At 43.3% G+C, this 57,286-nt stretch overlaps 1 protein-coding gene across 1 annotated transcript; it reads left to right on the top strand.

Moving 5' to 3' along the window:
• The first annotated feature begins 10,772 nt into the window (after positions 1–10,772).
• Positions 10,773–53,541, top strand: faah2a (fatty acid amide hydrolase 2a). The gene is made up of 11 exons (XM_067996867.1): positions 10,773–11,076; positions 13,122–13,204; positions 14,863–14,999; positions 15,997–16,206; positions 21,243–21,362; positions 29,595–29,730; positions 34,330–34,447; positions 41,288–41,407; positions 48,981–49,092; positions 50,342–50,536; positions 52,475–53,541. The coding sequence occupies exons 1-11, from the start codon at positions 10,891–10,893 to the stop codon at positions 52,648–52,650; spliced, it is 1,593 nt and encodes a 530-aa protein (XP_067852968.1). The 5' UTR covers positions 10,773–10,890; the 3' UTR covers positions 52,651–53,541.
• Positions 53,542–57,286: the final 3,745 nt, after the last annotated feature.

Raw genomic sequence — 57,286 nt, 5'->3', positions numbered from 1 at the left:
TGACCAAGCTTTTGGCCACCCCTCCTAATATCACCTACTTTGGCTCAGCATCCAATTTTGTCAGATTACACCTCTGTGAAGCACGTTGGGATGTTTTTATAGTTAAAGGCACTATGTAAATACAAGTTGTTGAAATTGTTGTTTAGTGTGGTACTGAGCCACACCAGGAAGGTCCCAGGTTTGACCCCTGAGTTTGTTGTGTTGCTACAATAGGCCTCAACAACCAGAGATAGGATAAGGAATTATCAGCCAGAATGTTTTCTTTTGATTACTGTTCATAGAATCGGAGTAGGTACAACACAAGAAGAGGCCATTCGGCCCACCGTGCCTGTCCCGGCTCTTTGAAAGACCTATCCAATTAGTCCCATTCCCCTCCTCGTTCCCCCTGGTCCTGTAAATTTTTTCCCTTCAAGTATTTATCCAATTCCCTTTCGAAAGTTACTATTGAATCTGCTTCCACCACCCATTCAGGCATTACATTCCAGATCATTACAACTCGCTGCGTAGAAAAATATTTCCTCATGTCACCTCTGACTCTTTTGCCGATCACCTTAAATCTGTGTCCTTTGGTTACCGACCCTTCTGCCACTGGAAACGGTTTCTCTTTATTTACTCTTAAAACCGTTCATGATTTTGAACACTTCTATCAAATCTCCCCTTAACCTTCCCTGTTCTGAGGAGAATAACCACAGCTTTTCCAATCTCTCCACCTAACTGAAGTCCCTCACCCCTGGCACCGTTCCAGTAAATCTATTCTGCAATCTCTCTTGACATCCTTCCAAAAGTGTGGTGCCCAGAATTGAACATAATACTCCAGCTGAGGCCTAACCAGTGTTTTATAAAGGTTTAACATAACTTTATTGCTTTTGTATTCTATACCTTTATTAATAAAGTCCAGGATCCCATATGCTTTTTTTAAAAAAAAAACAGCCTTCTCAACTTGTCCTGTCACCTTCAAAGATTTGTGTATGTGCACCCCCAGGTCTCTCTGTTCCTGCACCCCCTTTAAAATTGTACCATTTAGTTTATATTGCCTCTCCTTATTCTTCCTACCAAAATGTATCACTTCACACTTCTCTGCGTTAAATTTCATCTGCCATGTGTCTGCCCGTTTTACCAGTCTGCCTTTGTCCTCCTGAAGTCTGTTGCTATCCTCCACATTGTTTACTACATTTCCGAGTTTCGTGTCATCTGCAAACTTTGAAATTATACCCTCTATACCCAAGTCCAGGTCATTAATATGTATCAAAAAGAGCAGTGGTCCTAATACTGACTCCTGGGGAACACCGTTGTATACTTCGCTCCAGTCTGATAAACAACTGTTCACCACTACTCTCTGCTTTCTGTCCCCCAGCCAATTTTGTATCCACGATACCACTGTCCCTTTAATCCAACGGGCTTTAATTTTGCTAACAAGTCTATCATGTGGTATTTTGTCAAGTGCCTTTTGAAAGTCGATATACACATCAACCACACTACCCTCATCAACCCTCTCCATGCCTTCATCAAAGAACTCAATCAAGTTAGTCAAACACGATTTTCCTTTAACAGATCCGTGCTGACTTTTATTTATTAGCCCGTACTTTTTCAAGTGCCAATTTATTTTGTCCAGGTCTAATATCTCTAAACATTTCCCCACCAAAGACGACAGGCTGAATTTTTTTTTTATTCGTTCATGGGATGTGGGCGTCGCTGACGAGGCCGGCATTTATTGCCCATCCATAATTGCCCTTGAGAAGGTGGTGGTGAGCCGCCTTCTTGAACCGCTGCAGTCCGTGTGGTGATGGTTCACCCACAGTGCTGCTTGGAAGGGAGTTCCAGGATTTTGACCCAGCGACGATGAAGGAATGGTGATATATTTCCAAGTCGGGATGGTGTGTGACTTGGAGGGGAACGTGCAGGTGGTGTTGTTCCCATGTGCCTGCTGCTCTTGTCCTTCTAGGTAGTAGAGGTCGCGGGTTTGGGAGGTGCTGTCGAAGAAGCCTTGGCGAGTTGCTGCAGTGCATCCTGTGGATGGTACACACTGCAGCCACTGTGCGCCAGTGGTGAAGTGAGTGAATGTTTAGGGTGGTGGGTGGGGTGCCAATCAAGCAGGCTGCTTTGTCCTGGATGGTGTCAAGCTTCTTGAGTATTGTTGGAGCTGCACTCATCCAGGCAAGTGGAGAGTATTCCATCACACTCCTGACTTGTGCCTTGTAGATGGTGGAAAGGCTTTGGGGAGTCAGAAGGTGAGTCACTCGCCACAGAATACCCAGCCTCTGACCTGCTCTTGTAGCCACGGTATTTATATAGCTGGTCCAGTTAAGTTTCTGGTCAATGGTGACCCCCAGGATGTTGATGGTGGGGGATGCGGCGATGGTAATGCCGTTGAATGTCAAGGGGACGTGGTTAGACTCTCTCTTGTTGGAGATGGTCATTGCCTGGCACTTGTCTGGCGCGAATGTTACTTGCCACTTATGAGCCCAAGCCTGGATGTTGTCCAGGTCTTGCTGCATGCGGGTTTGGACTGCTTCATTATCTGAATGGAACTGTAAACAATTTTACAACACCAAGTTATAGTCCAGCAATTTTATTTTAAATTCACAAGCTTTTGGAGGCTTCCTCCTTCCTCAGGTAAATGTTCAGGAGCTCCCCGAAGCCTACGCATTTATACATATAGAAGAATACATGGTGTTTACAGAATGCCCCTGCAACTGCCCGTTGCCAAGGCAATCACCGTGTTCAGACAGAGAGGTGTCACCTGCAGAACCCCCGAATACACATTCAACAAAAAAACAAACAGGAAAAAAAACAGAGAGAGGCAGAAACATCCGGAAGGCAGAGAAAGCCAGCAAATGACCCATTATATTAAAAACAGATAACATTTGTTCGCTGGTGGGGTAACGTGTAGCGTGACATGAACCCAAGATCCCGGTTGAGGCCGTCCTCATGGGTGCGGAACTTGGCTATCAATTTCTGCTCGACGATTTTGCGTTGTCGTGTGTCTCGAAGGCCGCCTTGGAGTACGCTTACCCGAAGGTCGGTGGATGAATGTCCATGACTGCTGAAGTGTTCCCCGACAGGGAGGGAACCCTCCTGTTTGGCGATTGTTGCGCGGTGTCCGTTCATCCGTTGTCGCAGCGTCTGCATGGTCTCGCCAATGTACCATGCTCTGGGGCATCCTTTCCTGCAACGTATGAGGTAGACAACGTTGGCCGAGTCACAGGAGTATGAACCATGCACCTGGTGGGTGGTGTCCTCTCGTGTGATGGTGGTATCTGTGTCGATGATCTGGCATGTCTTGTGGAGGTTACCGTGGCAGGGTTGTGTGGTGTCGTGGACGCTGTTCTCTTGTAAGCTAGGTAATTTGCTGCGAACGATGGTCTGTTTGAGGTTGGGTGGCTGTTTAAAGGCGAGTAGTGGAGGTGTGGGGATGGCCATAGCGAGGTGTTTGTCCTCATTGATGACATGTTGAAGGCTGCGGAGAACATGGCGTAGTTTCTCCGCTCCGGGGAAGTACTGGACGACAAAGGGTACTCTGTTGGTTGCGTCCCGTGTTAGTCTCCTGAGGAGGTCTATGCGATTTTTTGCTGTGGCCCGTCGGAACTGTCGATCGATGAGTCGAGCGTCATATCCCGTTCTTACTAGGGCGTCTTTCAGCGTCTGTAGGTGTCCATCGCGTTCCTCCTCGTCTGAGCAGACCCTGTGTATTCGCAGGGCCTGTCCATAGGGGATGGCCTCTTTGACGTGGTTAGGGTGGAAGCTGGAAAAGTGGAGCATCGTGAGGTTGTCCGTGGGCTTGCGGTAGAGTGAGGTGCTGAGGTGCCCGTCTTTGATGGAGATTCGTGTGTCCAAGAAAGAAACTGATTCTGAGGAGTAGTCCATGGTGAGCTTGATGGTGGGATGGAACTTGTTGATGTTATCGTGTAGTCTCTTTAGTGATTCCTTGCCGTGGGTCCATAGAAAGAAAATGTCGTCGATGTATCTGGTGTATAGTGTTGGTTGGAGGTCTTGTGCAGTGAAGAAGTCCTGCTCGAACTTGTGCATGAAAATGTTGGCGTATTGGGGTGCCAATTTGGTCCCCATGGCTGTTCCGTGTGTTTGGGTAAAGAACTGGTTATCGAAGGTGAAGACATTGTGATCCAGGATGAAGCGGATGAGTTGTAGGATGGCGTCCGGAGATTGGCTGTTGTTGGTGTTGAGTATTGATGCTGTCGCAGCGATGCCGTCATCGTGGGGGATACTGGTGTAGAGTGCCGAGACGTCCATCGTGGTGAGAAGTGTTCCTGGTTCAACTGGTCCGTGGGTACTGAGTTTTTGTAGGAAGTCTGTAGTGTCGCGACAGAAGCTGGGGGTTCCCTGTACGATGGGTTTCAGGATGCCCTCGATGTATCCAGAGAGGTTCTCACACAGGGTTCCGTTGCCTGATACGATGGGACGTCCGGGTGTGTTGGCTTTGTGTATCTTTGGGAGGCAGTAGAAGTCTCCCACGCGGGGATTACGTGGGATGAAAGTGCGTAGGATGCTTTGAAGGTCTGGATCGAAGGTCTTGATCAGTTTGTTGAGCTGGTGGGTGTGTTCTTTGGTCGGATCTGCGGGTATCCGTCTGTAGTGTTCCTGGTTGTCCAGTTGTCGGTATGCTTCTTTGCAATAGTCTGTTCTGTTCTGTATGACTATGGCTCCTCCTTTGTCCGCTGGTTTGATGACGATGTTGCGGTTGGTCTTGAGAGCGTTGATGGCGTTGCGTTGTGCTCGGGTGACATTCTGGACTGTCTTCTGAGTGCGGCTGATGAATCTGGCATTGACGCATTTCCTGACAGCTTGAGCATACATGTCCAGCTGAGGGCAGCGACCCTCCGGAGGAGTCCAGTTTGACTCTTTCCTCTTCGGTTGATGTACCGCGGATCCCTCTGTCTGCTGTTCCGGATCATCGATTGTCTCATTGGGTTCGCTGCTGAAATCTTGGGGTTTGTGGTAGAATTCCCGGAGCCTCATTCTCCTGATGAATTCCTCTGTGTCCGCCGCGAGACTAGTGGGGTCCATTTTGGTAGTGGGGCAGAAATTGAGCCCTCGGCTGAGAACTTCGATTTCGTCTGGTTGAAGGGTGTGGTCGGATAAATTGACAATAGACTTCCCTGTGGTTGCAACCGTGGTACCAGGGGAAGCTTGGTCGTTGCTGGTGGTGATGCCGAGTTTCTCAAGCTTCCTGCTCTTGGTTTTCATGTGGGCAGCGTAGTTCCGTTGCCTCGTCTGTTTGGCGGTATAACGTAGCTGGTCTGCTGTGTCTTGAGTACAGGTTGAGAGTATGGACTCTATCTTGGTTTCGAGGTTGTGGCGTCTGCTGTAGAGTTGGTGTATGAGATGGTTGCGGAGTGTGCGAGAGGTACGGCGGCAGAGTCTCTCAGCGTAATCCGAGTTGTATGTGGACTTGAGTGGGTTCGTGATCTGGAGTCCTTTCGGGATCTTGTCTGCTTTCTTGCAGCTCTGTAAAAACTTGATGTCTGTGTCTAAATGCGCGATCTTCTTGGATATCCTTTCCACTGTGAGCCGGCAGTTTGTGGTGTCGATGGTAGTCATGATGTGGAGATGCCGGTGATGGACTGGGGTTGACAATTGTAAACAATTTTACAACACCAAGTTATAGTCCAGCAATTTTATTTTAAATTCACAAGCTTTCGGAGGCTTCCTCCTTCCTCAGGTAAATGTTCAGGAGCTCCTCGAAGCCTACGCATTTATACATATAGAACAATACATGGTGTTTACAGAATGCCCCTGCAACTGCCCGTTGCCAAGGCAATCACCGTGTTCAGACAGAGAGGTGTCACCTGCAGAACCCCCGAATACACATTCAACAAAAAAACAAACAGGAAAAAAAACAGAGAGAGGCAGAAACATCCGGAAGGCAGAGAAAGCCAGCAAACGACCCATTATATTAAAAACAGATAACATTTGTTCGCTGGTGGGGTAACGTGTAGCGTGACATGAACCCAAGATCCCGGTTGAGGCCGTCCTCATGGGTGCGGAACTTGGCTATGAATGGAACTGAGCACTGTGCAATCATCAGCGAACATCCCCATTTCTGACCTTATGATGGAGGGAAGGTCATTCATGAAGCAGCTGAAGATGGTTGGGCCTAGGACACTGCCCTGAGGAACTCCTGCAGCAATGCCCTGGGGCTGAGATGATTGGCCTCCAACAACCACTACCATCTTCCTTTGTGCTAGGTATGACTCCAGCCACTGGAGAGTTTTCCCCCTGATTCCCATTGACTTCAATTTTACTAGGGCTCCTTGGTGCCACACTCGGTCAAATGCTGCCTTGATGTCAAGGGCAGTCACTCTCACCTCACCTCTGGAATTCAGCTCTTTTGTCCATGTTTGGACCAAGGCTGTAATGAGGTCTGGAGCCGAGTGGTCTTGGCGGAACCCAAACTGAGCATCGGTGAGCAGGTTATTGGTGAGTAAGTGCCGCTTGATAGCACTGTCGACGACACCTTCCATCACTTTGCTGATGACTGAGAGCAAACTGATGGGGCGGTAATTGGCCGGATTTGATTTGTCCTGCTTTTTGTGGACAGGACATACCTGGGCAATTTTCCACATTGTCGGGTAGATGCCAGTGTTGTAGCTGTACTGGAACAGCTTGGCTAGAGGCGCAGCTAGTTCTGGAGCACAAGTCTTCAGCAATACAGCTGGGATGTTGTCAGGGCCCATAGCCTTTGCTGTATCCAGTGCACTCAGCCGTTTCTTGATATCACGTGGAGTGAATCGAATTGGCTGAAGACTGGCTTCTGTGATGGTGGGGACATCAGGAGGAGGCCGAGATGGATCAACCATTCGGCACTTCTGGCTGAAGATGGTTGCAAACGCTTCAGCCTTGTCTTTTGCACTCACGTGCTGGACTCCGCCATCATTAAGTATGGGGATGTTTGCAGAGCCTCCTCCTCCCGTTAGTTGTTTAATTGTCCACCACCATTCACGACTGGATGTGGCAGGACTGCAGAGCTTTGATCTGATCCGTTGGTTGTGGAATTGCTTAGCTCTGTCTATAGCATGTTGCTTCCACTGTTTAGCATGCATGTAGTCCTGAGTTGTCGCTTCACCAGGTTGGCACCTTATTTTTAGGTACGCCTGGTGCTGCTCCTGGCATGCTCTTCTGCACTCCTCATTGAACCAGGGTTTATCCCCTGGCTTATTGGTAATGGTAGAGTGAGGAATATGCCGGGCCATAAGGTTACAGATTGTGCTGGAATACAATTCTGTTGCTGCTGATGGCCCATAGCACCTCATGGATGCCCAGTTTTGAGCTGCCAGATCTGTTAGCACGGTGGTCGTGCCACACAACACGTTGGACGGTGCCCTCAGTGCGAAGACGGGACTTCGTCTCCACGAAGACTGTGCAGTGGTCACTCCTACCAATACTGTCATGGACAGATGCATTTGCGACAGGTAGATTGGTGAGGACGAGGTCAAGTAAGTTTTTCCCTCGTGTTGGTTCGCTCACCACCTGCCGCAGGCCCAGTCTGGCAGCTATGTCCTTCAGGACGCGGCCAGCTCGGTCAGTAGTGGTGCTACCAAGCCACTCTTGGTGATGGACATTGAAGTCCCCCACCCAGAGTACATTTTGTGCCCCTGCTACCCTCAGTGCTTCCTCCAAGTGGTGCTCAACATGGAGGAGGACTGATTCATCAGCTGAGGGAGGACGGTAGGTGGCAATCAGCAGGAGGTTTCCTTGCCCATGTTTGACCTGATGCCATGAGATTTCATGGGGTCCGGAGTGCCTCCTCTTTATCTATTTTTATCCTATCCAATATCACTACTGTCTTCTCCTTTACTGCTACAATGGCAGCATCCTCTTTTCTAGTGAAGACAGATGTAAAGTATTCAGTTAGTGCCTCAGCCATTCCCTGTGTCTCCACAAGAAGATCTTCTTTTTTGTCCCTATTTGGTCCCATTTTTCCTTTGTCTACCCTTTTACTATTTATGGATTCCCTTTTATTTTAGCTGCTAACCTATTCTCATACTCTCTCTTTGCCCCTCTTATTCCATTTTTTAGATCTCCTCTGTTCTTTCTATATTCAGCCTGGTTCTCTACTGATTTTTATGAACCTTACATTCATCATAAGCCTCCTATTTCTGTTTCATTTTAACCTCTATATTTATAGTCATCCTGGGAGCTCTAGTTTTGGATGCCCTTCCTTTCCCCCTCATAGGGATGTGTCTGCTCTGTACCTGAACCAACTCCTCTTTGAAGGCCTCCCATTGTTCAATTACTGTTTTGTCTTCCAATTTTTGATTCCAATCCACCCTGGCAAGATCCCTTAACTCACTGAGATTTGCCCTCCTCCAATTAAGCATTTTTACATTTGATTGTTCCTTGTCCTTTTCCATAACTATTCTAAACCTAATGATATTATGATCCCTCAAATGCTCCCCCACTGAAACATGCTCCACTTGCCCCACTTCATTCCCCAGAACTAGATCCAGCACTGTTCAATGACCTTTGCTGGAAGCTGCATGTGTGAATGTTGAATAAGGACACCATTGGGCTGGACTGTGAAACCACTATAGTCACATTGCCTGCCACTGCTCTTACAAAAATGGGGTGGGGAGGTATACTGCTGAATCCTTGTCCCAATTCTCTTTTGCTTCTGAGGGAGAAAAGAATGTCTGTTTGAAATTGGCATTGAGGCCTGTTTACGGCAAGCCACAAGCACTGGCAGTTTTTAAGGCTCCAAAAGACATATGTTGCTGTGCTCTTTGCTCAGAATTTCAGGAGCTGCAGGTAAGTTTTTTTTAAGGGCCATCTTGCAGACTCCTAGACCACAGAAAACAATAGGGTTTCCTTGATGTCTCCCCATGTTTCTCTGCTATCAGGATAAAGAAAAGTGGCAGTATGAGCTGCTGCATGGTATCCCTAAGGCAGATACAACAGTGAAGAGGCCATTTTGTGTGCTGCCACTGAAGGTTGTTGTTTCTTTGCCGCATAGCAATCTTTTTGGTACTTTGGGAGGATTGAATCAGGATTTTTGTTCAAAGTACAATTTTACACTCTGGACACGGATTTCTCAGTGGGACTACATTTATTTTGATATTATGAAGAGGAGGATAAAGGCATGGAAGAGGCTCGGTTGAAAGCTCGTAGCATCAGGCATCATCGATGGTATCTGTTCCCTACACATAGACACTCACACGCCACGGTCTCCAGGCCACGTGTGTTTTACTTAGTCATTTCTACAGCACGAGAAGGGTGCACAAGGAGAAGAAGTGGAACAGGAAAGTCGGCAGTCAGATGACAGAGCAAGGACAGCCCAACTGATAGCCCAGAGCCTTCGATAAAGGTTGACTCACCAAATAAAGTCGCTTAGCTCGTGCCTGTTCTCCCCACATATACATCAGTTCAACAATATGCATGGACACCATCACACTGCCTGCACATGAGATCTCTGTTCCTGAATCATCATTCTGTTGAAGTATTTCGTGGAGGAACAGCACTTTCTCTCTTCCACTCCCAGGTCCTCATTCTTAATAGTGCTCAGTGACTTAACAAGTGACAAGAGTTGGTGAGAACATGGCAGAAGTTACGGATCTAGATGTGCCCAGGCAGTCACTTTTATGGCTGGCTACTTCCTTCAATGCACCCGTGATGGCAAAGACAGAAGAGCTTGTTTAGCTATTCATACAGTGACGTTTGCCCTTCAAAAAAATAGCAAGTGACTGTAAGGGTATTGCAATACTTTTGAGAAATCACATGAAGCTGAAACTACATATGATGATCATTGTCCAGTCTTGCCCTCCGCTACAGGCTCTCCTGTACATCTGCATATTAAGTCTAACACCATCTCTTCCTGTGGACTCAGGATTTTCAGATGGTGGTGCTCCCCCGATTGCCCTCTGTAGCACTGGTTGGCTGCTGCTTTTCCTTTGGAAGGAGAGAAGACAATGTTACAGGCCCGTGAGTGTCATGGAAACCTCCCCTTTGCAGTTCTGCATGCCATGACAATGAGAATTGATGATGCCTTGCCCCCTTTAAATGAAGTGTCCTTGAAATCTAGCAGAAGCCCTTGTGGCAGTGAAAGTGAATTAAGAGTGGTTTTGGGTAAAGAAGGTGCTCTTGTGTTTGAACAGGTTGTCCTTTGTAGAAGTGTTAGCTGTAGCTCAGTGGTAGCGCTCTCACCTGAGTCAAAAAGTCATAGTTCAAGTCCCATTCCGGAGACTTGAGCACATAATCCAGGCCAACATTTCAGTGCAGTGCAGTACTGAGGGAGTGCTGCACTGTCGGAGGTGCTGATGTTAAACTGAAGCCCCGTCTGCCATCTTTGATGGATGTAAAAGATCCCATAGCCTGTTGAACAGCAGGGGAGTTCTCCCCGGTATCCTGGCCAATATTTATCCATCAACCAATATCACTAAAAACGTTATCTCATTGCCGTTTGTTGATCTTGCTGTGCGCAAATTTCCTACATTACAACAGTGACTACACTTCAAAAGTACTTAATTAGCTGTAAAGCGATTTGGGACCTCCTGAGAGTGTGAAAGGTGCTATATAAACGCAAGTTCGTTCATTCTCAGTGAGTTTTCCTGTCACCCAGAGTCTGGTAGGTAAGGTGAGTGATGTGTATTGGCACCAGTGCCTTGACCCATCCTCTTCATTTCTGCTCACTCCCCTCGAATAATTTGTGAGGAGACAACACAACCGAATTGGCTTTACAGATTGCAGGATCTCCGATCCGGAGAAGGTGTTGGACTCTCAGGGATCCTCCAATGCGATGAGCGCAGACCGACTCCTCCCTCAGTGCATGCTGGTCTCGCTCGCCGCTGCTGGTGTTGTTGTTGTGACGGCTCGAGCTCGAGCTCGGGCTCCGGTTCCCCAACGTCCGTGGGTTTGAATCCCCGCCTTCGGCCGCGAGCCATGTCCAGCTCGGTGCTCGAGCGCAGCCTCGCGATTCTGCTGGGCGCCGTCTCCCGCTTCCTGCTCGCCCTTCTCTCGCTCTTCCAGTCTTTCCGCCCCAGGAATTTCCGGCCGGTGCCGCCGGCGGTTCGGCCGCTCCTTCTGCTCTCCGGGGTGGAGTTAGCCCGCAGGATTCGGCGAAGACAGGTACAAAAGGAGCGTTGATCCCCAAGGGGGAGGGTGGGGGTGGTGGGATACCGTCGCTGGTTCCGCCATGTTACCCCCGTGTGCTGCGGTTGCCTGACATAACGCTCAAGTTGTCCCAACGCGGAAATCGATATCAACGACCAACAAAACCCCAAGGACCTTTTGAAAATGGCAGAAGTGCGCATCTAAATATCGTTAGTACACGGTCTGCGTTTACCCGGAAGACATTTCACCGTGGCTCGTTTCCCTGTTTACTATATTAGTGTTTCAATTATTTTAACCAACCTAGTGTCAACCTTGGCTCAGTTGGTAGCACTCTCGCCTCTGAGTCAATGGGTTCAGGTCCCACTCCAGAGACTGGAGCACAAAATCTAGGCTGACATTCCAGCATAGTACTGAGATTAGGGTTACCAACCCTCCAGGATTGCCCTGGAGTCAACAGGAATTAAAGACTCATCTCCAAGACACTGCTACCAGCAACACAGGAGAAAAATCAGAGGGGCGATAAAAAATTCTTTGTTTTAAAAAATTTTCTTTGAACACTTTTGTTTACTAGTTAAAAAAGTACTGGATATAAGGAGAAAAAAAAGCTGTTTGACTGACAGTCAAGAATCATCCAATTGGGTAATGAGTCTATTTGCTTTCCATTTGGTGGGGGAAGGTGATGCACTGCGAGGATGGTCATGTTGGGTGACCAACGGCAGCAGTGTTGGGGCAGGGTAGTTGGAGACATGAGGTCATATGATGACGCTCCAGGAATATGTCCAACCAGAGTTGGCAACCCTAACTGAGGAAGTGTTGCTCTGTTGGAGGTGCCATCTTTCAGATGAGACATTGAACCGAGACCCCACCTGCCTTCTCAGGTGGATATAAAAGATCCCATGGTACTATTTCGAAGAGGAGCAGGGGAGTTCTCCCTGGTGTCCTGGCCAATATTTATCCCTCGACCAACATCACCAAAACAGATTATCCGATTATTTATCTCATTACTGTTTGTGGGACCTTGCTGTGTGCAAATTGGCTGCTGCATTTCCTACATTACAACAGTGACTACACTTCAAAAGAACTTCTTTGGTTGTAAAGTGTTTTGGGACATCTTGTGGATGTGAAAGGTGCTATATAAATGCAAGTTCTTATTTATGGGTGTATGGCCATCATTTGATGTAAATATTAATTTTGAAACTGGTCAAAACATTATTTTCTTTGAAGTATTATAGTTTTGTTTTCTATGTTAAAGTCATGGAAACTATGTGAGATTTAGGATCCAGAAGAGCAGGACAGATCACAGGCAGCCTGTTTAAAGTTGTGATTTTTTTTTTTAAATAAGAGTTACACATCTTTAAACCTAAATTGGGGGTGCAGTTATCTTACTTTTGTGTAAGCTAGCATGTGTTAAGTTCTCAAACAAAAACAGAAGATGCTGGAAACACCCAGGTCAGTCAGCATCTATGGAGTGATCAAATGAATTTAACGCTTCAGATGTGGACTCTTGGTCAGAGTTAACTCGTCTGTTCTCTCCATAGATGCTGACTGCTCATTTGAGTGTTTCCAACATTTTCTGGTTTTGTTTCAAATGTCTAGCATCTGCAGTTATTTTTCGCTTAGAGCTCTGTCCATTCGTACTGATTTTGTTTCAGGGTGGTTGAGGGGCTGTTCCCATGTCACCTGGCTCCAGCTTGGGGTAGTGTCTTTGATTAACAGCTCAGTCTGTGACCTTTAGGCAAGAGGTAGGATCATTGATTGGATGGAGTCATTGTTGATGGAAAGTTTGGTGGCCAGGGGTTCTTTCTATAGAATTACAATGGAGAGGCATTTAGACTTGGTGGCTTGTGGAGAAAAACCCCAGCACAGACATAATAGGCCAAATGGCCTGTTTCTTTGCTGTATTCAGTCTATGTCCTCCTCCTCCATCACAAGCAGGAAAAATAGCTGATCAGCATGTGTCTCTGTATAGATCAGTTGTAATTTCATAATTGTGATATTGGTGTGAGCTAATGTCATGAACTATGTTCAGTTTAACAAATCATCTCTTGTGTTTGTTTTAGGTAAAGTGTGTAGACGTCATACAAGCATATATCAGCAGAATCAAAGATGTTAATCCCATAGTCAATGCTCTTGTTGCAGAGAGGTAAGGTTCATTTTATGTACAGTTTGCTAAAGATAACACAATATTGTTATGCCTATGATCATAATCTGAGTGTCTTTTTTTAAAAAAGACAGCAGATCAATGTTAGAGGTGCTGCAATTGACCTCAGCCTACCCCTCATCTCCATCAAGTGCCCTTTGCTAGAACTGTATGGGTGTAGATATTGGATGATAATATTAGAGTTTGCTGTGATGCCCCTTGCAAAGAAATAGCTTGCTGATGCTCACTGTTGAGGCTCACACAAGAGGTCACTTGGATTTTTTTTTGATTCGTTCATGGGATGTGGGCGTCAGGTACTGGAGAGTGCCTGTGGCTCATGGAACTATATCTCGGCAAGGGATCAATGTCCTTAGAAAGGGAGGGGAGAAAAATGGAGGAGAAAAGGGAAGAAAAAACTGTTCTCTCTGGATTAAGATTGGCGTTCCACAAAAATAAATTCTAGAATATTAATCAAAATATGGAGAATATTTTTTAAAGTTTCTAAGATATAACTGGAATTTGTTATCAATAAAATATAACTAGAATAATTTATCTATTGAAACCAATAACATATTTAGTTTGCAGATTGGCTAATTCTGTTTCATTGAGTGATGCCCTCTGCCACATCGCTATTGTCTTATTTCTCTATCTCACATGCAATGCTTTATCAGAATTGGGATCCTTACAGGTCCTTCATGTTAGCAGCACCTTGTTATGCTGGTCATTATTGTGGTTCCAAATCCCATAAACTAGTTAATCTCCTCTTACATTATTCATGGGCTTTTTCTTTTTTTGGAAAAGTTAATTTTTGATTTTTATTTAAAAATAGCAGAGCTTGAATCTTAATTTAAATCAAAGAACAATTATATATTTTGAAGTATTAACAGTGAGAACGTCTTTCGATATAATCCATTGAATCTGTTCCTAATGTGAATTGTAAGTTTGTGAAATCATTCCCTGTGTTTTAACAGATTTTAATTTTGGTATATTTTTGATAATTAAAAAGAAAGGAAGTGGGAAAGAACACTTTAAAATGTAGTTTAATACATTTCAGCTGCACATTGCTGAATGCCACATTTCAATTTAAAAAGAGATGAAACCTTTCTTGAACATTCTTAATTATATTAGATAAATATTTCTTCAACCAGCCAACATTACACAGCCACTGCTTCCAGCTTGACCCAATCTGCTGTTCAGCTGCTGCTTCCCCGCTCACCCAACTCTAGTGCGATTTAAAATTTGTTGGCAAATTGATATAACAATAGAAAATAAAAATTAAAAATCTTCTGTTGTATTATATCTCAGCACACATGAAAAGTCATTTATGTACATTTAGATGTTGTGATCTATAGTCAAGGAGGCAGATGCCACACCTGTTGGTATGAACAACAGCTCTTGTGGTAAAATATCTATTTACCCTTGACTGTTCTACAGGCTGATTTGTGGAACAGCAGTGATGGGGTGATATCACCCCTTGCTTATAATAGTATGCTGTTTAATTTAAGAAGTGTGGAACTTTTATAAATTTGCTTCAAATATTATTTTTCCATGAATGTTCTGTAAGCCTATAATTTTGACTTCCATGTCACAAAGCTTTAGCATTGTATTTTTATATCCTTCATTTTCCAAAAACCACATTGTGATATTCATTGCCTCTCTAGGTTTTCAGCTGCCTTGAAAGAGGCCCAGCAGGTGGACAACAGGCTTGCTGAAGGGAGTGAAGATGAGAAATCGCTGGAGGAGAGTGTTCCTTACCTCGGTGTTCCTTTCACAGTCAAAGAGGCATTTGCATTAGAAGGTATGTCAGCACACTTAAATGGTCACCTGGGTTTCCTGTCAGTTCTGATATGTTTTCTTTTAGGTCAAGAAATCATGATCCCTTCATTTTATCCTTCCTCATAAGCTGAGCTGGCATGTCACTGTGGTTCCAAATACTCCGAGTGCTGCCCTTTTAAATGGATTGAATAAATCCATCAAATTCAACAGTACAGGCCACATTTCATTGGCAAACAAGTCTAAAAAATGAGTCGTCAGCGGAATGCATTCCCCATTGTCATCTCTATGGCAGGAAGCCTACTAGCTCTGCAAAAGGTCACTCGCCCATTCCGTGGCTGTCTGCTTAAAACAAGTGTACATAAACATGCTATTTTGATAAATCTGCATACTTTGACCAGAGTTGGGTAATGCTGGTTTTGGCTGGAATCCCAAACACTCCCTTCCCACTCCTCTACCAGAACTCCCTCCTTCTTATCCTGAATACTGCGAGGACACACTCCAGTTGTGTGTGGAGGATGCCAAATGAGAAAGAAAGAAAAATTACCTACCTTATAAGATTCTCTTTATTCTTCAAGTAGGCACCCATTATATACACTGCTTCCACCAGGCTTTCTGGCATTGCAGGGAGGGTATTTGATAGTGTTCTATTTTTTTTAGTGTTTTAAAAACATGCTAATGCTCCAATGTGGCACAAGAGCCTGCTACCATATAACATGATGTCCAGAATTTCTTAAGACATCAATTGCTTAGACATTAGTTGCTTTTATCAAAAACAACTTGAAGGGAAGTCATCTCATTATGTGGTTTACAATTGGCTCAGTGTATGAATTCAATAATCCTCCAAAGAAGTGAACTTTTCTTCTCAAACTTTGGGAAAATAGATACCCTGTTATCTGCACTGCAGTATTATGCTCATCAAAGCGGCGATTCATCTAAACTTATGAAGTTTATAGGTGGCTTATTGTTTTTATGTGATACTGTCCTTGTGCTATTAACTTATTTTACACATTTTTCCCCAGGTTTGCCCAATTCTTCTGGTCTTGTAAGCCGTAAGAATGTGATAGCCCTAACAGATGCTGCTGTTGTGACTAATCTCAGAAAAGCTGGTGCCATCCCATTAGGTGTTACAAACTGCAGTGAACTGTGTATGTGGTACGAATCTAGTAACAATTTGTACGGGATAACCAGAAACCCATACAATGTGGATCGAATTGTGGGTGGAAGCTCAGGTGAGCATTAAGCTACAGGAAAATAAGATTGTATTTTCTTCATTCTTCGTAACTAGTTTGCTGACAACACTAAGTTAGGTGACATAGTAATAGTGTAGATGTGAGCAGAAAGTTACAAAGGACGTTGTTAGATTAAGTGAGTGGGCAAAACTGTGGCAGATCGAGTTCAGTGTGGGAAGGTATGAGGCCATCCACTTTTGACCTAAGAAAAATTGATCAGAGTATTTTCTAAATGGTGAGAAGCTAGGAAGTGTGGTTGAGCAAAGAGATTCAGGTGTCAGCAAACACTAAAAGCAAGTGGACAGGTACAAAAAATAATTAAAAAGGTTAATGGAATGTTGGCCTTTACCTCAAAGGGGCTAGAATACAAAGGGGATGAAGTTATGCTACAGCTGTACAGAGTTCTGGTTAGACCCCATCTGGAGTACTGCATTCAGTTCTAGGCACTGCACCTCAGGAAGGATATATTGGCCTTGGGGGGGTGCAGCCCAGATTCACCAGAATGATACTGGGGCTGAAAGGTTAAATTATTGCATAGGCTAGGCTTGTATTCCCTTGACTATAGAAGATTAAGGAGTGATCTAATTGAGGTGTTTAAGATGATTAAAGAATTTGATTGGGTTGATAGAGAAAAATATTTTCCTCTGTTGGGAGAGTCCAGAACAAGGGGCCATAACCTTAAAATTAGAGCTAGGCCATTCAGGGGTGATGTCAGAAAGCACTTCTTCACACAAACGGTAGTGGAAATCTGGAACTCTTCTCCTCCTCCCCCCCCCCCCCCCCCCAAAAACAAAAAAGCTGTTATGGCTAGGTCAATTGAAAATTTAAAAACTGAGATTGATAGATTTTTGTTAGACAAGGGTATTAAGGGTTACGGAACCAAGGCGGATAAATGGAGTTAAGATACTGATCAGCCATGATCTAATTGAATGGTGGAACAAGCTCGAGGGGCTGAATGCCCTACTCCTGTTCCTATGTTCTGTAACAGTACAGGAACTTGGTGCAGTGATTTAGACTAGAGGTTTTCAAACTTTTCTCGGTGGGGGACGTGTCCTAACTTCTGAGACAATGTTAGCTGCTCAAAGGAAAACAGTGCTACTGTTGCAGAAAACATTTTCGTTAGTATAAAGCAGCAGAAAAAGCTGATAGCAAGTCCACAAATACAGAAATTTCAGACAGTCAAAAATCTGATGTCCTCAGTTTGAAAACCTAAAGGATAGATACTGGCACTTCACCTCTGGGACCTGAGTTCAAATCCAGTCCAGACTGATGAACATGAAAATCTCTTCTGTCTGCTTGCTATAGAATCATAGGTTACAGCACGGAAGGAGACCAGGCGGTGACCAGTGGGGTACCGCAGGGATCAGTGCTTGGGCCCCAGCTATTCACAATATATATCAATGATTTGGATGAGGGAACCAAATGTGATATTTCCAAGTTTGCTGACGACACAAAACTAGGTGGGATCGTGAGTTGTGAGGAGGATGCAAAGAGGCTTCAAGGTGATTTAGACAAGTTGATTGAGTGGGCAAATACATGGCCGATACAGTATAACGTGGATAAATGTGAAGTTATCCATTTCAGAAGGAAAAACAGAAAGGCAGGATACTATTTAAATGGTGACCGATTGGGAAATGTTGATGTACAAAGGCACCTGGGTCACTGAAAGCAAACATGCAGGTGCAGCAAGCCAAATGGTATGTTGACCTTCATTGTAAGAGGATTTGAGTACAGGAGCAATTATGTCTTACTGCAGTTATACAGAGCCTTGGTGAGACCACACTTGGAGTATTGTGTGCAGTTTTGGTCTCCTTTCCTAAGAAAGGATATACTTGTCATAGAGGGAGTGCAGCGAAGGTTCACCAGACTGATTCCTGGGATGTCAGGACTGTTGTATGGAGAAATTGGGTCGACTCGGCATGTATTCACTCGAGTTTAGAAGAATGAGAGGGGATCTCATTGAAACATATAAAATTCTAACAGGGCTAGACAGACTGGATTCAGGGAGAATGTTTCCCCTGGCTGGGGGGTCTAGAACGAGGGGTAGGACATTTAGGACTGAGATGAAGAGAAATTCCTTCGCTCAAAGGATGGTGCACCTGTGGAATTCTCTACCACAGAAGGCTGTGGAGGCCAAGTCACTGAATATATTTAAGAAGGAGCTAGATAGATTTCTAGACACAAAAGGCATCAAGGGGTATGGGGAGAGAGTGGGAATATGGTATTGAGATAGAGGATCAGCCATGACCATATTGAATGGCGGAGCAGGCTCGAAGGGCCGAATGGCCTACTCCTGCTCCTATTTTCTATTTGGCCCAGCGAGTCCACACCGGCTCTATGCAAGAGCAATCCAGCTAGTCTCACTCTCCCGCCCTTTCCCCGTAGCCCTGCAAATTTTTTCCTTTCACGTACTTATCCAGTTCCCTTTTGAAGGCCATGATTGAATCTGCCTCCACCACCCCCTCAGGCATTCCAGATCCTAACCACTCACTGTGTAAAAAGGTTTTTCCTCATGTCATCTTTGGTTCTTTTTCCAATCAATTTAAATCTATGCCCTCTGGTCCTTGACCCGTCCGCCATTGGGAACAGTTTCTCTCTATCTATTCTGTCTAGACCCTTCATGATTTTGAATACCTCTATCAAATTGCAACCGTCTCTGTTCCAAGGAGAACAACCCCAGCTTCTCCAGTCTAGCCAAGTAACTAAAGTCCCTCATCTCTGGAATCATTCTAGTAAATCTCTTCTTCACCCTTTCTAAGCCTTCACATCTTTCCTGAAGTGCGGTGCCCAGAACTGGATACAATACTCCAGCTGTGGTTGAACCATTGTTTTGTATGACTTCCATACTTTTGTACTCTATGCCTCTGTTTATAATGCCCAGGATCCCGTATGCTTTTTTAACCACTTTCTCAACCGGCCCTGCCACCTTCAACGTCTACCCCAGATCTCTCTATTCCTTTACATGAAGCTGAGTTCGGATCGGTCAATGCCCTGTGGGTGGCGGAGAGGGCCCAGGGGCTATGTGGCCGGGTCCTGCTCCGACTTCTTGTGTTCTTTAGATTTGTGGTTGGGATCAGATCAGCCATGATCTTATTGAATGGCGGAGCAGGCTCGAGGGGCCGATTGGCCTACTCCTGCTCCAATTTCTTATGTTCTTATGTTCTTATGTTATGTTTACCTCTATTAGAGTTGTGCCTTCTAGTTTATATTGCCTCTCCTCGTTCTTCCTACCGAAATGTATCACTTTGCATTTTCTGCATTAAATTTCATCTGCTATGTGTCTGCCCATGCCACCAGACTGTCTATATCCTCTTGAAGTCTATCACTACCCTCCTCACTGTTTACTACCCTTCCAAGTTGTGTGTCATCTGCACACTTTGAAATTGTGCCCTGTACGTCCAAGTCCAAGTCATTAATATATATCAAGAAAAGCAGTGGTCCCAGACTTGACCCCTGGGGAACACCACTGTGCACCTCCCTCCAGTCCGAGAAACAACCATTCCCACTATGCTCTGTTTCCTGTCCCTTATCCAAATCTGTATTCATGTTGCTACTGCCCCCTTTATTCCATGGGCCGCAATCTTGATGATAAGCCTACCGTGCGGCACTTTATCAAACACCTTTGAAAATCCATATACACCACATCAACTGCATTGTCTTCATCTACCCTCTCTGTTACCTCATTAAAAAACTCTATCAGGTTAGTTAAACATGATTTGCCTTTAACGAATCCGTGCTGGCTTTCCCTAATCAATCCACCCTCGTCCAAGTGACTGTTAATTCTGTCCCAGATTATCATTTCTAAAAGTTCCCCCACCACTGAGGTTAAACTGACTGGCCTATAGTTGCTGGGTTTATCTTTACACCCTTTTTTGAACAAGGGTGTAACTTGTCTGGCGCAAATGTTACTTGCCTGTTATCAGCCGAAGCCCTTGCTGCATGTGGGCACAGACTGCTTCATTATCTGAGGGGTTGTGAATGGAACTGAACACTGTGCACTCATCAGCGAACATCCCCATTTCTGACCTTATGATGAAGGGAAGGTCATTGGTGAAGCAGCTGAAGATGGTTGGGCTAGGACACTGCCCTGAGGAACTCCTGCAGCAATGTCCTGGGGCTGAGATGATTGGCCTCCAACAACCACTACCATCTTCCTTTGTGCTAGGTGTGACTCCAGCCACTGGAGAGTTTTCCCCCTGATTCCCATTGACTTCAATTTTACTAGGGCTCCTTGGTGCCACACTAGGTCAAATGCTGCCTTGATGTCAAGGGCAGTCACTCTCACCTCACCTCTGGAATTCAGCTCTTCTGTCCATGTTTGGACCAAGGCTGTAATGAGGTCTGGAGCCGAGTGGTCCTGGTGGACCCCAAACTGAGCATCGGTGAGCAGGTTATTGGTGAGTAAGTGCCGCTTGATGGAAGGTGTCGTCGACAGTGCTATCACTTTGCTGATGATTGAGAGTAGACTGATGGGGCATTATTTGGACGGATTGGATTTGTCCTGCAACAGAATCAAAATATTCAGATTTCAGGTTATGATTCCTTCTCTCAGACCCCCAAGTGTCCATGATTTCCAGTTTGAAAACGGCTGAAATAGAGAGACCAAGCATCGAGCAACGTTATGCCTGATATGGGAGTCCTTGATGTGGACACTAAATGCCTGAAATGGAAAGCTTTTCCAACACTAACGTTCCTCACCTTGAGTCCACATTCACAAAAATAAAGTAACGGTATGCTACTAAACATAACTTATCGAGAAGACTGAATGGGCATTCTTGGATTGGATGGGACAAGTGTGTTAAAAAAGCTATCTGAGATAAAAATCCCACCCCCTAAGATGACAGTATTTCTTGTTTTTTTTTCTGCCAATTTTGTCTGTCCTCTCTTGAAGAACATAATTTATGATGTTGCCTTTCTTTGTTCTATGTTACATAAAAGCAATTTCACCATTTAGGGTGGTAAGATGCTCTTAAACTCTGGAATATTTAAACAAAGTAGAAAAAAATGCTAAGAATTTTTTATTTTTTATTCTGCAGGTGGTGAGGGATGCATTATTGCTGCAGCCGGGTCAGTAATGGGCGTGGGTTCTGACATCGGTGGAAGCATTCGAATGCCTGCCTTCTACAATGGAATTTTTGGACACAAGCCTACAACAGGTAAGAATTATCTCGAACTCTGAACTGGTTTTGTGGTGTACATCAGATTCTGCATTCTGAATATGATATTGGTATTTGTTGTGACGTCTAAATTATTTTAGCGAAAGTTCAGAATTGAGGCATAACTGTTTATTTAAGGCTGCTCTATGTTCTAGTGTTCCACTTTAATGCTTTCCTTTTTTTCAATCAGATAATTTCAAACTTCCCATTAAATTGCCTGTTGGCTCTCAGTTATAGAATAAATATTACTTGTAAGTACTTGTTGCATTAACTATATTACATTTCCTGTTTAGCCGAGTTCAGGTTATTTTGTTTAAAGTACAAGAGACGTTTAAACCTAGTTTCTCCACACGGATACAGTATGCAATATTAGCCTATTTTTCTTGCCACATTTCTAGCATAGGATCTCCAATTTTACAGCTATGCTTTTTTTTTCTAACATTGGCTGTCATAGGGGATGGATGGATGACTTCAAACTGGACTGAGTGACTCTAGAAATACCCAACTTTGCAAATCTATGCAGTGGACTCAGAATGTAGATTTCCTAGTCTATTGGGTAGTTTCACAGGATCAAGAGCAGTTCTCGGTTTGAAGTCACAGCCACTTCCTCACCCACTGTTTGTGAAGGAATTATTTTGCGATGTATAGAAATGCTCTTCATGATTCACGCTACTGGAATGACCATACAGGGAAGGAGGCTGCTTTTGAGGGTCCTACATAGCTTTATAAGCATAACATCAAAACGACAGGCTCAATCGTTTTTCTTATTTCAAATTTATGTTATTCCATAAAACTTAAGGATACACACTTTTCAAAATAAAGGACAGAAAATGCAGCAAAGCAGTTCAAAGCAATACAGTGCAGATCGTTTACACTGATCTCATTATTACAACTTTAGAACACCGTATATTTTCTAATTCATTCTGTACAATATGAGGTGGGGTGGCTTTATATGGTGGCCTTTCCCCATAGGACTTTTGGTAGGTCGCATCTCGCGTCAGTGCGTCCCGTAGCACGTACTCCTGGACCTTGGAGTATGCCAGTCGACAACACTGTCGTGGACAGCTCCTTCAGCTGCAAGACCAGCAGGTTTCAGGCAGACCAAAGGGCCTCTTTCACCGAGTTGATAGTCTTCCAGCAGCAGGTGATATCTGTCTGAGTCCCGGGGAACAGCCCGTACGTAGAGCACAGCGTCCTGTGTTACCGAAATGTTTGGGATGAACCGGGACAAATACCAACACATCTCTCTCCATACTCTCTGCGCAAAAGGGCAGCCCACCAGGAGGTGGATAACAGTCTCCTCCCTGCCACAGCCTCGAGGGCATTTCATGGTGGCGCTGCGATTCTGTGCGTGTTGGAAGGATTGCACTTGGAGGGCCTTTCTCACCACCATCCAGGCTACATGCTGGTGCCTGTTGGTCAGTTCTGGCGACAAAACATTCTGCCAAATGGCATCGACCGTCTGGCCGGGAAAGAAACCAATCAAGTCCACCCTCTCTGTCCCTTGCAGGACTCTCAGAACGTTTCGTGTCGGCCACTGTCTGACAGCCTTGTCTCCTCCAGCACCCCCCCCCAGCCTTTGACTGAGGTCTTGTACACGGTGGTCTTGCGGACGCGTTTTACCTTGGACCTCTAGACAAAGTGGAAGATAGCTCGAGTGACTTTGATGGCAGAGTTGTGGGGAATGGGCCAGACCCTGGCCACATAGAGTAACACCGCAAGTACCTCACACCGTATCACCAGGTTCCTGCCAGTTATGGAGTGGGATCGCCCCACCCACATAACAAGCTTCTGTTTGGCCTTGCCGATCCGCTCCTCCCAGTTCTTTTTGCGGGCCAGGGGCCCCCCAAACCAGATCCCCAGCACCTCTAGGTATTCAGAATTGACAGCGAAGAGGACAAAGGATTGGGTCTCCCACCTGCCAAAGAACACGGCCTCGCTTTTATTTCGGTTCACTCTGGCCCCCTGGGCCAGCGTGAAACGGTCACAGATACCCATCAGTGCGTGGACCGACTGCTGGCGTGGACCGACTGCTGGTCGGAGTAGAAAACTGTGACGTCGTCCATGTACAGGGAGGCCTTAACCTGAGACTCTCCGCTGCCTGGGATCGTCTCACCCCTGATATCCACGTCCTTCCTGATGGAGGCGGCAAACGGCTCAATACAACATTCTAACAGGACCGTGGAGAGAGGATGGCCCTGCCAGATTCCAGGTCTAATCGGAAAGCTCTCCGACTCCCACCCATTGATTAGGACTGCGCTATGGGTGTCCGCGTAGAGCAGTCTGATCCAATCGTGGATTTCCTCTCCAAAATCCATTTTGGAGAGCACGTCCAGCGTGTACATGTGGGATATTCTGTCAAAGCCCTTCTCCTGGTCCAGGCTGATGAGGCAGCTGTTCACTCTCCTGTCCTGCACGTAGGCGATCGTAATCCTGAGCAGCACAAGGCTATCAGAGATCTTCCTGTCGGGTACAGTACAGGTCTGGTCCGGGTGGATCACCCTCTCCAGAGCAGACTTGTGTGTTGGCGATGGCCTTAGACAGAATCTTGTAGCTGACATTTAGCAAAGAAATGGGCTGCCAATTTCTGTCTCTGCGTCTCTCTCTGTCTCTGCGTCTCTCTCTGTCTCTGCGTCTCTCTCTGTCTCTGCGTCTCTCTCTGTCTCTGCGTCTCTCTCTGTCTCTGCGTCTCTCTCTGTCTCTGCGTCTCTCTCTGTCTCTGCGTCTCTCTCTGTCTCTGCGTCTCTCTCTGTCTCTGCGTCTCTCTCTGTCTCTGCGTCTCTCTCTGTCTCTGCGTCTCTCTCTGTCTCTGCGTCTCTCTCTGTCTCTGCGTCTCTCTCTGTCTCTGCGTCTCTCTCTGTCTCTGCGTCTCTGTCTCTCTCACCTTTTGAGGATGGAGAACCTCTTGAAGTTGGCCTTGATCGCTTCCCACCAGTGCTCCGTGGCGTCGAGGAGGGGTTTCACGGTTCTCCAACCTGTGTGATCCCTCTTTTAGTTTCTCTATGTTCTCCGGGGTCAACAGTCTCTCGTTCAGCTTCCATATCTCCCTGCCCATCCTCTGGTCCTCCTGCGATTGACATTCGGCCAGTAGGAGGCAGTGGTCGGAGAAAAACACCGGCTGGATGTTGGTGGATCTGACCTTGAGCATTGGGGACACAAAAAGGAAGTCTATCCTGGAACGGACGGACCTGGTGTATCTCTGCGGCGCTCTGTCTACAGGATTGCTGAAGACGTCGTGAAGCTTTGTTTTTCACCGCCGCTATAGGGAGTTCCGACATGGTGTCCAGTATACTGCCACCCCAGCTGGGTCATCCAGCCACATCGATGATGTAGCTGAAGTCTCTGGCACGAACGATCGGTTTGGAGGTTGCCAGCAGTATTGGGAGGTGCTGGAAGACCTCCATCCACTCACTCCTGAGGTGCGGGACTTAAACATTGATCAGTTGGAGTGGGGCATTCTTGTACAGAACGTCTGCTACAAGCAGGCGGCTTCCCACCACCTCCTTAACCTTGATGGTGAATTGACCTCCTCGCAGCAGAATCCCCAGGCCCGAGGAACGATTGTCTGTGCCTCCTGACCAGATCGACTTCCTGTGGGTCCACGTGCATGACCACTGCTGGTAGTTGCTGAGGTACTCCTGCAAGAACAGCAGGTCGGTTGCGGCACATCGCATAGTCCATTTGATGCTACGCGTTTATGGATCCAGTTTTTAAATCCATTTTAAAATATAACAGAAAACAAACATTCAGGTCTTACTATTGCATCTGTCCAGGATCTACGGTACCTTCCATTTGGGACCTGGATCCAGTTTCTGCATTTGAGTGGTGTGCAGGAACTTCTGGACAGTCCTTGGGCTGAGGAAGGAGGCCTGACCTCCATTGGGGGAGGGTCCTCACTCAGGGGTTGACACAGTGTCTTGTAGGGCGGTGTGTCTGTGAGATCCACAATCAGGCCCTGCTCCTCGTTCAGCACCGGGGGTTTGTTCTCCGCGTCCATAGTGTTGCTCCTGGTTTCACAGAGTTTGAGGCTCTCTCCGCGTTGCTACTCCCGGTTGCCTGGAGTTGGGGGACCTTGCTATTCCCGGCGTCCTGGAGTTGGGGTTGGCTGGGCGCGTCGCTGCTCCCGGTGCCTTGGAGCTGGATGTTGCTGCTCCCAGGTTCCTGGAGTCGGGGTGCATTGTCGGTGTCACTGGTCACTGTTGCGTTTTGCCTCTTTCTTTGATGAAGGTGGGAATTCCCCCCCTTTCCTTAGTCGTCGTACAAGGAATGATCGCTGTTGTCTGTTGGGGATTCGAGCTCCTCTTGCCGCTGGCCGCACCTTTGGCGTTCGTGCCTCTGGTCCTGCAGGGCTTCCTCTTTTTCTTTGCTCTTATGATTAGTCCTTCATCCGTCCCTGGTTCACCATACGTTGGCTTTGCGTTCTCGGGTAGCTTTGGGGCTGGGTGTCAGGTTTGGGTGGTTTCCTTGACATTCCCTTCCTGCTCTTTGTCCTCCTCCTGGTCATTGGACCGGTCACATGGGACCACAGTGGTGGGGAGGGGTCTGGCCTCCTTTTGGACTGCTGCTCTCTTCTCATGTGCCACCTCACCTCTTGCCGCCCGTGCATAGCTTAGTTTGCGGTTTGGGCAGGCCTTGTACAGGTGACCAGCCTCTCCGCATAGGTTGCAGCACTTGGCCTCCTGACAGTCCAGTATCTGGCGGCCCTCCTTCCTGCAGATCACCGCCTTGCAGGAGGCCGCTTCGTGCCCGAGTTTGCCGCACAATCGGCACACTCGGCTGCCCCGGATACACCACGTACCCTCGATTCGTGCCAATCGCGAAGCTTGATGGTAGGTGGATGATGTTTCCATCAGCATCCGCCCTCAGCTTCGCCTGGATGTTCCTCTTGCTGGTCTAGATCCCGTGCATGTCCGCGATGTCAACGCTCTGTCCACGTATCGCTTGAGGAACATCAGAACATCCATGACGGGTACATGCGGGTTGAACATGTGGACCGTTAGCATCCGTTCCTTCTCCTGCAGGAGTGCGAAGAGCGGTTCAGCATTGAGGATTGACAATGGTGCTTCCTTCCCCATGTCCTTGAAGGCCTGGAACATCTTCAGGCATCCTTCGACGGTCTTGAAGGTCACGTTGAAATAACCTGTCCTCGGGAAGGCCTGCAGGCAGAATCATAGAATCATGGAAAGGTTACAGCACGGATGGAGGCCATTCGGCCCATTGAGTCCACGCCGGCTCTATGCAAGAGCAATCCAGCTAGTCCCACCCCCCTGCCCTTTCCCTGTAGCCCTGCAAATTTTTTCCTTTCAAGCACTTATCCAGTTCCCATTTGAAGGCCATAATTGAATCTGCCTCCACCACCCCCTCGGGCAGTGCATTCCAGATCCTAACCACCCACTGTGTAAAAATGTTTTTCCCTCATGTCACCTTTGGTTCTCTTGCCAGTCACCTTAAATCTATGTCCTCTGGTTCTTGACCTTTCTGCCAATGGGAACAGTTTCTCTCTATCTACTCTGTTTAGACCCTTCATGATTTTGAATACCTCTATCAAATCTCCTCACAACCATCTCTGTTCCAAGAGGAACAACCCCAGCTTCTCCAGTTTATCCACGTAACTGAAGTCCCTCATCCCTGGAATCATTCTAGTAAATCTCTTCTGCACCATCTCTAAGGCCTTCACATCTTTCCTCCAGTGTGGTGACCAGAATTGGACACTGGCTGAACTAGTGTTTTATAAAGGATCATCATGACTTCCATACTTTTGTACTCTGCCTCTATTTATAAAGCCCAGAATCCTGTGTGTACATTTGAACCGCTTTCTCAACCTGTCCTGCCACCTTCAACGATTTGTGCATATTTGTACCCCCAGACTTCTCTGTTCCTGTACCCCTTTTAGAGTTGTGCCCCCTCGTTTATATTGCCTCTCCTCGTTCTTCCTACCGAAATGTAATACCTTACATTTTTCAGTGTTAAATTTCATCTGCCACGTGTCTGCCCATGCCACCAGCCTGTCTATGTCCTCTCGAAGTCTATCACTATCCTTCTCACTGTTTACTACCCTTCCAAGTTGTGTGTCATCTGCACATTTTGAAATTGTGCCCTGTACACCCATGTCCAAGTCTTTAATATATAATCAAGAAAAGCAGTGGTCCCAGCACTGACCCCTGGGGAACACCACTGTGCACCTCCCTCCAGTCCGAAAAGCAACCGTTCACCTCTACTCTCTGTTTCCTGTCCCTTAGCCAATTCTCTATCCATGTTGCTATTGTCTCCTTTATTCCATTGGCTGCAATCTTGAAGATAAGCCTACCATGCGACACTATATCAAACGCCTTTTGAAAGTCCACATACACAACATCAACTGCATTGCCCTTATCTACCCTCTCTGCTACCTCATCAAAAAACTTAATCAAGTTAGTTAAACACGATTTGTCTTTAACAAATCCGTGTTGACTTTCCCTTATCAATCCACTCTCATCCAAGTGACTGTTAATTCTGACCCAGATTATTGGTTCTAAAAGTTTTCCCACCACTGAGGTTAAACTGACTGGCCTATAGTTGCTGGGTTTACTTTTACACCCTTTTTTGAACAAGGGTGTAACATTTGCAATTCTCCAGTCCTCTAGCACCACCCCCATATCTACGGATGTTTGGAAGATTATGGCCAGTACCTCCGCAATTTCCACCCTTACTTCCCTCAGCAACCTAGGATGCATCCCATCCAGACTGGGTGACTTATCTACTTTAATTACAGCTAGCCGTTCTAGAACCTCTTCTTTATCAATTTTTATCCCATCCAGTATCTCAACAATATCTTCCTTTACTGAGACTCTGGCAGCATCTTCTTCCTTGGTAAAGACCTGATGCAAAGTACTCACTTAGTACCTTAGCCATCCCCTCTGCTTCCATGAGTAGATCTCCGTTATGGTCCCTAATTGGCCCCACACCTCCTCTTACTACCTGTTTACACACCAGTAGAAGACTTTTGGATTCCCTTTTGTGCTGGCTGCCAGTCTATTCTCATACTCTCTGTTTGCCTCTCTTTCCTTTTTCACTTCCCCTCTGAACTTTCTATGTTCTGCCTGGTTCTCATTTGTGTTATCAACCTGACATCTGTCATGCGCCCCTTTTTTCCATTTCATCTTACTTTCTATCTCTTTTGTCATCCAGGGAGCTCTGGCTTTAGTTGCCCTACCTTTCTGCCTCGTAGGAATGTGTGTAGACTGTACCCGAACCATCTCCTCCTTAAAGGCTGCCCACTGTTCAATTACAGTTCTGCCTGCCAATCTTTGATTCCAATTTACCTGGGCCAGATCTGTTCTCATCCCATTGAAATTGGCCCGATTGAGTATTTTTACTTTAGAGTGGTCCGTGTCCTTTTCCATAGCTATTCTAAATGCTATGATACTATGATCGCTGCTCCCCCACTGCCACTTGCTCCACTTGGCCCACCTCATTCCCTAGAACCAAGTCCAGCAATGCCTCCTTCCTCGTTGGGCCGGAAAAGTACTGGTTAAGAAAATTATCCTGAACACATTTCAAAAATTCCTCCCCCTCTGTGCCCCCTATATTATTGTTATCCCAGTCTATGTTAGGATAGTTGAAGTCCCCAGTTATCACTACTCTATAGCTTTTGCACCTCTCTGTAATTTCCCTGTAAATTTGCACCTCTATATCCTTCCCACTAGTTGGTGGCCTGTAGAATACACCCAGTAATATAATGGCACCTCTTATTTCTTAACTCTAACCAAATAGAGTCTGTCCTTGACCCCTCCAGTACTGCAATATTCTCCTTAATCAATACTGCTATCCCCCCTTTCTTTTCTTCCCTATCTTTCCAGAACACCTTGTATCCAGGAATATTCAGTACCCAATCCTGCCCTTTTTTGAGCCAGGTCTCTGTTATCGCACGACATCGTATTCCCATGTGGGTATTTGCACCTGCAGCTCACCAACCTTGTTTACCCGCTTGGTAAATATATGTACGTGAACTATTCAATAAGTGTTCAGCATTGAAAACCTGAGTACAGCAGGAACAATTGTCCTGAATTAGAATTTTGCATTGTGGATCATTTGTGTATTAAATACTCTAAGATGGTTAGACAGTGATGTGCGTGGACCAGAATGCGATTGAATCAGTATGTACCGAGGCAGAAGTTGACTGCACTACTTATTCTATATCCTTTGTATGTACCCTGTAATTCTATAAATATCTTGTTAATGTTGTGCTTTCAGGTTTGATACCGAATGATGGTCAATTTCCAAATGCAACGGGTCTAAGAGCGGAATTTCTCTGTACTGGTCCTATGTGTCGTTATGCTGAGGATCTCATTCCAATGTTCAAAATCATGGCTGGTCCAAATGTCTCCAAGTAAGGAAAAAGCTCCAACAGTAATCGCTACTTCCATTGATGTATAGCCTTTAATGTAGACAAAACATAATGATGCTTCACAGAGGAAGAAAGGAACAAATGGTGAACCTTGTAGGAGATTTAGAAGGTGTGATTGAAAGCTTGGTCAAGAGATGGTTTTTCAGAAGGCTTTTTAAAGATGAATGGAGGGATGGTGGGTTTTGTGGAGGGAACTCGAGAGTAAGGCTGAGGTAGCTGAAGGTTTTGCCACCAGTGGTAGAATGAGGGGTGGGAGGGAGAGTACTTTATAATCATAGAAATTTACTGCACAGTAAGAGGCCATTTGGCCCATTGTATCTCTGCTGGGCTTTTTGAAGAGGGAGCTGATGATGCTGGTTTTGAAAAGGAGGAGAATTGTGCTTGAGTAAGAGATGTTTTCAATGACCAGGAAAGTGGGTGGGGAGAGAATCAAGGGAGCAAGATGAAGGTCTTTTTAAAAAAAAAAAAAAAAAAAATTTGTCCTGGGATGTGGGTGATTTGTCATCCTTTCCTAATTAACCTAAGAGCATGATGGGCCTTTTCCTTGAACCGCTGCAGTCCTCGTGGTGATGGTACTCCCACAATGATGTTAGGTAGGAAATTCTAGGATATTGACCCAGCAACAATGAAGGAACGGCACTATATGGCCAGATCAGGATGGTGTGTAACTTTTTGAGATGATGGTGTTTCCACACCATTGCTACTTGAGTCCTTGGTGGTGTAGGTGGCAGGGAAGGGAGGGGCTGTAACCTTGGCAACTTGCTGCAATGCATCCTGTAGATCGTACGTACTGTAGCCACAGTGTGCCGGTGGTGGGTTTGGATATTCTGTCCAGTGACAGAAGCATCAATCAAGAAAACTTCCCAGTCCTTTATGGTGTTGAGTTTCTTGAATGTTGTTGTGGCTGCACCCATCCAGGTGAGTATTCCATCACAGTCCTGACTCGAGCCTTGTAGATGGTGGAGAGGCTTTGAGGGGTCAGGAAGTGAGCCACTTGTCACCAAGTCCCCAATCTCTGCTTTGCTTTTGTAGCCATGGTGTTAATGGCTGGTCCAATTCAGCTTTTGGTCAGTGGTGATCCCCAAGGCGTTGGACGTTGATGGCGGGGGACTCAGCAATGGTGGTGCCATTTCAGGTTAAGAGGAAGATGACTGGGCTTCCTCTTGTTTGAGATGGTCATTACTTGGCTTTAATGTGGCACGAGGGTTACCTGCCACTTGTTAGCCCAAGCCTGAATGTTATCTAGATCCTGCTGTAGGCTGGCATGGGTAGCTTCATTTTCAGAGGTGTTGTGAAATCACCAGCAATTAGCCCCACTCGTGACCTTACGATGAAGGGAGGGTCACTGATGAAGCTACTAAGATGTTTAGACTGAGGACATATCCTTGGTGATGTCCTGGAACTGTGATGACTGGCCATCTTGCTTTGTGTCAAGTGTGATTTCAGGCACTGGAAGGTTTTCCCTTTGATCCCATTGACTTAAGTTTTGCTTCGACTTTTTGGTGCCATACTCCATTAAATGCTGCGTGGTTAATGAGGGCAGCTACTTTTGCCTCGCTTCTTGCATTCAACTCTTGCGTCCATTTTGGATCAAGGCTGTGATGAATTCTGGAGCCAAGTGGTTTTGATAGACCCCAAACTGTAGTGTCAGTGATTATGTATGGCTTGATACTACTATTGATCACTCCTTCCATCACTTTACTCCTGGAATACAATTCTGTAGTGCTTCATGGATGGCTAGTTTTGAGCTTCTATGGTGGGGCCATTTTAGAAAGTAGGAGCTTGCCCTGCGTCCCCAGGGCCATTTCCTGGGCCAGTACGTCCAGTAGAGTGTACTGTGCGCAGTTTTGGGTCCTCCATTATAGAAGAGACGTTAAAGCCACAGTGTGCGTCCAGCATAGGATGATGCCAAGAACGGGAAACTACAGTTATTAGTATAGACTTGAGATACTAGGATTATTTCCCCTAGAGTAAAGAAGGCTAAAGGGAGATTTAATAAAGGATTTTAAGATGAAGAGTTTTGATGGCGTGAATAAGGAAAAACTATAAGGGAATCAGTGGGGGTCATTTTAACATTATCACTCAAAGTGAGATGACGTGTTAGGAGCAATTTCTTTATGCAAAGGATTGTTGGAGCCTGGAATGCTGCTCTTGCCGTTGATACTGCCTCCGATTTGGTGGCTTCATTCACTCCTGTAAGCAGTCTGAGCATCTTACTGTTATAGGCGTTAACTCACCTATATTTACTTATGATAGTGCGATTTGGGGGTGTAACAATGAAACCTCCTTGTGACCTGAACAGGATATCTGTGACTTTTGCATCAGCCTCTTCAAAGGTGGACCAAGTTAACACTAGATGAGGTAAAATGTAATTAGAACCATTCAGCTGCTTTATTCCACAGTAAGATAAATGTACAGAACAATAGCTATGATCAGACTCACTTAATTCAATCAATGCTATTTATGTTCACATGATCACTCAAAAATAATGAACGCAGTAGATTATCCCACTTCTGAGAGTTGTTTTGCATGACTTAAAAAGGCCCAACTCCCTTGTATCCTTGAGCCTGCCTCTTCACCTCAAATGACCCTCTACTGCAAAAGCTAGACAGTTTATTGATATTCTGCTTTACTTCCTGATTTCTCACTATCAGAAATAAATCAAAAACCTTCCAATACAATGGAAGTGAGGTGTTTATCAAAGATGGAAATAAGCCACCAAATTGCTTATTATTTACAGTCTGAGGAAACAACATCAAGGCTATTTCATTAACATCTTAACTCCCTACTGTCTCAAACTCCTTTTCAGTATTATATAATGCTATTAAAACACATTAAAAGTAACTTTCCAAATCTTTTCTGTAGAAAAATTGTCAAAATTCTTAAATGTGACAGTATCTTTTTAAAGAAATTTGGACAAATATCTGAAGCAAGGGAAGTTATAAAGCTATGGGGGAAAGCAGAGCAATGCGATTAGATTAGGATTACTGTAGCAAAGAGCTGGCACTGTCGTCTTTGCTGTAAAATTTGATGATTCTATGGGTTCCTCTAGAGGCTAGCTGTAATACAGCTACCTGGAATATTGTCCGTGCTTTTTCAAAGCATTTGTGACTTTAGTTAACTATTTGGAACAATGTTGCTGTGCTCCAAGATGATCTGAAAATGCAAGTCCTCACCACCTGCAGTGTTTTGTTCCACCGTGGCATGCTTTCTGGTTGTACGTGAAGGTTGAATGAATGAGGAAGAATGTAAGCATTGATATAGTCTTCCTTATTTGAAATTTAGCTTCCATACACATAATCAACTCCTCTTCCATTTGAGCATATGGCTTAAAATTATTAGCTTATAATATTAAAGTTCTGTATTTTTCTTAGCATTCTATAGTTTCACACGTGTCAATGTTTTATGGTTATTTTTTAATCACTAGTTAGCTTATTTCATATTGTTTACAATAATTTCATTAATGTCATTTTATTGCCTCTTAAGCACAAGGAACTGAGGGTCTGCCTCAGTGAGTTTATGAATCAGCAGAGCTGGGGGCATGAAAGCTTACAATGCCTGATTGTGTGATTTTTGTCCATGGGATCATGTCCCTAGCTGACTTGTCCCGATCCTCTTTCCCCCTTCTGTTCCCCCCCCTAAATTGGAAGGAATTTCTATTTGTATATGGAGGTCGATCCTTAATCAAAGAATAATGTAAATAAGGTAAGCTGTGGTAAATAATTTACTGCAATATGGTATTTGCCTAGTGTCTTGGATACAGCAGAACAAATGATGTGCATTTCCAATGTTTGTACCTGTTATACATTTATACTCGTGATGCATTTGTGTGTGTTTGGAGCTGTTCGTACGAGTATATAACAAAGGAATTTTTGTATGTATGACTTGAAAAAACTCACTCACACAATGCTCCTGTGTAAATTTGTAGATAAGGAATTCTTGGAAAGACTCACTGCAATGTATGCTTTTATGTAACCACTCAAAGAACTAGCCCTTGTTTAAGATTATGCCATTTTGAATGTTCTGTCACAACATTTTCTCTAAAATGGACAATTATATTACCTCACCTATCTGGATTAAATATAGTAGGGTATTAAATCGTAACATTATCAGTATACGATTTTTGCACCACTCTGACAACAAGAACTTCAATCAAATCAACAGTTCTTAAAAAAAAAAGGTACTACTGCAAAACACAAGTCTTCATCCCTTTAGAGCATAGGTACATAAAAGTAAGTTTTATGATGTGTCACCAGGAGTACACTGACTATGTACACAGTTGACAGACTTAAATGCCCAATGTTGTTCCACTAACTATTTGCAACTTGGAATGCTGTCATGTGTCCTGACTTGGAGTCCACCATGAAGTTGTTAACCCTACTTTGCTATCTGGAAAAGTATGTGTGTGCTGACATCTATAAAAACTTGTACATAAAATGTAACCTAATTTCACAGAGGTTTCAATAGAATTTGTTTATTAGTAGCACTGCATTAGGTTCTAAGGAACAGTAGCTTGTCAAGACTCTGTTTTCAAAGTAATCCATGTTCAATTGTCTTATTACGATTTTTGTATTTTAAAAGGGTGAAGCTTGATGAAGAAGTTTTCATCAAGAAAGTGAAATTCTATTCCATGGAACATGATGGAGGATCTCCATTCCTGTCGAAAGTGGACAATGAACTGATTCACGCTCAGAGAAGGGTAGGTTGGAATACTTAATTCCTAAAGGTATCTAACTGCTGCCTGTACTTTCAAAAGGTGTGATCCACACATCCTTGTCCTTTTTCCTTTTTTATAAAAAAGTAAAAATTGCATTTATATTGCATTTATGTAGCACCTTATGTCTTAAACGTCCTAAAGCACTTCACACTCACTTAAATATTTTGATGTGTAGTCACTGTTTTATGTAGGCAAATGTGGCAGCCATGTCATGTACAGTAAGGTCCCACAAACTACAATGAGATTAATATGCAGTTAACTTTTTAGTGTTGTTGAAGAAAGAATGTTGGGAAAACTCCTTACTCTTCAAGTAGTGCCATTGTGTCTTTAATATCCACCTGAACCACCGTAGCAGGCAGATGAAGGCCTTGGTTTAATGTCTCATCTGAAGGACAGCATTTCCTCAGTACTGCACTAAAGTATCAGCCTAGATTATATGCTTAAATTCTGGAATGGGACTTGAACCCACAGTTTTCTGATTCCAAGGTCTGAATGCTATTAACTAACTGGAACTGTTTTGTAATTGTATTTTAAAATAAAAAACAGCTTTCCGAATACTATATTGTTTTATAATGCAAATCATGCTCCCATCATGGGAAGTTAAGTCTTTTATTCAGTCAAGTATAGATTCCTTATTCATTCATCATCCACGTACAAATTAATAGACCAGAATGCAAATGAGTCACTAGACAGTATCCCTTTAAGACCTTTGGCTCATGCAGTAGTTGTGTGAGCCAGTGATCTGCACCAGACTGCTACACTTGTAATCACATCTAGCTTTCTCAGTTGGTAGGTTACTTTGTCTTTATAAGTACTTTTTTTTGCAGGTGCTTGTATGTTTTTCATAGTTTTCCATCCAACTTGTTTTGCAATTGTTGGTGTATGTATTGCCTGACTAGCAATATCTTTTTTTTCAAAATTCTGTATTTGGCTAAGATGAGTGTTGAATCTGTGTTGCTTTGATGGAAGTCTCATATCAACCATCTAGATGTCACTGGAGCAACAGTTCAAGAGGTCTGTCGGGTTAATCTTATAGTAAAGAAATCTCAACCGCTACTTCAGTTAGAGAGTTGTCCGTCAACTTGCACTGTCCTTCAGTTCTGTTCCTAACTGGTAATCTCAACTAGTCGCAAAAATCAACCAAAGCTTTAGTATGGATATGTTGTGGCCCCAAACATTAGATTTCAGCTTCCTTTTCTGCAGGCAAACATGCGTCAGTTTTAAATAATACCAAGCCATACCAACTCATTCCACATTTCCCTCGTGGGTATAAGACGCAGAGCACCTTGCTTTTTTGAAAGAAGGCTTTGACTGTGACTACAGTTATCATACTTTGTAATACTGGCACAGTCCATTAAATTCTCAGTGACACTTGAGAGTAAAGCCTTGTTTCCAGTCCCAGTATTGACTTCAGTTGATATTCCAGTATCTGAACTGGGTGATTGTTCTTCCTGCCACACTTGTTACAATCAGAATGCTGTCAAGTTTGAGCAAGAATCATGCACCTCCTAGGTTTCAAGGGAAGCCCAATTTGACTGTTTAAACTTATGAAAAGGAATAATGTGAACTTATGTACCTATACAATTTAAAGCTAAAAGGAAGTCACTCGTATTTGGGTAATCCATGCAACAAAGACTGCCTGTACTCAAAGTGTTGATTTTGGCGTACTAGAACAGAGGGCTAACTTTAAATAATTCTAAAATAAGCCACAACAAGTGATGTAGGGAGTCACCAAGGAGTGCCAGTCCAGAGTAAGAAAGGACAAGGATACTGGATAGATAATAAAAACAGAAAATGCTGGAAAAGCTCAGCAAGTGAGGCAGCATCTGTGAAGAAAGAAACAGTTAACGTCTCAGGACGAAGACCTTTCGTCAGCACTGTTCTGACGAAAGGTCTTCGACCTCAAACATTAATTCTGTTTCTTTCTTCACAGATGCTGCCTCACTTGCTGAACTTTTCCAGCATTTTCTGTTTTTATTTCAGATTTCCAGCATCCGCAGTATTTTGCTTTTGATTTAGTGGATAGATACTCCGTTTAGTGTCTCAGCTTTTAACTGAAAGGTAATAATCCAGCTCGTTTTGCAATTTTGTGTAAAGAGGCATCACTGCTAGCAATGGAGTGCTAGCATATGATCAATCATGCCCACCCCAAGGTTTAGCAATTTAGACTGAACCTTAAGTATCTGCTTGATAGCCAGAGCTGTAGATTATTTTCCTAAGGCTGATGGGGAATATTGAAGTGCGGGACATTCACCCAAGTCATGTGGAATCTATTGCCCATTACTGCTCATTTACCATAAAGAGCTTGACAGTACATTTTGGTAAATCTAAATGAAAGGTTTAGTAGGAGAGTTTCCAGGAAGGGGAAATAACACTCTTTTTTTCCTAAAAGGACAGTAGCTTAAATGTGATTTGCTGTTAGGAAAAGGCATAGGGAATACATTTCACAGGCATAAATGGCATTTGCACCATTTACCAGGGTTTCCACAGCTCCTCTGCTGAAGCTATAGTGGACGATCAGGAAAGCCCCCGTGGAAATTCATCTCCACGGTTTCGGGATATGTGGTGCAAGTTTTGGAATTGCTGGAGTGAACTCACCGGGCGCTAAATTGGGCCACATAGCGCCCGTTGTTTCGGCGCTACACTGCCCCTCCGTGCGTCTTGGATGCGCACGCATGTTTCCTGCATGACGTGCGCCAGACACCATCTTGGTATAGGGGTTCGCTAACCCTGAACGCTGGAATCGTAAAGTAGGGAGAAAATGGCTTCAATCAGTGTGCAACGCTGATTTGAAGTGATAAGTCCCAAAATGGTATCTAACGCTCAACTCAACGCACAATCTGAACGTGTCTTAGGGTGCCTGAAGGACCCACTCACCGGTGCTATTTAAAGGGACCATGCAGGATTTACAGGTTAGTGACTGGATTATTGCCTCTGGCTGCGGAGACATTTGTAATTGTTTTTGGAGGTCTCCTGGTCTTCAATACTAGGAAGCAGGGACATAGTCTAACATTTAGAGCCAGGACGTGCAGGAGTGAAGTTAGGAAATGCTTCTACACGCAAAGGGTGGGAGACATTTGGAATGCTCTTCTGCAGACGGCAGTTGATGCTAGCTCAGTTGTGAATGTTAAATCCGAGTTGATAGATTTCTGTGAACCAAGGGTATTTAAGGGATGTGGGGCCAAGGCGGGTACATGGAGTTAGGTCACAGGTCCACCATGATCTCATTGAAGGTTGGAACAGGCTCGTGGGGCTAAATGCCACTGCCACTTGCTGCCTCTTGATATGCTCCACCTTCTCCTGCAAGAAAGTGGGACGTGTGTCTGGGGTGAATGTGCCTGTCATGGTTGAATAGCTGCCAGTGTGTGTGGCCTGTGAGTTGTGAGTGGGCAGCTTGAAACAGTGGTAATGTGTAAGGGCGGGAAGAAGCATTTGCTTGGAAGAGTTGAGTACTGATGGAAAGAGTTTGTTGGTATGTGGGGGATGGAGGGTGTAGTGCGTGGTGCAGTTGGTAGGAGACGCCACTTGACAGTTGACCTCACTCACCTTGACCACTCACGTCAAAGCATTGAACTTCTTCCTGCACGGCATCCATGTTCATGATGCTGTGCACCTGGCATTGACTTCGTCCCCCGCGGTCCCACTGTCTCTTGAGTATATGTCTGGAGGGCCTCTTGCCCCCTCTGCGGATATAGGATATCCCTCCTTCTGTCCACCTCTTGCACCCAAGGTCTCTAGTGCATCAGCAGAGAACCTTGGTGCATGCACTCTTGCAGGCCTGGTACCAACTCAGATCGGCAGATTGGTGAGGTCTGGTGTGCATATTGGAGGATGTGGGATTTAGTAGTGCGCAACCTTTATTCAATGTTTTAACATAACTCATCAGTGTGTAAACATAGGGATGGGATCTGCATTTGTGTTTTACGTGTGCGATGTCTGATCTCTGTTCAGACTCCATGCAGACTGCTATTTTCATCAAATAACAGGTATAAGCTACCTGTTAAGAGATTTCTAAAAAAACATCCTCCCTTTGAGATGGAGTGCCCTCTGGTGGTGGAAAGTGCCAATTGCATTCATTCCACTTGCAAGGCCTGGAAAGAAACGCAGGTAAGTGTTCCCTGGGGACCAAACTTGCGTCTTGTTTGCCCAGGGTCCGTTCAGTGCAGGGTGGTAGCGCATCACGCTACCATCGCCCAGAACGGACCCTTATCCAATTTTTCCCCTACCATGTCAACCAGAAACAAGTCAAAAAGGTTTTTAATACCTCTGTTGGTCCATTGTTAACAATTTTACAACACCAAGTTATAGTCCAGCAATTTTATTTTAAATTCACAAGCTTTTGGAGGCTTCCTCCTTCCTCAGGTGAACGTTGTTGGAAATGAAATCCTCGGAATGAAATCGCATTTATAAATCACAGAACAATGCTTGGTGATTACAGACAGTTTTTTCAACTGCCCGTTGCCAAGGCAATCAGTGTGCAGACAGACAGGTGTTACCTGCAAGGTCTCCGAATATACAAATCACCAAAAAAAAACAAAAAAAAATCGCATAGACCTCCTCAGGAGACCAACACGGGACGCAACCAACAGAGTACCCTTCGTCGTCCAGTACTTCCCCGGAGCGGAGAAACTACGCCATGTTCTCCGCAGCCTTCAACATGTCATCAATGACGACGAACACCTCGCTATGGCCATCCCCACACCTCCACTACTCACCTTTAAACAGCCACCCAACCTCAAACAGACCATCGTTCGCAGAAAATTACCCAGCTTTCAGGAGAACAGCGTTTACGACACCACACAACCCTGCCACGGTAACCTCTGGAAGACATGCCAGATCATCGACACAGATACCACCATCACACGAGAGGACACCACCCACCAGGTGCATGGTTCATACTCCTGTGACTCGGCCAACGTTGTCTACCTCATACGTTGCAGGAAAGGATGCCCCAGAGCATGGTACATTGGCGAGACCATGCAGACGCTGCGACAACGGATGAACGGACACCGCGCAACAATCGCCAGGCAGGAGGGTTCCCTCCCAGTCGGGGAACACTTCAGCAGTCAAGGACATTCAGCCACCGACCTTCGGGTAAGCATACTCCAAGGCGGCCTTCGAGACACACGACAACGCAAAATCGTCGAGCAGAAATTGATAGCCAAGTTCCGCACCCATGAGGACGGCCTCAACCCGGGATCTTGGGTTCATGTCACGCTACACGTTACCCCACCAGCGAACAAATGTTATCTGTTTTTAATATAACGGGTCAGTTGCTGTCTTTTCTATGTTTCTACCTCTCTAGCTCTTTTTTTTGATGATTTGTATATTCGGAGACCTTGCAGGTAACACCTGTCTGTCTGCACACTGATTGCCTTGGCAACGGGCAGTTGAAAAAACTGTCTGTAATCACCAAGCATTGTTCTGTGATTTATAAATGCGATTTCATTCCGAGGATTTCATTTCCAACAACGTTCACCTGAGGAAGGAGGAAGCCTCCGAAAGCTTGTGAATTTAAAATAAAATTGCTGGACTATAACTTGGTGTTGTAAAATTGTTTACAATTGTCAACCCCAGTCCATCACCGGCATCTCCACATCATGGTCCATTGTTGTCAGTGAACAAGCTTCCCTGCTGTGCTGACTGGTGGGTTTCATCAGAGGAGCAAAGAACATAACAAACCCACTGAAGTCCACATTTAATTTGCAAATAATTGGTTTTGTAAGATACGGGACAGTGATGTGAGGAAATTACAATATGAAAGTGGAAAAAGTGAAAGTCACTGCCAGCTGACTTTGAATCCAGTGAGGGTCAGGGGATGATAGTATTTTTTTTAAAAGAAGCCAAGGCCCATATGTAGAACTTTGTAAACAATTTTACAACACCAAGTTATAGTCCAGCAATTTTATTTTAAATTCACAAGCTTGTGAATTTAAAATAAAATTGCTGGACTATAACTTGGTGTTGTAAAATTGTTTACAATTGTCAACCCCAGTCCATCACCGGCATCTCCACATATGTAGAACAGCAGCAAGGTTGAAAGCTACAACACAAGGCAATGTATTTCTCATGCTAACGTCACTTCTGCCATTTAACCATCTCCTGCTCTCCACTGAAGCACATTACAGGTCATTCTATTTCTTTTCCTCTGTGTGGTTGTACTTATTTTCTCCCCCTTCCCCTTGTTCTGTTTTTTTTTCAGTGTTGTTTATCTGTAACATCTTCCAATTCTGATGAAACATCAACTTGTCTGTTTTCTCCACAGGTGCTGCCTGACCTGCTGAGTATCTCCAGCAATTTTGTTTGATTTCCAGCATCTGCAGTATTTTGCTTTTTGTTCAAAATACTTTTAATGTTATGTAATTGCTTTTCTGCTTTCTTGCTAGCATTACTATTATTTTTTTGAAACCCTGTAGGGGTAATTATTACTTGCAGAAAATCTCCAGTTAGCTAGCTACGAACGTACGACAAAGGACAGATGATAAACAGCTAGTCCATCGAGCCTGTCATGGCACATGATGTAACATTTGCAGTTTGGGAAAGTGAGCTCTTGATCCTTCATGAATTAGCTAAGAATTGACCAAACTGGTCAACTAACAAATCTCTAAATCCGAATGAAATCAATCACAAGGGCATTGGTGGATTTGAATTGACTGACAATCTCGGAAGTTAAATCAAGAGCCTTGCAATACCTTAAATATTGGCTAAAATATTTTTATTGGCTGTTTTTGTTTTCTGCTATCTTTTAATATTCTCAAGTGATAAAGTAAATCTTGATGACACTGCATATTTAATGTTTTGATATATTTTTGCATTTTTCAGTTAATTGCATATCTTGAAGTGCAGTTTGGTGTTCAGGTACAACAAGTTCAGATCCACAAGATGAAGTATGCCTTTCAGATTTGGTCAGCAATGATGTTCACCGAAGGGACTGATGGCAAGGTACGGTTGCATTGATTATTTCTGACATAAGAACATAAGAAATAAGAGCAGGAGTAGGCCATACGGCCACACGAGCCTGCTCCGCCATTTAATAAGATCATGGCTGAACTTCGACCTCAACTCCACTTTCCCACCCGATCCCCATATCCTTTGATTTCCCTTAGAGTCCAAAAAATCTATCCATCTCCATCTTGAATATACTCCACAACTGAGCATCCACAGCCCTCTGGGGTAGAAAATTCCAAACATTCACCACCCTCTGAGTAAAGAAATTGCTCCTCATTTCAGTCCTAAATTGCCCACCCCTTATCCTGAGACTATGCCCCCTAGTTCTAGACTCACTAGCGAGGGAAACAGCCTCTCCATATCTACCCTGTCAAGCCCTCTTTTAAAAAAAAAAAAAAAATTTTTTTTTATATGCTTCAATGAGATCACCTCGTTCTTCTAAACTCCAGAGAATATAGGCCGATTCTTCTCAATCTCTCCTCATAGGACAATCCTCTCATCCCAGGAATCAATCTAGTGAATCTTTGTTGCCTCTGAGGTAAGTATGTCCTTCCTTAGGTAAGGAGACCAAAACTGTACACAGTACTCAGATGTGGTCTCACCAAAGCCCTGTACAATTGTAGCAAGACTTCCTTACTCTTGTACTCCAACCCCCTTGCAATAAAGGCCAACGTATCATATGCCTTCCTAATTGCTTGCTGTACTTGCATGTTAACTTTCCCTGTTTTGTTGACGAGGACACCCAAATATCTCTGAACCCCAATATTTAATAGTTTCTCACCATTTAAAAAATATTCTGTTTTTTTATTCTTCCTACCAAAGAGAATAACCTCACATTTCCCCACATTATACTCCATCTGCCACTACCTTGCCCACTCACTTAACCTGTCTGTATCCCTTTGCAAACTCTGTCCTCCTTACAGCTTACATTCCCACCTAGCTTTGTATCCCTAGCAAACTTGGATTACATTACACTGGGTCCCTTCATCTAAGTCATTAATATAGATTGTAAGTAGCTGAGGCTCAAGCACTGATCCTTGCGGCACCCCACTAGTTACAGCCTGCCAACCTGAAAATGACCCATTTATTCCTACTATCTTTTTTCTGTCCGTTAACCTATCCTCTATCCATGCTAAAATGTTACCCCCAACCCCATGAGCCCTTACCTTGTGTAACAGCCTTTTGTGTGGCACCTTATCGAATGCCTTTTGAAAATCCAAATGTGCTACATCCACTGACTCCCCTTTATCTACCCTGCTATTTACATTCTCAAAACTCTTAATAGATTTGTCAAACACGATTTCCCTTTCATAAAACTATGTTGACTTTGCCTAATTATATTATGATTTTCTAAGTGCCCTGTTACCACTTCCTTAATAATGGATTCCAGCATTTTCCCAATGACTGATGTCAGGCTAACTGGCCTGTCGTTCCCTGTTTTCACTCTCCCTCTTTTCTTGAATTACTTTTGCTACCTTCCAATCCACTGGGACCGTTCTAGAATCAAGGGAAATTTTGGAAGATCACAAACAATGCATCCACTATCTCTGCAGCCACCTCTTTTAGATCCCTAGGATGTGGGCCATCAGGTCCAGGGGATTTGTCGGCTTTTAGTCCCATTACTTTGTCCAGTACTTTTTCTCTAGTGATATTAATTGTTTTAAGTTCCTCACTCTCATTTACCCTTTGGTTCCCCACTATTTCTGGTATGCTTTTTGTGTCTTCTACTTTTGAAGACAGATATAAAATATTTGTTTAATACATCTGCCATTTCTGATTCCCCATTATAATTTCTCCTGTCTCAGCCTCTAAGGGACCTGTGTTGACTTGTGCTACTCTTTCTTTTTACATACTTGTAGAAGCTCTTGCAATCCATTTTTATATTTCTTGCTAGTTTACTTTCATATTCTATTTTCTCCCTTTTGATCAATTTTTTGGTCATTGTTGGTTTCTAAAACTCTCCCAATCCCCAGGCTTACGACTACTCTTGACAACATTTTAGGCCTCTTCTTTCAATCTAATACTCTCCTTAACTTCTTTAGTTAGCCACAGGTGGATCACTTTTCCCACTGAGTTTTTTTTCCTTAATTGGAATGTATATTTGTTGAGAATATTGAAATATTTCTTTAAATGTTTGCCATTGCTTTTCAACTATCAAACCCTTCAATTTAATTTCCCATCTACCTTTGACAACTCTCCCCTCATACCTATGTAATTGGCTTTGTTTAAGTTTAAGACACTAGTTTTTGACTTAAGTTTGTTACTTTCGAACTCAATATGAAATTCTATCATATGATCTCTCTTCTCCAGAGGTTCTATTACTGTGAGATTACTAATTAACCCTATCTCATTACACAATACAAGATCTAAATTAGCCCATTCCCTGGTTGGTTCCATGATGTATTGCTCTAGGAAACAGTCTTGAATATATTCCATGAACTTGTTTTCCACACTACCTTTGCCAGTTTGATTTGCCCAGTCTATATGCAGATTAAAGTCCCCCATGATTACTGCATTACCTTTGCTACAAGCTCCTATTATTTCATGATTAATACTCTGTCCAAAGGTATAGCTACTATTAGGGGGCCTATAAACTACTCCCACCAATGTTTTCTGCCCCTCGTTATTTCTTGTTTCCATCCATACTGATTCTACTTTCTGATCCTCCGAGCCAAGATCCATACTCACTACTGTCTTTATCTCATCCTTCATTATTAGGGCTACAACCTCTCCTTTTCCATTCTGCCTGTCTTTTCTAAATGTCATGTACCCTGGAATATTTTGTTGGCAACCTTGGTCATACTGCAACCGTGTCTCTGTAATGGCTATTAGGATAAACCCATTTATCTGTATTTGTGCAATTAATTTATCTATCTTGTTCCAAATCTCATAAAGAGCCTTTAATTTTAACTTTTTACCATTTTTTCCTGCTTTGACCGTACTTGTTGTTGCACTATTATTGGTAAACTCTCTGTCCCTTCCTGCCACACTCTGCTTATCTTCACCTAAGTCACTACACTGTTCTATTGTATTAACTTTTCTCATTAGATTTCTAAATTTCCCCTCACCTGACTCCCCCCACCCCCCCCCCCCCCTTTTTTAGTTTAAGGACCTATGTATAGCCCTAGCTATTCGATTTGCCAGGATGCTGGCCCCAGCCCGGTTTAAGTGGAGCCCGTCCCATCTGAACAGTGCTCTCTTGCCCCAGTAGTGGTGCCAGTGTCCCATGAATCGAAACCCCTTCCTCCCACACCACTCTTTGAGCCACGCATTTAACTCTCTGTCCCTATGCCAATTTGCACGTGGCTCAGGTAGTAATCCAGAGATTATTATCTTTGAGGTTCTGCTTATTAACTTAGACCCTAGCTCCTCAAACTATCTTGGGTAGAACTAGGAACGAGGTTCTGCTATGTTGTTGGTCCCTACGTGGACCACGACAATTGGATCCACCCCCTCGTGCTGCAAATTCTTTTCTAGCCGCGAGGAGATGTCTTTCACCCTGGCACCGGGCAGGTAACACAGCATTTGGGACTCTTGGTTGCGGCTGCAGAGAACAGTATTTATCCCCCGATTATACTGTCTCCTACCACTACCACATTTCTTTTCACTCCCCCCACTTGAATGGCCTCCTGTACCACGGTGCTGTGGTCAGTTTGCCCATCCTCCCTACAGTCCTTGTTCTCATCCATACAAGTAGCAAGCACCTCGTACCTGTTGGACAAGGGCGAAGGCTGCGGCTTCTCCATCGCTGCATCCTGGGTCCCCATACCTGCCTGACCCGCAATCACATCCTCCTGTCCCTGACCACTGACCAACTCTAAACTATGACCTAACCTAAGGGGTTGTGACTGCCTCCTGGATCTAAGTGTCCAGATAATTCTCCCCCTCCCTGATGCATCGCAATGTCTCCGAGCTCGGAAAGTGGGAAAGGAACAGTATGTTCTCTTTCTCCATGAAAGAAACCCTGAATTTAAACTTGAAAAATATAAGATTGCTGTAATTATGCTAGTGCAAGTACAAAATGAAGTATAAGGTTGTTCAATAATCTCTATGGTGTCAGAAATAAAAATTTAGTTATTGCCTAGATCTTTATTCCACTGTCTCGAGCTGAACCAGACTGTTCGCAACCTTAGCGTCCTAGCTTCTGACCCCATATCCTCTCAATCACAAAGATCGCCTATTTCCACCACCATAATAGCACCAGTCCCTGCCCTTGTCTCAACCCATTTGGTGCTGAAGCCCTCATCCATGCTTTTGTTACCTCCAGACTCGACTATTCCAATGTTCTCCTGGCCAGCCTCCCATCTTCCATCCTCCAGAAACTAGAGCTCATCCAAAACCATATCGTAACTCGCACGAAGTCCCGTTCACCCGTCATCCCTATGCTCGCTGACCTACAACGCTTCGAATTTAAAATTCTCCCTCCTCATATTCAAATCCCTTCATGGCCTCTCCCCTCCCTATCTTCGTAAACCCGCCAAGAACTCTGTGTTCCTCCAACTCTGGCCTCTTGTGCATACTTCGCTTCCTTCGCCCCATCGTTAGCACACATGCCTTCAGCCGTCTATGCCCTAAGTTCTGGAATTCCCTCCCTAATCACCTCCTCCTCTCTCTTCTCCTTTAAGACGCTCCTTAAACCCTACCTCATTGACCAAGCCTTTAGTCATCTGTCCTAATATCTCCTCCTTTGGCTCGGGGTCAATTTTTGTCAGATCATGCCCCTCTGAAGCACGTTGGGACATTTTACTAAAAGAAAGAAAAACTTGCATTTATGTAGTGCCTTTCACGACCTCAGAGCATCCCAAAGCACATTGCAAAAAAGTACTTCATTGGTTGTAGTGTAGTCACTGTTGTAATGTAGGATTATAAATGTAAGTTGTTGATGTATTCATTAATGCATTTCAAATGATCAGTTATCAATATTTATTATACCTTTTGTGGTTCACCTCGATATTAATTTCTGTTGCTAGTCTTCAAATTTACTTGTCACTATTGACTGGTTTTTTTTTAACACATTTCTAAAATTTAAAATGATTCCTAATTGTATTTTTTGCAAATTTTTGATAGATTTGTCAACTTGTGTAGTTTTCTGCAATTTTAATAAGTCTTGAAAGTTGGTCTGTGCAGTTCTTTGAGTATGGCCTGTATCATTTTCTACTCCAGCACAGCTTCAAATGTAAGCCATACTAATTATTATAGTCTTTTACATCTTTTTGCTGCCTGAGAGTTAGCAGCTGTCAGATTCCCTCCTCCCCTGTTGAAAACTGGTCCCCTTTCTCATCCAGCACCAGCTCAATCTAATTCAAAGTTAGTGCTTTCAGAAAGTCTGGACTTGAATCTTGTATGTACATTGAGTTTACAGCACCAGAAACAGGCCATTTGGCCCAACTGGTCTACGTCAGCATTTATGCTCCACACGTAAGAACATAAGAAATAGGAGCAGGAGTACGCCATACGGCCCCTCGAGCCTGCTCCGCAATTCAATAAGAGCGTGGCTGATCTTCAATCTCAACTCCACTTTCCCGTCTGATCCCCATATCTCTTGATTTCCCTAGAGTCCAAATATCTATCTATCTCAGCCTTGAATATACTCAATGACTGATCATCCACAGCTCCCTGGAGTAGAGAATTCCAAAGATTCACAACCCTCAGAGTGAAGAAATTCCTTCTCATTGCAGTCCTAAATATCCAACCCCTTATCCTGAGACTATATTCCCTAGTTCTAGACTCTCCAGCCAGGAAACATCCTCTCAGCATCTTCACTGTCAAGCCCTCTTAGAATCTTACATGTTTCACCTCTCATTCTTCTAAATGTCAGAGAATGTAGGCCCGTTCGACTATCCAGCGATCCCTGCTGGAAGTGTGTGCATGTAGACATCCAGTGAGGATACGATCTAGCTTGGCTGTAATGCCCCCCTGCAGTCAAACAGCCTGCCAATGCCTACTGTCAAAATTCCACACACAAATAATGAAAACAAGTTATGTTTTTCATTCATTCTAACATTTTGCTCTTCTTTGGTGCACACAAAACTTGGAAGGGTAGTAGACAGAGAGGAGGATAGTGATAGATTTCAAGAGGATATAGACAGGCTGGTGGCATGGGCAGACAAGTGACAGATGAAATTTAATGCAGAAAAATGCAAAGTGATGCATTTCGGTAGGAAGAATGAGGAGAGGCAATATAAACTAGAGGGCACAACTCTAAAAGGGGTACAGGAACAGAGAGATCTGGGGTATATGTGCACAAATTGTTGAAGGTGGCAGGGCAGGTTGAGAAAGTGGTTTAAAAAAGCATACAGGATCCTGGGCTTTATAAATAGAGGCACAGAGTACAAAAGTATGGAAGTCATGATGAACCTTTATAAAACATTGGTTCTGGGCACTGCACTTTAGGAAAGATGTGAAGGCCTTAGAGAGGGTGCAGAAGAGATTTACTGGAATGATTCCAGGGATGAGGAACTTTATTTACGTGGATAGACTGGAGAAGCTAGGGTTGTTCTCCTTGGAACAGAGATGGTTGCGAGGAGATTTGATAGAGTAGTTAGAGAGAAACTGTTCCCATTGGCGGAAGGGTCAAGAACCAGAGGACATAGATTTAAAGTGATTGGCAAAAGAACCAAAGATGACGTGAGGAAAAACTTTTTTACACAGCGAGTGGTTAGGATCTGGAATGCACTGCCCAAGGGGGTGGTGGAGGCAGATTCAATCATGGCCTTCAAAAGGGAACTGGATAAGTACGTGAAAGGAAAAAGTTTGCAGGGCTATGGAGATAGGGCAGGGGAGTGGGACTAGCTGGATTGCTCTTGCATAGAGCCGGTGCGGACTCAATGGGCCGAATGGCCTCCTTCCATGCTGTAACCTTTCTATGATTCTGATTAGTAGACTGTAAAAAAGCTTGTTCCCTGACTCACTTTGAGCCTCCAACCTCTTGCTCTCCATTGCAACCTATCTTGTCTCCCCACTTTATTGATATTGCTATGGTCTGAACTATCCACTCTTAGATGTAGGGATAAGAGATTAAAAGAAGGCTGTGCTCTCAATTTTGTGTGATTTCCCCAAGACTGCGGGGTGTGATTTTTTTTTCTTCTTTGGGTGGGCGAACAGTTGCAGTATTCAGATCAGAATCTTACAACCAATGTGTCGCATAAACTGTTTCCTTCACAGGCTGTAGGAAGGGCCAAGTTGGGGAAATGCAGGGTTCCTCTGCTCATTGCTGTGGCCCTGAAAGATTTGGGAGGATTCCAATCCATGTACTTGGATGTAAAAGTCCTGACTTCCAAATTGAAGGAAGAGTTCAAACCAGTTACACTAACCCAAATATTTTGGTTGATGTGTCTGGAAGACTGACTGGCAGCTCTGGATTACAAGGATGCAAATTTTCATAACTGGGTTTTGAACTAAGCAATTTGTTAAATTCCATTTTGTGATGTGTTTGGAGATTTTTCCTCCTGTGTACGTGAGATAACTATCTGTGTTAATTAGACGCATAATAAAGTCAAGACTGTAAACTTATATTTTAAAGAAACAAAAGTTACACCATTGGTTATAGTGTACATTATTTTAACAGGAGCCTGAGTCTTTCAAAGAATTGATGAGAGACTGTGGGAAGGAAGTAAAGCCACTGTGGGAACTGGCTAAAAAGATTCTGGGACTATCGGCATATACACTTCCTGCTATAGGTAAAGTCTACCTTGGCAGAATGCAATTCATCTGTGTTGTAATCGATGTATTAAGGTGCAATTATACTGCTACATTTGCGCCATTACAAAGCGGTTTAGACTGCATTGAAGCAAAAAGTAAAATTGCCTTGAATAGATAGTCTTGTATCACTTTGACTTCTTACTGAGGTAGAATGCAGGTAGTATCCAAGATTTTAAAAGTGCTCAAGCAGTACAGTAGACCTCCTGGACACTTTAATTTTTCAATCTTTTAATGTTGAGGGAAAGCAGATACTCAGGCTCTCGTAACATCAAAAATTAGCTATGGTGGAGTGAAACCCTGTACAATTTGTTGCTGATTTTAGTCTGAGGCACAGTAAGCAGTGTAGCAAGTCTGCTAACCGATCGTCTCACTATGGATACTGGTCTAAAATCAGTACCCTTGTCTTAACTGAATATTAGAGAATCCAAAAGATCTGGTGTATGAAGGGCAGAAAAGACCCATAAGCATGAGATGTACCATAGCTGTTCTAGTGAGGCCATTTGCTGAATCTACTAGCATAGTGGTTTTTCAAGCATACTTTTATTTATCTAAGCATTTAGGTGGATTTGGCTGCAGAAGCCTTTCAGTAATGAAGTGTCCTGCATGCATGTTCTTGGAAACTCTGCCCTCACTCCCCTTTCTCTCTCCATCTAACTCCCCTCCACACGCACACACGACCATTCCAAACAGTGCCTTCTAAGATCAGGGTGTTGACCAGGGCAAAAGATTGGGCACATAATTCCTGGGCACATAAACTGCACATAGCTGTCAAGTAATATAATTCTTCCAGCCTGTGCTTCAGTCAAGCTAGCCCCTCCATGAATCCATCCCTGGCAAATTATCTATAAATAAATAAGTTTTTATTCAAGGTGCCATGGGTATGGGATACTGGCTCAGGAGGCATGAGGTTGTGATATCCATTCATCGAGTTTGTAGCTTGTGTTAAACAGTTGATTCCATTTGTACAAGTGTCTTATTGAACTGGGGCCGATGTGGTATCTTCAGTTTGCAATATTGGAAGTTGTGCATTGGAGTTTTCTTGGTCTGAATCCGTGAATGTAAGGCATAATATAGTCTTGCAAGGCCATCAACGTGATTGGGCATAGTAGTCTTAAAATACATTTTGTATCCTTGACAACCTTTATAAACTTGTAAATTGTACTGTAAGTTAATTAAATACTATTGCCTGAACAGACCTGATGTAGTTTGTTCTGTTTCTTAATATAGGTCTTGGCATTGTGGAGGATTTGGCCAAGGTAAATCACCGTCGTAATGCTAAGCTGATGAGCATGTGTCAAAATCTTCAAGCTGAGTTTTCCAGTCTGCTAGGAGATGATGGTGTATTTTTATACCCATCCCATCCGAAAATTGCACCCAGGCACCACCACCCTAAACTTATGCCCTTCAACTTCGCATACACAGGTAAGTAGCACACATAAAGTTGAATATTTTTAAACTTCAAAATCTTAAATAAAATGCTGAAAGTTTTAAACAGTCCTTTCTTGTAAAATACACTTTCTTTATAACTTTTCTTGTCAAAGAACAAACACAATAAAGAATTCAAAAGTTTTATTGTCGACCGCATCCACATGGGCATCTATTGTACTTCGTCTGAAGTAAATCGATCTAAAGTGTGCAGTACATAATTTACAACTTCATTCCAAACCTACACACGTTATTAGCATGTGCTCAGGCAATTAATTGGGCAAATTGACAACTTCAGACTTGTGTAGTTCACCTGCATTGGTCAAATAATTCTTATTTTTCATGCACTTGGCCCAAAAATAAAAATGTCATGTTTGGGTTTAGGCACTGCTCAAAGTGCCAAAAGATATTTTACCATTAGCCAGTCATGGTTTTTTGCCATGTTTCTGGTCAAAGCACAATACGACCTCCTGCTTTGTCCTTTCTATCAACTTCTCCCTGAGTGTCCGGAGAGACCCTTGCATCATTGAGAGATCATTTTGAAAGACTGTGCCACCAGATTGATAATTTGGGAAATCTCCAATTAAGTTGGCTGAATTGACTCAATCTGTTTCCTTAGAATCTACCCTTCCTGATTTAATGACTTGTCTGTACTATTGGATACAGAGTGGTGGCCCGGTAATATATCTCTGGGAGCTGGTTGTTAGTCTTTGACTCTGAAAGCCTTCCATTGAGAATTTAACAGGAATATGCTGGTACATTGACACAAAGACACGGTTGAAGGAGCCCACTCAGCCTATCTAGGTTATCTTTCTATAGAAAACTATGGTGCCCCTACCCCTGCTCAGTCACATTATCTAGCTGCCTCTTGAATGATTCCAGAGTTTTTGTGTTCAGTACCATATCTGGAAAGTTATTCCAAGTGTTAGTCACTCTCTGCCTGAAGTGCTTCCTGGTCCTGAACTTGTCTTTTACCAGTTTGCACGTATGTCCCCTTGTCCTGCAGTTGCGGTTTAACTTGAAATAGTTCTTTAAATTAATCTTTTCTAAATCTCTTCATATGTTGCATATCTCTATGATCCATTCTTATTAATTTCTTTGCAATACTGAACAGTCTGAATTTACTTAACCTTTTTTCATAACAAACTTCTCTGACACTATGGATCAGCCTTATGGTTCTTCTCTGTGCTGCTTCCCTGGACTTGGTTGTTTCCCTTGTCCTTCAATGACCAGAACTAAATGCAATTCTCAGGCATGGCCCAACTATCGCTTCAAAAAGTTTCAATGTAATGGCCTCAAACTTGTACTCTAATGATTTGACATTATAGTTCAATAATTTGTTTGCTTTGTTGGTTGCTGTTCTGCAGTGACTGGTCATGAAACATTGAGTCTGCAGTGACTGGTCATAAAGCATTGAGCCTGTTGTTACTCCCAGATCTATTTCAGCCTCTTTCTGGCTAGTTCAACACCATTTATTATGTTTCCCATTTTTTTTTCCCAATGTGTAACCCCTTGCTCTTAAATTATGGCATAACCCTATTTATCAACAATGTTAGTAATATTTAACACTTTTTTATTAAATAGAATGATGTTATCTGGTCGCACAGTTACTAATAGTAGTAATAATGTTTATATCAAATTTAAGAACATAAGAAATGTCAGGGATGAGAATGGGCCAATTGGTAACATCAAACCTCATTTCCCTAGTATATTAATTCCACCAGCATGACATCTAATTGTATTTTGAATATCCAATGTTTTTGCCTTGATTATTTTGCTTGTTAGATCATTGCAGACATTTATTGCACTGAGTAAAGAGTAACTTTTCACTAATTTCCATTTATGTTTTCTGATCCTATAGAAATAATAATCTGGGTAAGCTTCATTTTAAAAGCTGTTTAATGATTTTAATATATTTGTAATTTCCTGTTCTAGCTATTTTTAATGTGCTTGAACTGCCAGCGACTCAGTGTCCCCTTGGGTTGAGCAAAGAGGGGCTGCCTCTTGGAATTCAGCTTGTAGCTAATCACCATAATGACCATCTCTGTCTGGGTGTGGCTCGACATTTAGAGAGTGCCTTCGGTGGATGGCGAAATCCAGGAGCACCCTGAATAAATTTCAAACAATTCTGATTCCTGCTTCAACAAATATAGGACTTTTCTTTTTGTATCCACTGCTACTTTTAATTAATGATAGAGAGCCATGATTCAAGTATATATGTAAACCAAGTTGCAAGATTTTTTCCTTAAAAAGAGATTCACTTTTTGTCAAACAATCCTATGGCAATGTAAGTGTGAAATATAATTTTGAAAGATAGCATTGTTGCTTGTAGTTATACCTCCCTCCAATCTATTAACACTTTTATTAACATTTGTTAACACTTACACTGATATAAGTCTGTACACTAAATAGAAAAATTCCTCTGACTGTTGATAGTGTAAAACTTGTGTATAATCATTACTTTCATTCTGAGTAACTTGCAAATAAAACTAAACTAGCGTGATCAAGGTTTTAACAACCGTTTCCTTCAGAGAAAGAGTATGTAACTCTTGAATTATTTTCCAAACTGCAGGTTTTAACTTTTTTTATACCTTTTGGTATACTAAATTATTTTCTGCTGATTTGTCATTTAAAAAACATATTTTTCTTTAACCACCAATTTCAAGTGTTTCTTTTTTTCTTATTTGTAACCTGTGTAATTCAGTAGAACTAAGTGTTTTTCACACTTCTGTTTTTCATTGTGGCTTAATAGTTGTAAAATTGAGCGATGCTGTCTCTTTCGATTAAATAAATCTAGGGCAAATATACTATTGTAAATGGATTCAATAAGCTATTTGATTGGAAATCTAACAATGTACAGTTGTGGATTTGATGTGGCATTGCACTGTTAACTCGGTTCACTGATGTATAACAGAGTTTTGGAATATAAATTTTGATGTGTATATTCTGATGGCCAGTTTATATAATTTGTAGGCAATAAAGATACTTTAAATGAGGCGTGATAGAGGTGTTTCTGCATTCATGCTTTGAAGCCCCAGTTAATCATAACCAGATCTTACAATGAGGTTCATCTGATATTATATTAAACCATATTTTTAGAGGTTCAACAAGCAAGATTATATGAAATTTTGTTTATCCTTATGTGTCTTACTACTCCTCAAATACAGAAGTTCAGTTGGCTGTCACTGTCTAGTATTCTGCAGTATCTGTTTGTGCTGTTTCCCTTCACAATATTAGAGATACTAAATTACGCAGTGTACTTCATATTGATTTATTGTGCTCCTATTAACTCCTTTAAATGGTACTGAAAGGTATCTGTTTGATCAGGATAAACATTGATAAGATAGAAACTGTTCAAGATATATATAATTGGAAAAGACCATTGCGATCTATCTGGCCAGTCCCAAAGTTCACAAAAAATACCTTTCTATAATCTGTGTCTTACTGGTTTTGGCATAAATGATAAAATACTCCAGAAGGTTCTGTTGGAAATGTGGAATGCAGATGTAGCGTTCTGCACCAATCCAGATAGTCTGTCTATACTGAATAGTAGCATTTAAGCTTCATGTACCACTTCTACTACCTAGAGATTGTCACCTATAATTCTAAGTCAAAATGAAAATTAACTATCATTTGTGATCCCTGGAGCAGCATTAGAGGTCATGGAAAATTTGACTTGTCTCCATTGGTATCAAGTACAAAATCCAGTTTTTCAGTCACAAGCATAATTGTTTTCCTTATGTACACGAAAAAAAACATGTTATACCAGAAAGAAATTTGAGGGGTTTTTTCCTCAATTGGCTTTGGTATCACTGAAATGTTAGTATTCTTGGAAGTTCTACTTGTAATTCACCACCCTCAGTATATTAAAGGGTGTGAGCCTATGACTGTGCAAATTGTACATGCTCCAACAGAGGGAGCAGGTTCAATGGGCTGAATTCTTTTCAGTACTTTATTTTCACAACAGTATCCTATCTGTCCAGGTGAATGTTAGTTTGCTACAGCAAAAATAAAAGTAACATATTCCAGTAAACTATTATGTGTTGGTCCCTAGCAGCATAGCATTCCACAGATTGGATTCTACAACATACAGTAACATATTGTTCAGAATACATGACTGAAGGTTTTAAAAATAAATCTCTTTTGCCATTTTTAAATATTGCAGTTTCAAGTTTGTATAGCCTATGAATTCATGTTGGCAATATTAGCCAACAAATACTTAATGTATTTGTATAACTCTTCTCGCTCCATTTCACTGGTGGCATTAACCAATTTTAAACTGGTTTATTACCTCTTAAAATAGTGAACAAAAGAATGTCGTGAATGCTTAGAATATTTGCATGCTAAAATTGGCATCAGTAATTTCTAGGCTTGCAAAACATGTTACTCCACCTGCGATATGATTCACGTCACTTGATGTAGCTTCAGGATGTCAGAAATATTTTACATGTATTATATGAATCATTACCACAACTGAAATAGATGACTTGCTTCCAATTATTCATCATCACATACTTCCAAATAGTATCACTCTGACTCTTTTAATTCAAGAGTATATTGCAGCCCAGGGATTCACTTTCTCCTACAATTTTCAGGCTTTTAGAACCCAAGCTTGGGGTCACTTCCTTTTCATTTACTTAATTTTCTTTTTAAACCTGGTGGTGTCCAGCAATACTAGCCATGGACCTTTGTGTAGTTTTCTCAATAAAGAAGGCTCTTCTCAAGGTAAGCAACTGAGATTAGGTGAGGATCATCACTATGTACTCTGTAGATTACTTACAGCTATTTATCCTTAAATGTCTTCAAACTACTGCTGTGATTATTGTAATCCAAACCATATAAAATTTTACAACATGTAGGACTCAGGAAAAGCGAAATCTATGGGTAATGCTTACCATAGAGACATTGCTCGTTTTAATTTTATTTTTTAAATTGTTGGCTTTAAAAAAAAGTTTCTTTACAGAGGTCCTCAATGCATTAAAATGTGCATTTACACTACAACCTTAGCGTTGGTGTGAAATGGTTTTGCTTCGCACCAATGATGCAGTTAGTGTAAATGCATTCTGGCATCAGAACAAAGTGAAGTGAGATTCCTTTAGGAGGTGTCGCCACACTTCTCTTCAGAGTCAGTTTGGGCCTTGGCACTCTATTTAATGCTAGTTTTCAAATCTCTCCATGGCCTCACCCCTCTTTGGCCTCATCCGAGATCTCTGCACTCCTCCAATTCTGGCCTCTTGCGCATCCCCGATTTTCATCACTCCATTAGCGGCTGTGCCTTCAGCTGCCTAGGCCCAAAGCTCTGGCATTCCCTCCCTAAAGCTCTCTACCTCTCCTCCTTTAAGATGCCCTTTAAAACCTACCTCTTTGATCAAGCTTTTGGTCACCTGGCCTAATATCTCTTTATGTGGCTCGGTGTCAAATTTTGTTTGATGTTGCTCCTGTGATGCGCCTTTACTACATTAAAGATGCTATATAGGTGCAAGTTGTTGTTGTAGTGCAAAGCCATTTTGATTTTGTACCAATGTTAAACTTGTGGAATGCCTGGAACATTTTTCTCTGTTAAAGGTGCTATATAAATGCAAGATGTTCTTTCCATTAATGCTGACACCACATATATGTGTACATAGATATATTCTAAAATCTTGCAATAAACTTTGCATTCGTGTAATGTAGAATAGGAAGATGGGTATTGTGCTGTAACAGATTTTATTTCACAGTGTTGCTAGGACAGTTTAGTTATGGTCTGTTTTGGCCTGGGATATGTAGGTGGCGGTGACAACATGTAATGTGCTCAGTACCAAGTTCTGGTCAGCTTTTTAACTAACTGTAGCAGGCATCTCGTGCTCCTGAGCCACTCTACGAGACTTCAACGGATTCAAAATAAATTTGTATTTGTTGTGAAAGGTTGAAATTTGACTTTTTTGGATACATTTACAAAAACAAAAGCAAATTGGCAACAGGATGTCTATCCACAGTGATTCTCAGCAATTTGAAAAGATTTGTGCTTTTTTTCTGTTGCTGTTGGTTTGGGTTGAGGCTAAAATTGATATACCCTGCCACATGCTAATTGAGGGCTTTTGTGTCATCCTTTACCTGGCATTGCACCACATAGTGGCTAATACAGGAAATATGCCAGTGGGTTCTTGGATTGTACTAGTCGCATTGAAATTCATTGCTGTGCTAATGTTTATTGGCAAAGCTACAGCTTTATGGCCTGTAGAATGCATCTTACCTCTACTGCTATAAAATCACAGATCTAAATGTCTGCTAAGCTTAACCCTCCTGCTTGCACCTTAGTCAGGCCAAGGTATTTGAACCCCATGTATCGCTATACAATTCAGGTATATCTCCTTACATGCCTGACATGACTCCTGTACCATCTCTGCTCGTTGGCATCATCCTCCTCCTCTATATCCTTGAGCCACAATCCCAGTATCGTGAGGATCTGTACGATGTAGGTCCTTCAGTTATGCTGCAGTATAATCAAGCATGCTTATATATCATTCCTATCTCAGAAACATTTAGTTCCATAATAAAACTCAATGTTATCAGTTACGGGGGACTTCAACTATCCTAATATAGACTGGGGTAGTAATAATATAGGAGGCAAAGAAGGGGAGGAATTTTTGAAGTGTGTTCAGGATAACTTTCTTGACCAGTATGTTTCCGGCCCAATGAGGAAGGAGGCATTGCTGGACTTGGTTCTGGGGAATGAGGCAGGCCAAGTGGAGCAAATGTCACTGGGGT

This window comes from Heptranchias perlo, chromosome 15 (assembly GCF_035084215.1).
Source record: "Heptranchias perlo isolate sHepPer1 chromosome 15, sHepPer1.hap1, whole genome shotgun sequence".
NCBI classification, from domain to species: domain Eukaryota; kingdom Metazoa; phylum Chordata; class Chondrichthyes; order Hexanchiformes; family Hexanchidae; genus Heptranchias; species Heptranchias perlo.
The sequence above is the reverse complement of the archived record's forward strand: the minus strand, read 5'-3'. Positions and strand labels throughout refer to the sequence as shown.

Excerpts from the sequence above, each read along its gene's own strand:
- faah2a (XM_067996867.1), top strand. The coding sequence starts at position 10,891 with ATGTCCAGCTCGGTGCTCGAGCGCAGCCTCGCGATTCTGCTGGGCGCC. Across the intron at positions 13,205-14,862 it reads AATGCTCTTGTTGCAGAGAG|GTTTTCAGCTGCCTTGAAAG; the intron begins GTAAGGTTCATT and ends TTGCCTCTCTAG. Across the intron at positions 16,207-21,242 it reads AATTGTGGGTGGAAGCTCAG|GTGGTGAGGGATGCATTATT; the intron begins GTGAGCATTAAG and ends TTTATTCTGCAG.